This window comes from Ambystoma mexicanum, chromosome 6p, assembly GCF_040938575.1.
Source record: "Ambystoma mexicanum isolate Mex_15411 chromosome 6p, UKY_AmexF1_1, whole genome shotgun sequence".
Lineage (NCBI taxonomy): Eukaryota > Metazoa > Chordata > Amphibia > Caudata > Ambystomatidae > Ambystoma > Ambystoma mexicanum.
In genome coordinates, this window is record NC_090935.1 from 445,571,779 (window position 1) to 445,643,867 (window position 72,089).

Below are 72,089 nucleotides of genomic sequence, written 5' to 3' on the forward strand. Positions count from 1 at the left end.
ACTGCAAGGGAGACAGCTGTCCAGCGCAAATGGTAAAGGATGCAGCTAGGGACTTTTATCTCAAAGTTCATGAACTCCTCCTTTAAATCAAATACAGTACCTACCAACTTGAAAGAATCTTGGGTCCTCCCCCCTACTCAAAAACCAAACCCTTGATCCATCCATCCAAACTAACTACAGACCAATCACCACTGTGCCATTCCTACTCAAAATTATTGACAGAGTAGCCTATTTACAAATTCAAGACTACCTGGAAGGCAACCATCTGCTAGGCTCTCGGCAATCGGGTTTCCGCCCCCTCCACGCCACCGAAACAGCTTTGCTACACCTTAAGACAAAAATCGAGGAGTTAAAGGATAGTGGAAAAACAGCTTTGCTACTTCTACTGGACTTGTCAGCAGCCTTTCACTTGGTGGATGACGCAGTTTTATGCAGCCACCTCAGGCTCGCTGCCAATCACAGGGGAAGCTAAAGCCTGGGTCCAATCCTTTCTAGCCAACTGGACTATGAGAGTTTTCTCTACCTCCACCTGCGCTGATCTTATCCAAATAACATGCAGAGTCCCACAGGGATCCTGTGTCTCACCCACCATGTATAACATTTTCACCAAGCCACTGTTTGACAAGTTGGACAGACTGGGCGTTACCTACACTAATTATGCAGATGACACCCAGATCCTCATACCCCTTTCGGGCAACTATGAAGCAGACCTGGCCTTGGTGAATAAGATATACATCCTCATTCAGGCATGGATGGCGACCCATGGCCTCTGCCTGAATGACGATAAAACTGAGATTCTGCACCTCGGATCTGACTCTAACATAAAAAAACTAACCCCAAACTATGCATCCTTTATCATTGATAACAATATTATTAAGGTTATGCCTGTGGTAAAAACCCTAGGATTCTATCTGGACTCCTCTCTCTCCCGTAACAAGCAAGTCAACGCCCTCTCCTCCACAACAGCTTACACTTGCAAATCAATCTGAGCTGCCAGACCATTCTTCTCCAGTGCAAGCTGCGTCGCCATGGCCAATGCTCTTATTATGTCTAGACTAGACTATTGCAACGCCCTGTACTCAGGAGCCAACAAGTATGTCACTGACAAACTTCAAAGATTGCAAAACAACGCCTTAAGTGCAGTGCTGAACATTCCGTATAGAGAGCACATCTCTAAATTCCGGAAAGAGGCCCACTGGCTAAAAATAAAGGATAAAATCCTCCTCAAAACTATCTCTATCACTTCCAAATGCCTAAACAATCTAGCACCTCCTTACTTATCGGACAAAATCTCCAGGAGATCTACAATCCGACCCACGAGATCTGCCAGTACATTTATGCTTGAAATCCTTAGATTTAAACTGACCACGGCTGGAGGAACTAGCTTCCCAGTCAAAGCTCCGCAATCATGGAATACACTCCCAGTTGACCTCAGACGTCCCCTACCCTATGCCAGATTTAGACACAATGCTCTCAAATGGCTTCGCACTAACGACCCATAACCACCTCTCCCCCCTACTGCCGCTCTACCCTCTTGACACTACCACGACAACCATTGCACTTAACATTACTACTGCAATTATTCACTGGACCTGTCTGTCCATAGCTGTAGGCGTTCCCTAAGTATACACAATGTTAAGCCTGATTCTTGTCCTGTATCTGATCAGTTATACCTTCCGTGCTCCTCAAATGACAAATGTCTGTAGTGTATTATATACTGTATTATACAGTGTTTTCACATGTATGCACCAGCCTGTGACAGGCACTGTAACTAAGCTTCAAGACTTCTTTTACTGCTGCGCCCAGCTGCCCAAGGGCTTGGTGCGTATTATCAAATTAATAAATAAACAAACAAACAAACAAACAAACAATATCATATCATATCACACACTCATCAGAACACAAGAAGTTTACTCCTCTCTTCAATAAAGCTCTCAATGGTGTTGAGATAACGGCAACATTGTCAAAAATTTGTGGCAGAACTCTGCCATTACGATTAATGATTTTAACTGGTCCTTATCCCGCGGTGCTGGGGTCTTACTAATTGCTTGCATTAGATTTTGTGCCCAAGATACTCCACTTCACGTACTTCAATCTTACACTTGCTTCGCTGCTCCGTAAATCCTGCATCACACAACCTTCCTAACACACTCCTCAGTACCTTTTCATGTTGTTCAACACAATTGGCAAACATTAGACTGTCGTTTTGAAACACAATCACTTTACTGACACCCTCCAACACCTTCTCCATTACATTCTGAAAGACAGCTGCAGCTGATTCCAACCCAAAGGGCATACTACGGTATTTGAAAGTTCCTTCAGGTGTAATGAATGCTGTATCATCTTGACATTCTTGCGACAAAGTTACTTGATGATACGTAGCTGATAAATCCATGACTGTTAACCAATGTGCGTCTCTCAAAACAGCCAAAACCTCTGATATCACTGGCAAAGGGTGTCTCTCCAATAAACTGGTCTTATTAAGCTATCTCAAGTCAACACATGAACAAATCCTCCCATTGCTTTTCGCTACTAGTACTACCGGAGATAGCCACTCTGTACCATTCACCTTTTCTATCACTCGTCCCTGTAGGAGTCTGTCAATTTCCCTATTCAATTGTTCTTTCATGTGATGCAGAACTTGTTGCACCTTATGCACCACTGCTGTGCCTTCATCTTGATACAGTGTTCAAAATCTTTTAGCTTTCCCAAATTCTCTGTGAACACCATTGGACATTCTGAGGCCCATTTATCTTCCACTTCTGTTATTGTCACCGGAATAGGCACATTTGCCTGAATGTGGACCCCTACATTCATTTGTTCTTCCCATCCCAGTAAAGATGATCCCTTCCTCACCACAAGGATGTTCGCCGTACATGCCCCCAGGATGCTCGCCGTACACTCCCTTCCTTTATAGCCAACAAGTCCTTGAAACTTTGCTACTAGTTCAATTTCTGTATCGCCATAGCCTAGCCACATGTTTGGACGTGTGGTGGTGCCAATTCTTGCAATTCTCTTGCAAAGATTACTGTGAATTTCTCTTTTGAGATGATAGTCCATGCAGAAGCACTGTCTACCTTCATTGATAGACTTGAACCATCAATATGAAAGGTGTCAACAGGACCTCCCATACATCCAGACACTGCTGAGATTTCGAATATATGTCAAGGTTTGATTTCCCCACTCTGAGAGTTTGGCATCACTTCTTGTTCATATTGGGCTTGCCTGTACTCCACGGCATTAATGGTGCTTTCCTTACACATCTGTGCAAAATGACCCCTGCCTCTACACTTGATGCACTCAGCATTCCTCGCTGGACAGAACACACTGGCCCCTGCATGTGAAACATTTGTATCCCAGCCATTCCTTCTCCCAGTGGTTTTCCTTTCAGCCACTGCACACACCTCCTGGCTGTGCTTCTCTATCTTCATCTCCTTCATGTACTGCATCGTCTGATCAACACCTCTGGGGAGCTCTACAGCTTGTTCTATGGTCATTTCTTTTGTCAACAATAATTTTTGCACCCTGGGATTGTTGGTGCACCTCACCACTTGATCCCGGATCAGGGAATACGTTAAAGTGCCCAACTCACATGTATGGCTCAATGTTCTCAGTACAGCCACATACCCTTGCACTGGTTCCATTGTCTCTTGAAAGTTACATTCTGCTTCGGCTCAAAATACTCCAAATTCTGTTTTACAGCCAAAGAAAATTCATCCAGTTCTCCCCCCTCCTTCTCCTTGTGGTTCCGGAAGACCATCAAAGACACTACGGTCCTCCGGGCCCAATTTATGAAGAAATAATGCTTGCGTCCTGGAGGTGTTGAATTTATCTCCACCCATGGCCCTATGTATGTCTCGAACATCTTCTTCCACCTTTCCCACCTTATTGGAGGTGTCCCTGGTTCAGCCAGGAATGGGGGGCGGAGGTCGTATTGCTGCCGTGGCCATGGTTGACAAAGAGCAAATATCTTAATTAGTTTCCCTTATTTCTTGTGCACTGTACTTAAGTATAAATTCTTATGTGTTGTGCACTGTTCATTTAACCTGTTTTTAAAATGATCCCTTCCTTTCTCTTTTCCTTCCTTGTAGACGCTGCCTCTGTAAGTTATGCACTTCCTGCTCCCTTGCAAAGTGTCCTCTTTGTCTTGGCTACGTTTTGTGGGATTGGATAGTTAAAGAGAACAGGTACCCAAGAGCGTGGTGCTTTGTGTTGTCCTGACAATGCTCAGTGGCGAAGGGAGGTGCTTGCCAGCATACTTCTGACACTGCAAGCATACTTTTGATGCTTGCATGACTATTATTATACTTTGTTCTGTGTTTGGCTAGCTACTGCTGCCCCGTTTCTTGAGCTTCCGCCCTCTATGTCGCTTATTTACTTTTTCATGTGTCACCGTTGCACCCACCTCACCTGGGTCCTGTGACTTCTTCTGCCTTTGGTGCCTCCTGTTGATGCATGGGAGGGGCCTCCACACTCTTTCTGACAGCCCCCGTACAGTCATCTGCCTTCCTGGTCGCCACTGAAAGGCTTTGCTGTGGCACACATAGTTGCTGTGAGAGAGGTGTTTATTTTACTAGAGCACAGAGAGCAACAGGCACCTCTGCCGAGCTCTCGCTCAACAGTCTGGTGTTCCAGAACCACTAGTGATTCTGGACCACCTTCAATGGAACACAACAGTATACTCACAATCATACAATCTTGATATATAATCAATATTCTCCCCTCTGGTAGTTGAATGGACAAGAGGAACATAACTGGTTGAGTCAAATTGAACATATCAAACCTCAAAGGTATTTTAAGCAGCCTTAACGAGTTAAGCCACATTAATGCAACAAGTCGCTATTTAAAGAACAATTAATCTCTGCAGGTTCCAGCAATCACAATTGAAATGTTAGCATTACATATAAAGGAAAACACGTGATGACTGAATTTAAAAATAGTAAGAATACATTGTTAATAGGAATACATCAGTGTCTAGTCGTACTTACTAGGGACAATAGCATACTTGAATGTAGCAAGCGAAAATAAAATACTTCAATATACATTTTAGATACGTCTATCAATATATCTAGTAGGTTCTCTAAATTGACAAGCCTCTTAGTATGAATTGTGCTTCAGGAACTTCTTTGCAAGAATCAGTGCTATCTAGCTGAGGAATGTTCAACTCTATGCACTCTCTGAATGTTCAGAATCTGAACTTTGATTACACCTTTATTTATTTTTTAATTGTACGCTTGTTAGCATGAAGCTAGTTCTAAGGTGAGCATGTGCAGTACAATTCAAATCAAACAAGTGAGAAGTATGATCCGTATGAAATCTCAATATAAAAACCTAATCAAAACAAAAAAAGCAAAGTGTGATTTTGAAAATGTACTTTAACATGAAGAGATAGCATTCAATACAAACCAAAATTATACAAGACGTTGGGATGTAAATGATATTTTACATGCTACGGGATAGGAAAGACAAGATTGGGCATTCCTGGTTGTGGGAATGTTTGTTAAAACAACAGGACAACAAGATATTGGGCCTCATCAGGGGTTGGACGGAGCTGGAAAAATGTGGTGGTAATGCTATTACTGCTGCATTTCCGTACCATCCAATCTCAAGTTTGGGCGGAAAACTGGAGATTTACCTCCAGCTTTCCCTCCATTTTTGGCACTATTACCACCAGCGCTATAACCGTGGACGGTAATAGTGCCGAAAAAACGCATAGAGTCCTACAGACTCTGAATAAATGTGCAATTATAGCACAACCGCAACTCGGGATCCGGTGCAAATTGTGCCAGACCAAGTTGCATTAACGCTAAAAGCGTTGGTGGGATACCGCCAAGGCCCTGATGAGGACCATTAACTCTTAACGAAAGAAGAGATTTCCGTCCATTTCTGTTATTAGCTACATTCTTGCACTGTTCATCTTTCTTTTATTTCTCAATTTACAAAATTCCCGAATTGAGAACTAACTTCTACTTCTCAAAAAATCTAACTTTCCTTCATTTCAACAACAGAGGTAACTGATGTAGAATCTTTTATAATTGCAACATGCTCTAACTTAACTGCATGAGACTCCAGGGACACTTGAGACATGTTTTAAAGTAATTTCGGATGTTTGGGGGTGATCAGGCCATTAAACATGACCTAAAGTCTCCTTGAAATATTCCAACCCCTTGAAGCTCAATAGCCTCAGGGTGATTCATGGTACCAAAAAAGGAATTTAAAAAACAATCAACAGCAAAAAATCTGTATGTCAATTGTCTTTGTTCTCATTTTATCAACACCTATGTTTCTGCAGGGTATCTACATAGATTCCAAAAGTCTGCAAAAATGGTAAGACGTCTATCTATTTATCCTTTCTCTTGTTTTCAGGCTGCATTTAAAAATAATTAACTCAAGCAATTAGTTATAATTGTCGGTTATTGACTTCTTCAATTGCTTTTAATATTTTACATTTGCCAACGTAATGCTGTGCAATATATAAAAAAAAGTTGTGATATCCAATAAAATATGCTCTGAGCTTGGTTGTTTTTATATATGGGGGCTCAAATGGGAATGGAGAAGGGCCAATGGTGAATGGGGAATTACGGCCCTGCCAACCTTGAAATGGGGCGGTAATTCCGCCATTCACCATGGCAGGATCGGTAAATTGCCAGCGGCAACCACGGCGATAATAGCGCCATGGTTACCGCCTTCCGTGTAATGAGGCCCAATCATTCAAATAAGCCCAGACCTTGTATTTGTTACCATTTGAGTATTTTAACTTGTGATGAAAGAACCAAATAACTATTTCCCTGATCACCTATGTTTGCCTATCAAAAAAGCAATAACCTTCTAAATATGTTAGTGGACACCAAAGGTCAAACAGCAAGTAAACAGCCAGACAAACATCCTGGAACATATCCTTGCCTGAACTGTTGCAATTGTAATAATGTGATCAAGTGTCCTACTGTATCATATCCCAGAACAGACAAAAAAATTAAACTGAAGTATCATGCCACTTGTTCTACAGAGAATGCCATCTACAGTATTGAATGCCAGTGTGGGATTTATTATGTTGGGGAAACCGCAAGAAAGGTGAGACTTCAGATGAACGAACATACATCCTGCCTCAGGAGTAACAACCAAACTTCAGCCATAGCCAGCCATTTTGTGGACCAGGACACAATGTATCCCAACTGAGATTCCAAATACTAAACATTTTATACACTAAAGGTCATCACATCAATGCCAAGAAAAAAAGAGACCAACGCAAGGCTTTTTGGATTGAAAGGTTAGATGCCATCACCCCAGACGGAATACATGAGGAATGGGACTATCCTTTGTTTTTTATAATTACACTTATTAATCACGTGAGGAACAACAAGTAAATAAGCAAACATGGATTAATCCCGCACCAATGGGTGGTACTAAATGTGGACTAGATAAGTGATATTCAACACACATTACAGTGGGGTTCTTCCAAGAGAATTGATCCACCATATCGATTGCGCCCTCTCATCCCCTGAGAAATACACTCACCCACCACACACGGATTGACAAAATGTTGTTGATGTAAATGAAACGATGCCAACAGATAGTATATTCATACTCTACTAGTTAGATATTCCTTCATGACATAGTGAGCGATTGGTGTAAAAGTGCTCTGCAGACAGTTATTTGATTTCATAGGATCATGGGATTTCTTCAGAATGAACAACTGTACTGTGCATGTACTTTTTCCTTTCCATAATTTGACACTTTTTTGGTTATTTTGATGATTCAGAGAAACACATTGAGCCATATGTATAGGTAACTGCTGATCTTAACTTTAAAATCAGTTTCATTTGCACTTTATAGGTACCCCGAGGGCATTGCATACTTATAACTCATTTAAGCAATTTTATTGTTAAAAGTCATTTTTGTAAAGAAATAAGTTTGTCTAGAATTGAGATTGATAATATGACCCATATTCTCTGACCTGGAAACATAATCAGTATGGCACCTACATTCAGCTGCCCCACGATTTTATTGTAAGAATACAAGGACTGTATCACATCCCAGAACAGACAAACAAATTAAACTGAAGTATCATGCCACTTGTTCTACAGAGAATGGCATCTAAATGCCAGTGTGCGATTTATTATGTTGGGGAACCCCAAAGCAATGTGAGACTTTAGATGAACAAACATAAATCCTGCCTCAGGAGTAACAACCAAACTTCAGCCATAGCCAAACATTTTGTGGAAAAAGGACACACTGGGCCTCATTACGAGTGAGGCTGAACGGGTTAACGGGCTCCGCTAAAGGAGGACGGAACCGTTAAATTCCTTCCCCCTCATTAAAAGCTCCCCTCGCGGGACCCGGTAAGTAACGCCTGGTCAAACCAGGCGTCCTTACCGGGTCCCGCGAGGGGAAGAGGGAGCAAACAACGGGCCGCTCATAATCGGCCTGTTTGCACCCTCTCCCATTCCCATTGAGCCCTATGGGGGCTCAGATGGGAATGGGGAAGGTCCGGGCCTGGGTCCCTGGAGGGAGGAATTACCGGGCCCTCCGAACGCCGAATGCCCCGGTAATTCTCCATTCTGGGAACCCGGACCCGTACACGATTTCAGCGGCAGCCATGCCGCCAATAGCGGCGTGGCTGCCACCGAAGTTGTAATGAGGCCCACTGTGTCCCACTGAGATTCCAAATACTAAACTTTTTATACACTAAAGGTCATCACATCAATTCCAAGAAAAAAAAGAGATTAACGCAAGGCTGTTTGGATTGAAATGTTAGATGCCATCACCCCAGGCGGAATAAATGAGGAATGGTACTTAAACAGTATTTTATAATTATACTTATTAAACATTTGAGGAGCAACACGTAAATAATGAAACATGGATTTATCTCTCACCAATGGGTGGTACTAAATGTGGATTAGGTATATGATAATCACCACGCATTACAGTGGGGTTCTTCCAAGAGAACTGATCCACCCATATCGATTGTGCGCTCTCATCCCCTGAGAAATACACTCACCCACCACACATGGATTCAAAAACTGATGTTGATGTAAATGAAACGATACCAACAGATAGTATCTTCATACTCTACTAGTTAGATATTCCTGCATGACATAGTGAGCAATCGGTGTAAAAGTGTTCTGCAGACAGTTATTTGATTCCATAGGAACATAGGAGTACTTCAGAATGAACAATTGTACTGTGCATGTACTTTTTACTTTCCATAATTTGACACTTTTTGGTTATGTGGATGATTCAGAGAAACACATCTAGCCATATATATTGGTAACTACTGACCTCAACTTTAAAAGCAGTTTTGTTTGCACTTTATAGGTACCCCGAGGGGATTGCATATTTATAACTCATTCAAGCAATTTTATTGTTAAACGTCATTTTCTTAAAGAAATAAGTTCGTCTAGAATTGACATTGACAATATGACCCTTATTCTCTGACCTGGAAACATAATCAGTATGGCACCCACATTCAGCTGCCCCACTAGTAAACAAAAACAACATTCACACCTATGAATGTTTATATGTACGAATATGAGGTTATCACAATAGTACATTTAATTGTTATCACTTTTCGTAAGTATGCAGGTACTCTCTGATACTCAGCTCATTTAGTGAGTGGTTCATGTACATGTTTGGATAGGTACCAATACGGTTGCACCATTCCAAGATGTCTGACCGCAATCTCGGCAAAACCTTCCTTTCAGGTGTCCTAGACAACCGTTCATTGTCATTAACATTCATGACCAGATGTTGCACGTTCCGCAAGAACCACATACAGAAGCGCTGTTAAATTTCTCTGTTAAGTCTTCAGTTACGATCCCCCTGTGGCTCAATATTATGTAATATTACCTGATATTAAAACCAGCTATACATTCCTTTGTACAGCTGCATTGGAACAGCTTTTTTCCATGTGTGCAACGGTGTACATCTTCAGTGAATTTTACTGTACGAATAAAGTTCTCAAAATTGGTAAGCATCTATGTTGGTATACCGATTCCCTCAATCTAGTAATATTTGATTTTCTAGTTGCACAGCATGTTTAATATAAACTGACATTGAAACGAGCTATACATTTCTTTGCACCTCTGCAGTGGATTTGCATTTTTTCATGTGGGCATGGTCGTAGACCTACAGTGAATTTCATTGTAAGGATACAAGGACTGTATCACATCCCAGAACAGACAAAACAATTAAACTGAAGTATCATGCCACTTGTTCTACAGAGAATGCCATCTACAGTATTGAATGCCAGTGTGGGATTTATTATGTTGGGGAAACCGCAAGAAAGGTGAGACTTCAGATGAACGAACATACATCCTGCCTCAGGAGTAACAACCAAACTTCAGCCATAGCCAGCCATTTTGTGGACCAGGACACAATGTATCCCAACTGAGATTCCAAATACTAAACATTTTATACACTTAAGGTCATCACATCAATGCCAAGAAAAAAAAGAGACCAACGCAATGTTTTTGGATTGAAAGGTTATATGCCATCACCCCAGGCGAAATAAATGAGGAATGGGACTTAAACAGTTTTTTATAATTACACTAATTAACCACGTGAGGAGCAACAAGTAAATAAGCAAAAATGTATTTATCCCTCACCAATGGGTGGTACTAAATGTGGACTGGGTATGTGATATTCACCACACATTACAGTGGGGTTCTTCCAAGAGAATTGATCCACCCATATCGATTGTGCCCTCTTATTCGCTGAGCAATATACTCACCCACCACACATGGATTGACAAACTGATGTTGATGTAAATGAAACTATGCCAACAGATAGTATCTTCATACTCTACTAGTTAGATATTCCTGCATGACATAGTGACCAATCTGTGTACAAGTGTTCTGCAGACTGTTATTTGATTCCATAGGATCATAGGAGTACTTCAGAATGAACAATTGTACTGTGCATGTACTTTTTTCTTTCCATAATTTGACACTTTTTTGTTATTTACATGATTCAGAGAAACACATCTAGCCATATGTATAGGTAACTGCTGACCTTAACTTTAAAAGCAGTTTAATTTGCACTTAATAGGTACCGCAAAGGCATTGCATATTTATAACACATTTAAGCAATTTTATTGTTGAACTTCATTTTCTTAAAGAAATAAGTTTGTCTAGAATTGACATTGACAATATTACCCATATTCTCTGACCTGGAAACATAATCAGTATGGCACCTACATTCAGCTGCCCCACTAGTAAAAATAAACAACATTCACTCCTATGAACGTTTATTTTATATTCACGAATATGAGGTTATCTCAATAGTACATTTAATTGTTAGCACTTTTCTTAAGTATGCAGGTACTCTACGATATGCAGCTCATTTAGTGAATGGTTCATGTACTTGTTTAGATAGGTACCAATAAGGGCGCACCATTCCGAGATGTCTGACCACAATCTCGGCAAAACCTTCCTTTGCAGGTGTCCTAGACAACCGCTCATTGTTATTAACATTCTTGTCTAGCTGTTGCGCGTTCCGCAGGATCCACCTACAGAAGCGCTGTTGAATTTCTCTGGTAAGTATACAGTTACGACCCCCCTGTGGCTCAATATTATGTAAAATTACATAATATCAAAACCAGCTATACATTCCTTTGTACAGCTGCAGTGGAACAGCTTTTTTCCCACGTGGGCAACGGCGTACATCTTCAGTGAATTTTACCGTACGAACACAGTTCTCAAAATTGGTAAGCATCTACGTTGGTATACCGATTCCCTCATTCTAGTAAGATCTGATTTTCTAGCTGCACAGCATATTTAATATATAGTGACATTGAAACTAGCTATACATTTCTTTGCACAGCTGCAGTGGATTTGCATTTTTTCACGTGGGCATGGCCGTAGACAGAAAAGGGAATGTCATTGTAAGAATACAATATTTTAAACTGTTAAGGATCTATGTTTGTATAACGATCCTCTCATTCTAATAGTATTTGATTTTCATTTCCACCACACAGTGGGCCTCATTACACGCATGGCGGAGAACCATGGCGCTATTTGCGCCATGGTTCATGCCAGTAAAATACCGGCACCGCCTTGGCGGAAAGGGGAATTACCGACCCATTCCAAGGTTGGCGGGGCGGTAATTCCCCCTTCCACCATTGCCCTTCCCCATTCCCATTTTTGGCCCATAGGGCTCAATGGGAATGGGGAAGGCGCTACTTACGGTATCGCAAATTGCGGTACCGTAATTAGCTCCCTCGGTCCCTTTGCGGGTTGGTTTTTAACGCCTGCAAAAAGCAGGCGTTAAATCTCCCAACCCGCAAAGGGACCTCGTAGTAAGGCGGTAAGGATTTACCGGTACCAGTATTTTACCGGTACCGGTAAATCCTTAGCGCCATCCGTGTAATGAGGCCCAGTTAATATTACTTTGCTTTGTTCGTGTTCACAAAGGCCCTAATGCACGTAGAAGCGCCAACAGGTCAGTCAGCATTCCACCTCAGTGGAATAAAGGAGAACATTTCATGTAAACAGAATCACCACCAGCATTAAAGGTCAAAGTGTCTAATTTGAACTTTTCAATGAATCTGAAACATACACGAAATCTCGTTTTTTTTTTTTTCTCCAATGGATATCTCAACACACTGTTGTAGAGATGTATTTCCCACAGCAGGGTTTGTAATGCAATAAAAGCTCTTCTGTTGAAGTTGCATGAAGGTATCTTGAAATTCTAGATCAGGCTTCTCGTGTTAAACAGAAAAACATGTACTATTGCTTATTTAAACAATGTCGGGAACATGAATTTTAAAACCTCATTCAAAGTGCTTCATCAGTAATTTTTGAGTTTTAATGACTTAAAGTGCAAGATAAAATGGCTTAAGTATATAAGCAGAATTAACAGGTGATTACTCTTTCCTTCATGTTTCACCAAGCATCCCCTGCCACCTGAAAGGTTACTGTCTCTATACTCAGGTTGGGATGAAAGTATGACTGCTATGATTAAAGTGAATTCAATATGTTCATATGGAACTGCATACCAACATGAACTGCTGTTTAGAAAGTCTTCCCTGTTAGCCTGCAGTCAGTGATATATCCAAAGCTCGAATTTTTGAAATAACCACAAATGAGTTCCTTCGGATTATCTGAGGTTTGAGCAGCTGTCCATACATTTGGAAAGATACCTTTTTCAAGCAAATCAAGGTATTAGGCTGATGGATAGTATTTGTTTGGACTTGTGTTAAAACCATTGTAAAATAATGAGCTGGCAGTGATCAAGATTATAATGCAAGGCTTCTAGAGAATGAGTGCTCCACCTCCTTCCTGTCAGTTTCCTTGTATCAGCAGATGGTGAAGAATGCAACAGGTCATCTGCTCTGTTTGTTATGAGTATGATAACTCCTGCCCTTCACCCGCGACTAAGGAACCCTTTTGGAATGTATCCTTACCTATTGTATTTGCACTGTATGGGATGGGGACACTGATGGATCCCCAGCCCAGTGACAGGCGGTGCTACCACCTAATATAGCCTGTTGGTGGCAGTAATATTGCTACTAACATCTGCTAGCAATTCCCAGTACTATTAATTCTGCAGCCATCTGTCATTTCTCTCAACCCAGTTCTGCTTTTTGCCTTTCTTAGGAAGAGGTAACTTGTTCCTTATTTTGTTCCTTATTTTATTCATTTTTGACTTTCAAGAAGAACAGAAAAAATTCAATTGAACCCTGTTGGGAAAGCAGACCTTTCCAAAGCCCTCTGCAAAAGGTGAAGACAGGGGTTACAACGCAGTTGAAAGCTATTTTCCACGAACCTTCCCCAGGCTACATTAAGGGTACCCTGCTGTTGGACCAAGACCTGCCCTGTCTGCTCACTGTAGCAGGATTCAGGCTCCTGACTGAAGGTGAAGGACTCCTGCAGGTGCCAGATAACCTCCTCCTGGTGGGAGTGAATAGACAAATGAGCAGTCCTGTCCCTGAGACCCTGGATGCAGTGTCACAGCACCAGAAATAGCCAAACAGCTGGTTTCTCTATTTGCAGCTTTGAACTTTCCTTGAGAATGAGTTGATCACATTTGAATGCCTTCAATCCATCTGAAACTGTAATGCTGCGTTTGGAATTCTCTTCAAAATTCTTCAAACCGCTGTATTGCCTTCATCAAATCTGCTTTTTTCAGCATTGTACCATGCAAAGCACATCACCTGTTTGGCTCACCACTATGGAGGACTTCTAATCACCGCCTCTTCAAACAATGCATGGTCTACCATCAGGGTCACAACTTCAAATTGCCACGTACCTCAATTTGAACCACTGGAATCATTGCATCTATCGTTGACCTAACCCAGGGGATACCAACATCTCAAACCAGCTCAACCTTAGAACCGTCCCTGGCGAGCCCTCCAAACGGCATTGTTAAAACACTCGATTTGAACAGCACAGAGCTCTGCATCAAACCCACTCAACGTTGACTCGCAATCTGGACCACCACAACTTACTGTCCCATTATGGTTCAACCCACAAAGACAGCATCCTGAATATGTGTTAGATGCAGTGAAATTACCCAAGAAATTATATATATATATATATATATATATATATATATATATATATATATATATATATATATATATATATATATATATATATATATATATTCAGTGAAAAAACTTTGTTAAAGGGACGTTATGGTTCCAAGTAAAACCAAAAAACCCTTGAAATTCGCCAGTTATGGTTAGCTAAGCAAACATAACTCGCGCCACCAAAGTGCACTTCTAAGACTAACACCCAGGACATCAAAGATGACATCACAAATGTCATTGATGACACCACTGATGATATCACTTGTGTATGTACTTTTCATGAAATATGTGTACAAGGGATTCTAATTATAATGTTGCGAAACAAGTGTCAAGGATCATTGCAATAAATATCAAACCCTAATTAGTGCATTGAACGATGCATTGATATAAATAGCATTATATTATGGGGTTATATCTAGTATACTAAGCTACTCATACAGAAACATAACATTGTGTGCAGCGTACAAGATGAAGGTATAATATTCATAATGTTAATATGTTGAATAATGAAATGATAATTGTTTTCTTAATAGATTTTTGTGTACTGTGAAATATGTAATACGTAGCTAATAAAACACATGTATTACATAATTGCATTACTATAGACAAAACACAAAGACACAAGAACACATACCAATATGGGTATATACAGGGAAAGTGAAGTTAGCAAAAAAGCACAAGTAGTAGCAGAAACAATTCATAACTTAACTGATTATTTTCATGCAAATAAATGATTGCTCTGTTTCAAAGCTGCTATTTACCCTATGTATATGTATCACTTGATGTGATTGGACCCACAGGGAAAGTACAGCCATAAAAAAAAAAACAACAGAACTATCAGAAAGTGCTCATAAGTCTATTGATTATCTTTATGCACAAAAAGGATTGCTGTCTTTCAAGCTTGTGTCTTCCCGTATGTATATGTTTCATATGATGTGACTGGACTCTAAGGCAATTACTGTAAGAACCTACTTGAAGGATAGGTCTACAAATAAAATAAAATGTTTAGTTTCTGACTGTTACTGAAGAAAACCATGTGGCCTAGATATGTCAGCAAAAGAAAAAAGAGTGAGCCAGACATGTGATGTCATCAGTGATGTCATCAATGACATTTGTGATGTCATCTTTGATGTCCTGGGTGTTAGTCTTAGCAATGCACGGTGGTGGCGCGAGTTATGGTTGCTTAGCTTACCATAACTGGCGAATTTCAAGGGTTTTTCAGTTTTACTTGGAACCATAACGTCCCTTTGACAAAGTTTTTTCACTGAATTTCATAGGTTTTTAGTAGCGCAACTTAACCATAATGTCCCTTTAACAAAGTTTTTTCATTGAATTTTATAGGTTTTTATTATTGCAACTTGACCATAACGTCCCTGTAACAAAGGTTTTTTACTGAATTTCATAGTTTTTTAGTAGCACAACTTAACAATAATAACTTTGACTTTATGTACATATAATATGGAACATACTGAACCCTTTCTACTGAATTTGACGGTCCGCAGACATGTTCGGACAACAGTGCCACCACCTAAAAACTCTGGGGGGGTATGTGTAATAGTTATATCATAACATAGGAACATTTAACAAATTCACAAAACAGCACACATACAAAGTATATGTAGTAATACTTAAAAAATGTAACCCATATATGTAACACATTAACAATTCATTTAAATACAATGGCCCTCATTACGACCCTGGCGGAGTGGGTTACCGCCAGCGGTAATCGTGGCGGACCCGTCCGCCCTACTACGAGTTCCCGTAGCGCCATGGAGCCTTTCTCCGCCTGGTTTTACCGGGCGGAGAAATCCATGGCGCTAAGGGACCTCGTTGTTAATTACGCCACCGTACTTTACGGTGGCGTAATTAACGCCTTCCCCACTCCCATTATACCCTATGGGGCAAGAATGGGAATGGGGAAGGGCAAAATGGGGATTGGGGATTTACCGCTCCGCCAAGGTCGGCATGGGGTGGAAAATCCGCCAACCCCCATGGCGCTATCGGCAGCTTTCCGCCGTGCTCCGCGGTGCATTTAGCACCGCGAATTCCGCCAGGGTCGTAATGAGGGCCAATATGTTTTAAAATGGAATATACCCAAATAAGATAAAGTGGCTTCCACCATAATTACCTCACAGACGCTCCACAACCAACAGCAAGACCAGACGTATAGACTACTGATTACATATCTCACCAGACATAGTAAGTGCACTTCTTTTTACTCATATATTTATAAACTTTCTATATTAGAAAAAAAAAACAGATTACTTTTTTGTTTTCTCACAGAAATGTGTAGTACTCTCGACTGGCTAGAGGAGCATTTCCCACGAGAGGAAATGTTAGAAGATAGTCCACCTAATGGTACACACTTTACTATATAAACCAATTAATAAATATTATTTTGTATGCATTTAACATATACATTTTTTTTATTACAGACCATACAAAAATTCCAAGCATCTCACAACAACAATCAGAGGATATCACTCTACAACAGATTAATCAAAAAATGGACGACCTTATGAAAAGTTTTATGGATTTGAAAAACTTTGTGGAAAATCATGTGAAACCACCAACAGCACACCATTGTCCAAACTGCACTTGTCCCCCCTCACCCTATCCCACTCAGTTAACCCCAAACCCTGTCTATGGACCAAAGCGTTTCGATGAGCTTTCCTTCCCTTCTTCACCTGATCCCAGTTATCTAGAAATCCCTAATTCTCCTGTTTTTGTTTCCGTTTCTGCCCCACCTTCCCAGTCATAATTGTATATATATATATGAAATAAAGTTACTTTTCTTATATTCTGTTGTAATTACTTTCAGTTCTTTATGATGAAACCAATTTAGGTGTCCACGGACAGCGCGGTTGTTCGGAAATGTTCGTAAAGAAATGAAAATGTAACTGTCCTGAGGACACTACATCTGTCAGTAATGTTCTCATGCAAGTTGAAAATGTTCTAAGAACACTCGGAGTGTCCTGAAATGTTCGTAAATAAACGAAAATGGAGGTGTCCTTAAGAACACTATGCCTGTTCGTAGTGTTCGCTAGCAAGCAGAAACTGTTCTAAGAACACTCGTGGTGTCCTGAATTGTTCGTAAATAAATGAAAATGGAGTTGTGCTTGAAACGCTATGTCTGTCCGTATTGTTAGCAAATAAATTAAACTGTGCTAAGAACAAACGGCTGTCCGTAACTGTTCGTTTTACATGTGACACACTTTTAATTAGTTCAGGACCCGAACACTATCCGTAGAACATCAACAGGCATGCACAAAACAATGTCCGTACATTGGGTGTCCTGCGGACCGCCGCTACCTTAGCGAACGTGCTCACAAAACAATCATGTGACCGCGCCCACGCTCATCTCATGCTCTAAAGCGGACACTGTTTGTGTCTCCGAACAGTTTAAAAATACATTTCCAAGTAATCCACAATATTTCTCATTAAAAAATCACCATACCACAAATCCCACATACTAATCCTAACTTTCCACATAGTTTTTGTGACTTTTCGAACCTTTTTTGATGTTCGATCTGTCTTGCGGACGGCGCGCATGTCCGCGACCAGCGCACAAGCACCCCTATATAAGACCACGCCCTAGAGCACATTCTCATTGTGTTTCTGACCATTCCACAGAGCACACTGCATTTTGCTGCATACTTTGCAGATTTGAGATTTCCATCTCCAAGCCAATGACATCCATGGCTCGACTATTACCACATGGTGCTACATCTGCCTCAGCAACACCCCCACCCCCTCCACCACCACCATTTCCCCAAGGGCCTGAAGAGGGGAACAGGATTGAGGATACAGAGGAGGAAGAAGAGGATGACGAGAATGAGGTAGAGGAAATCCCTACTAGCCGCCTGTGGCGTGATTCTTGGGTGTGGCGGTTGTTTACCGTTCATGGGAATGGTCCTAAGGCTCGTGCGAACCGTGTCACCTGCAACGAGTGCAAAATGGTACTCAGTTGCGGGAGGCATGGTTCGTATAGCTTTGGGACTACGACCATGAAGCAACACCTGAACTCATTTCACACTGGGGCCATTTGCAAGGTTGTACCTTGCGAAGAGTGTAGTAGGTTGATTGCCTCTACTTCATCCTCCGTTTCTGATCCTGTCACCACAAGGAACACCTCTGTGGGACAGCGTCTTCCTCAAGCTGCCTCACAGGCCATACAGAATTCTGATGACCCTTACCTTTCGAGGGTCACAGTTATATGTATGTACTGTGACACAGTACTCTGTAGGGGGGAGCGACTTCGGAGTGCTTTTGAGACTATCGTCTCAGAGCACGAGAAGACCTGCTCACTACCCAAATAAAACCCACTCTACATCTTCCTCTCTCAGCTCACCCTTTCTTATCCCTGTTGTTGGTGTCCCCCCTTTACCCTCCTTTCCCCTCCTCTCCTAGTGTGTCGTGTGTAAAAAAAAACAAAAAATACAAAATAACAAAAATAACAAAAAAAATAAGGCTCTTTTCAGAGCCGCCTTTCACAGTTAAAATATAGAAGTAACGATAAAGAATGCAGGGCCCTTTCTATTTCTTGAAAGTCTGCGGTCAGTTCGCGAAAATAAAAAAAAAGGGGTGCTGCCCTATTGTAACCATTGCTTTTTTCTCTGGGAGGAAGTGGTGGCTCTGAAAAGAGCCTTTGGGAGGTGTTTGTATGTCAAAAAGTATAAATACTTAACGCCTACTTGAAAATAGATGCTGCATTTCTAAAAAAGGTTGCAATGCATTTTGTACATTTCTCAGAAAAATCTGATTGCCAGCATAAGTAAGATGGACTCCATCTCTGCGAAAAATGTATGTACTACGAAACATAATATTTTCATTGTGAAAGGAGAACATGCCAAAATCTCTTAGGAAAGCACAAACAACCTTATTGACATTACGACTTGCTTTCTCCATTTGTGGACCACATGAGAAAGAATGAAGCCACATTTGTCTCTGCGCAATCCGTGAAAAAATTACTTTGGAGTTTGGAAACATATCCACGATCTTCTGAAGTCCTTCTTTCATTGCAAATTGCAAAGAAATTCCAGACACATGTCCTAAACTGTTCCCTCCACAATGAATTACAATTATGTCTGGATGTTCCTCTATCTTCAAAGTTGCACAGAGAGGTAGCAAGTCCAACCACTTCATTCCACACACTCCATGCCAGTGTACTTCCACATGTAGCAATCCAAGATCTATAGATACTCCACAGCTTTCTGCATGAACCTTCAACCAATGTATCCACGAGTCCCCCAAAATCCACACAATCTGTTTTTTGAAACACTCAGCAAAGCTATCTGTTCTTCTCTCACCAAAAAGAATATCAGAGAAAACCTCTCCTAGCACAACACATTCACTAAACTTTACTGACTAATCCCTTGCTACATTCAATCTCATTTGCATGCCTCCCCACCCCAAATTTCCCGGATGTAATACGCGGTGTCCTGGAACTACCGCCATGTCCGCGAACATATCGTAACATGGACAGCCCTTCTACCATTTCCACTTCACTCTCTATGTCATTCCCTCATTGGATGTAGCTAAGAAATCACATGACCATCCACCAATGAAATCCACGACCTCTACATGTAACTGCATCATCATGGATCAGCACTGCAAATGTACGGTGAATCTCTTGGACTACAAGTCTCATACCATTGGCAACCATGATCTATGAGAAATACTAGACAAATCTCCAAGATTCCTACTTGCAGCTTCGTCCATATCCATATGCATGAACACAAACTACAGGTATGCATATTTTCTATACAGTACATGAACACATTTTCTAACCGACTTTTACCTTGTATAATCTGTAAAATGAATCTACGATCATTTTTTCATTCTCCTAAAATGAACTGTGACTTACAAACCACTTATACCGTTTAATTTCTTTGTACACACACACACACGCAAATAATGTTAAACTAATCTTTTTCAAATAAATTATATAGACTGCATATAATCAAACAAAATTACATGCACACTCTATGATCAAATCTGAAATAATAATATTTGTACAAACACATATTTGGTTTTACTTTTTTTAGTTTATATAATTACTTACATTTATATAGGACAAGCAGGCTATGACATTCACTCACTATTACGTGGAAAAGCAGGCTATGACATGGACTCACTATTACGTGGAAAAGCTTAGTTGCAGGAATAGTGGTATACAGTGGTAAATTATGAATTTAACAAGCCATAGTGAAGATATTTTTTTTCCTACAGTTAGTCATAAAATAGTTTTAATGGTTTTAAGGAAGGCGCTGAGCATTTCAATTTAAAAAATATATGTCTAAATTAAAAAGAGTGCTATATACAAACCAAATTACTAATTTCTTTCTTTTACAATTGCAGTGAAGACCATTCTCCTGAAAAGAAGCAGCCGAATTGGAACTACAAAGAACAACTAAGAAGCAAACTGCTCATTTTAGAAAAAAAGTAAGTAGAATGTTACCATAATATTTGAATTATTACTCACACTGTAAGCTTATTTCGTGCTATTTCTGTGCCTAAAAATAGAGATTCTGCACCATTCTGACCAAAAATCCTCCCGTCTTAAACAGTGATTTACTGGCAGAATGGCCCACAAATTCCTATTTTTCAATACACAAATTACCCAACTCAGCCGCTAGAATTTAGATGTTGTAGAAAAAACAACTGTTTTAATTGTATAGCTTTAGATATACTATTTATACTTCTCCACACCACTAGCTTACTTTTTTCCGTCATCTGAACCCCAGTTTAGTAACACATTAATTCAAGAATAGCCATCCCAACTAGTTGTACTTCCCAATGCACAATCACACACCATTACATACATCTTTATCACCTTACTCAAACACGCATGCACACACAACACATGCATTGCAGAACACCCCAACCCATACCTTCTGTATTTTTTTCAACAGACCCTAAAGAATGCCTACCAAAAAGCAACTCCATAGAAAGGGACGCAGAAGTAGAGCAAATGAAAAGAAAAGTCTCCAACATAAACATCCATCTATAGCAGAATTTGTAAAAAAAAGTTGAAGCACAACAGCTAATACAGTCATGTAGTGAAACAGAAGAAGTTTCTAGTACAAAAACTTTCTCTCCTCTATCAAAAAGTAAAACAACCCAAAAAACAATTAACAGAAAATCAACTATCACTACAAATAAAACTTCTTCTATAAATCTTGATATATTACAAAGTAAGCATACCAAGAAACGTATTTTAGCCAAAATGTTCCGTCACAAAGTCCTTCAAAATCTTATGAAAACAGGAGAGAAACCAGGTTCAAGACTTAAACCTATCGTAGGAAAGTAATCTTAGAAGTGTTGATAGACAGTGCACTTCTTCTCAAAACAAAGTTATTTATTTTAGTGTTAAACAGAATGAAACCACTAACAAAACTAATAACTAAATTACAAAAAAAGACTTCTCAATAAACAAATTGTCAACAGAAATAACATCTTAAATATCTGTGAAGGTGAATGGAGCCACACTACAACCACAGAACCATACTTTAATGAAGAAGCCTACAAACAAACGCAAACAAATACAATTGCCATACATAGCAGTGGTCGAGGTTATGAAAAAGTTAATAATACCATAATGGAACAAGAAGAACTCCTTACAAAAATATGCCCTGAAAACGTAGATTTACCCCTCCATTCAACTGAATCAGAACATCTAGTGTACAAATGGCCATGCACGTCAATTTGTAACATTCCCAAAATGTTCAAGTCTTTACGCCAATTCCTCAATCAATATGTGAAAAGCAAAGACAAAATCAAAATTAAACTACTGCAAAATATGGATGCTTGTCCAATACGCAAGTACACAGGACTACCAGGACATTCCTTGGCCTGCATTACAGGACCTACTTGCAAAACACCCTTCCATGATATCAAAAGGATATCAACACATCATGCAAGCATAAGAAATCTAGTTCATAAACTGTACTATGCTAAAAGTCCTGCTTTAGTACTAGCCAATTTAAATAACATTCTTCTACATGGTACAGCAAAAGACCTCCTAGAAGAAATCGACTATATCTAGACAAAATATTTTGGAAGTGAAACCCACTTACAAGATGAATTAGCTGTCAACCAACTTCGTAACAATTCTGCACATGGCAACCTTTCACTACAGACATGCAAAAAAGAAATAGTAAAATGTGAAAGTACTTCAGCTGAAGTACCAAACCACGTGTGTGTATGTTGCCACAGAACTTTATATAAAAGTAGCACAAAAACTATAGACCTATCATACAAAATAGAAGACAATGAAGATTCTAAATGGTTTCAATTAGCTCTCTACCTTATAGCACAAAACAAATACGAAATAACTGACCCCATAATACTTTGCACTTACTGCACTACAAAACTTGACAACAACCAAACTCCTTCATGTGCTATCACAAATAACTTGGATTTGTATCCACTACCAAAACCCCTTCAACAACTTAATTTTTATGAGAGCATCATAATTCAAACAGTGCACCCATTTCAAGCAATAATAACCCTTCAACCAAAAACTGCAAAATTACCTACCTCTGAATTAGTGAAAGGTATTCCTGGAAAAGTAGTGTATTTACCATTAGATCTAAAAGAAAATGTGCACACTCTCGGAGTGCAACGTCCAATGCATCAATCTTTAATTATCTTGGTAAATGGAGTACCTACAAAAGACAAAAAAAATTGGCAACAACTGGTAGATTTACATAAAGTTAGAGAAGCCCTACAATATCTTAAAGAGAACAATGAATATTACAAAGAAGTTATTATTGAAGAAAACTTGCAATATACAAGTGAAATAATTTAACAGACACAAGAAGCTGGTCAATTTGAGCTCCTAGATCCTGCTACAATATCAAACACTTTAAACCATTATACAATTCATCCATTGCACTCTAATGACACCTTAGAAGATGCACTGGAAACGTACTAAATGTGTCAAACAAAAGGATCACCAATCAGCATATGGGAAAAAAGTATAGAAGCACGTGCTTTTCCTCTACTCTTTTCTACTGGCAAAGGAGGAAGATACGTTGATAGACCTATTCAAATATCAGCATCAGAATATCGCTCATTACGAATGTATTCTGAAGATCCCAGATTTCGACAAAATGTGGAATACATATTCCACCTACTCTTTGAAAGTGAACTAGCAACTTTATGTTACGGAGTTTCACACATATTAAAATCAGGATCACACTTTCAAAATATGACAGCTACACAATTACTACAAAAAGTTCAACAAAAAGATGAGGTTTTACAAGCAAATCTTACAAATCTATTAGCAAATATGCGTGGTACTAAAGAGTACTGGTTTCAACGTCATGGAGATGTATGTTGTATGATCACAAACCTTGGCCCACCCACTTGGTTTCTTACATTAAGTTGCGCAGAATATGCATGGGAAGATTTACAGGCTTTCCTGCGCATATCAACCGAAAACAAAACAAACATAGATATACTAACACCTGGAGAACTTTGTTCACAGGATCCTGTTAATGTTTCACGATATTTTCACCATCGCTTCATTGCTATGCTACATTTTATTTGTAACAAAACTGTTCCTCCCCTTGGAGAAGTGCAACACTTCTTTTGGAGTAAAGAATACCAAGCCAGAGGAGCACCACATATCCACATGCTCTTATGGATTAAAGATGCTCCTAAATTTGGTCAAGACAGTGATGCCACTGTTTTACAGTTTATTGAAAAATATGTCACTTGTGAAATTACATCAGAATCCACAAATAGTGATCTTCATGCAAAAATTTTACAATTCCAAAGACACAAATGTGGCAAATATTGTCGTTGCAAATACAAAAACAAAGGGAAATACTACACCAAATGCCTATTTGGTTTCCCTAGACCAGTCACAAATACAGGTCAAGTGAACAACCTCATGTCTTCAGTTAGACATAGTGTTAAAGGTAAGTCACCTAAAAATACATATTGCATAAAAAGAAAAGAAGAAGAAAAATATATCAATGAACACAATGCAATCATTGCCTACTTATGGAATGCAAACATAGACGTGCAGTACATTGCAGACAATTCTACTGCAGTTGCACGATATGTTACAGCATACTTAACCAAATCAGAAAAGAGAGAGCTCCAAGACCTCTGGAATGACCTGTCATCAGATAAAACAGTGTCTCAGAAATTATACAGCTTGGGTATAAAAATGCTGTCCCATAGAGAATGTGGATCCTATGAAGCAGCTGATCGATTAACTGGTACTGCATTGTATGGTAAATCTGCAAATATAGTATGGCTAAGTCTTGGTCCAGCTAAATCTAGAAAAAGAGTTCTAAAATCATACAAAGATATAGAAACAATAGCCAAACATGAACCCAACAGCAAAGACATTTTAAAAAATAATTTATTAGACACATACTACCCAAACAGGAGTACCACTTTGGAAACCATGAGTCTATACCACATAGCCCAAAACTACACATACAAAAATAATATAAAACCTGATGAACAAAACCGTAAATACAAAGTGACAAACTGTGAAGGCAGCTTAGTAAAACTCACCAAACCAAATTTAATTAATCATATCAAATTGTCATTAAAGAATCCTCAACATAAAGAAGTATATTACATGTCCCTGCTACAACTCTTTAAACCATGGAGAAAAGAAGAAGAAATACTAGATAACTATGACTCATATGAAGACGCTTTCAAAGCAAATGAAAGCCGTATAACTGATGTAAACATTGCACAGTACAAGACAATGCTGCACAATGAACAGCAACACGAAGAAGAACTCCAGGCCCAACTAGATAAGGACACTCCTGACAGTAGTCAACCATCTGTCACAGGAAGCCAAGAACCACTGGGAGACCCACTAATAACAAATGCGGCAGAATTGGCTATGACAGAAGTACAAAACACCATGTGTCAGTGCGAAGATAAAGAAGACTTAACTATACTAGAATCAAAGCTAAACAATGAGCAACGTAGCATTTTTCAAGAATTAACAAAAGAAATTGCACATGGTGTACAACATGAAAACAAAGAATGCACCTGTCAAAATTACAAACCTATACTATTGTATGTCAGTGGTGAAGCTGGTTCTGGCAAAACATTCCTAATCAAAATCATCAGTAAGTTCCTTCAACAATTCACAAACAACAAACTGTCAGCTATTGTCACTGCCTCCATAGGTTTAGCTGCCTACAACATAGGTGGTGTCACTTTACACCGATTACTACTCCTGCCAGTAGAACACCAAAACAAATTAGATTATTACAAACTTTCTGCAGAATCTGCAATGGAAATACGCAGAGTATTAAAACAAATGAAAATGCTACTAATAGATGAAGTGAGCATGGTGTCCAACCTAATGTTGGCTTTGATTCACCTCAGATTACAGGAAGTACTCAAAACAAACTATGAAGAGCTCTTTGCAGGAAAACACATTATTGTTTTCGGAGATCTTCTTCAATTGACACCTGTAAAAGGTGATCCTATTTTTAAAACATTAGGACACAAACTCTGTCGTAAAACTGTTGGCAGCATTGGAAATGTCAACCTTTGGCAACATTTCCAATACAGAGAATTAACACAAAACATGCGCCAATCTGCAGATCTCACTTATGCAACATCTTAAAAAGTATCAGAGTTGGTATACTTTCTAGAGAAGCAGAAGCAATATTGAAAACCCGGCACATTCATGCACTTTATTGTGATAATACATGTGCTACAGATGTTATGGAACAATTTGCCCACAACAATGTCAATTGTATGGCCTTAATGCCAACTCTTGCAAGCTGTTTCAAATTCAATGAAATCATGTTAAGTAAAGAAATGCAACCAATAATGGAAATTAGCGCCACAGACAAACTAAATGTACATGGAATGACACTACCCATGTGTGACCAAGCCACAGCAAGACTAAACAGTTGAGAAAAATCAATCTCAAACACAGCAGGCTTGGAAAAGATATTAAAATTATCCTTTAACTGCAGAGTAATGCTGAAACGTAACCTTGATGTAGACCAAGGACTAGTTAATGGAGCACTTGGTACAGTTGTTGGCTTTTAAACATACCCACATGACAACAAAATTCAGTTTGTCAATATTCTCTTTGACAAACTTTCAGAAGTTAAAACAATAGGACGCTCAACAGCTCGATTCCTTCTCTTCAAAGATATGTATGCACGCAGAGAACAATTTTCTCTAACTCTTGCATATGCAGTCACCATTCATAAATCACAAGGTCTTACCTTAGACAAAGCAATGATAGACATTGGTAACACAGTCTTTAAAGAAGGCATGAGCTACGTAGCATTATCACGCTTACGTACACTTGACGGTCTATTTCTAATCAACTTTGATGCAAGTAAAATAAACGCTGATATTCCTTGCAGTTTAGAATACAATAGACTTCATTCACTCTACACCCCCCATCTACAAACATATCCTGTTCCACAAAAAGGAAAATGTTTTAAAAGAAAACTAAATCAAACAGAAATGCAACAGGATGTCACTGCAAATCCTCCAAAAAGAGTAAAAGAAACTAAAACTTCATCAAGTACCACAATCAAAAAAGGATCAATTAGGGAAAGTAAACCAGGTATTCTTCAAAGAAGGAAGACAAACTCCAAAAAAGCAGTCAGATACAGAACAACATGGTCCATTTAAACTCTCAAATATAGTTGGTGCAAGTTGCTACGCGAAAGTAGCAATGAATATTCTATTTCAATTACCACCAATTGTTGAGAACATTTACTTACACAGTGCAGACCCATTGTGTTTGCAAATGTTAGTACTTCACAGAAATGCAGCAAACAATCCTGACAACACGTATAGTGTTTATGGAATAAGACAACAATTGGACTACTGTGCTGGAATGGTGAAATTCACTATAAACTCACAGGAAGATCCACAAGAATTTCTAATGTACTTACTACAAGTACTGGAAAACAAAAACATACCTATAAATGAAATCTTCCAGATTTCATACATGTGGAAACATACATGCACTCTCTGCAACAATGTGACACAAGAACAAATCCCCAATGAGCGCTTTGTGTATATATCAATACCTAATTGTGAATCTGTTCCATTTCAGCAACTTGTACAAAATGCAAACCACGGTAGATTATGTTCCACCTGCAATTCAGATAATCGCTCCACGTTAGTAATACAAACACATAGTAAATACGTAATACTAATACTTCTACGTTACAATGCAGATGGTACCAAAAACAACTGCAAGCTGACTGGATTCACACATGGTCAAATATCACTTGGTAGGAAAACCTTCACAACAATAGGTATCATCTACCACGCAGGAGCCACAACCAACTCAGGACACTACACTGCATATATAAAAAAGAAATGTGGATGGTTTGAATGTAATGATAGTACCATTACTCTAAAGCAGAGATTACCAGCAAATCTTACAAATGCTTATTTAATGTTCTTAAAACCAAAATTTGATAACTAAACTGTACTTAAACTTTAAGTACACTTGTAGTAAAAAAAATATAAAATGTCACAATATTCCAAAAGCTATCTAACTGCCCAAAGATGCTACAACAACTAAACAGATAAATTAGGACTACTCAAATAAATCATAAAATAGACAGTTAGAATATGCCAATTGGTATCTAACTGTCCCAAAATTTAGAAATATTCAAACAGATAAATCAATACCCCGAAATTGTATCAAAAAATAAACAGTTAGAATACGCCCACTGGTATCTAACTGCTCCAAAACTGTACAATATCCAAACAAATACCTAATATCTTACTGCTCCCAAAAACTGGAACAATCCAATGTATAACGCATTAGCCAGAAACAACAAGTAAACACTGAAAACAAACAAACAAATACACTGTAGCATAACAGAAAAAGGTTTTTTTTTAATCCAACATGGATTTTTTTTCTCCCACAGACCCAATGATTTTAGCAACAAACACAGAAACTGAGCAAATTGCACAGTACTCTTGTTTGTCATCGAATAAATATGAGGGTAAAAAAACAAGAATAAATGTTGATTGTACAATGTAATAACTCTTTATAAAATACTAATACTAACATGCTATTTTCTTTTATCACAGAAATGAACAAGAAAAACATGGACTCCCGTTACTAAACCAAATAGTAAGTATAACATCATAAATACAACCATCGCAGCATATCACACCCATACTGGCTTATAACATTGTTCCTTATAAATTTGTTTTTGACCCAAGGTTATAAGCCACTCTGAGTGTGATATGCTGCGGTGCTTCTGGCCAGGGCATACACTCTTGGGTGCATGGCATATGACTGTGATATGCTGCAGAGCTTCTGGCCAGGGCATAGACTCTTGGGTGCATGGCATACGACTCTGTCACACCCATAGATTCAAGCATTGCAACCATTTTAATGTCCGTGGACACAAGGAAGGTCCTAGCACACATTCAACTTGCCAGAGGACAATACGTTCAGCATCCTCAGGACACCCCCATTTTCTTTGTGTACAAACATTTCAGGACACCGCGACTGTTCTTAGAACACTTTCAGCTTGCCAACGAACAATACAGACAACGTCTCCAGGACACCCCTTGCGAACATTCCAACACCCCACAAGTGTTCTTAGCCACTATGAGTGTGATATGCTGCTATACTTGTGGCCAGGGCATAGACTCTTGGGTGCATGACATATGACTGTGATATGCTACGATACTTCTAGTCAAGGCATAGACTCTTGGGTGCATGGCATATGACTGTGATATGCAGCGGTGGTGTGGCCAGGCCATAGAGTGTTGGGTACATGGTCAAATGGCCATGCACCCATCATTCTATACCCTGGCCACAACCAGCGCAGCATATCACACCCATAGATTCAAGCATTGCAACCATTTTAATGTCCTCGGACACAAGGAAGGTCCTAGAACACATTCAACTTGCCAGAGGACAATACGGACAGCGTCCTCAAGACACCCCCATTTTCTTTGTGTACGTAAACACCGCAAGTGTTCTTAGAACACTTTCAGCTTGCCAACGAACAATACACACAACGTCTCCAGGACACCCCCTGCTAACATTCCAAGACCCCACAAGTGTTCTTAGAACACTTTCAACTTGACACCGAATCCATTCTGTTTATTTACGAACATTCCAGAACAGCCGTGTTGTCCACAGACAAATTGAACACAACAAAACCGTCTAGCACATAAAACAAAATACAACATTGAACCTATCTCATACTCCCCCACCCTCCCCAAACACTCTTACACACCAACACACGCCACTAAATACAATTTTTAATTCAAGTTTCACTGCGCTGTCCGAGGTCCGCGGCGAATGCAAGATGGCGGGCGTGACAGAAAATCTGACGCGCATCACGCACCACACCGCCCAATCAGCGAACACGTTGCATGTCCGCGGACATGACGCAAGCCCATGGGCCAATCGGGAGGTGCCATCCGCGAAGCGAACACAGATATCACTCATTTTTTTGCCTTACATTTTGATCATTTTTTAAAAAACTACTGGACGGATTTACACCAAATTTGCAAAAGCACGCTTTCTGGACCAAGCCGCCGCTCCTGCCGCAAATTTGGTGTAAATCCGTCCAGCGGTTCGGGCTGTAGCCATGCGCAAAGTTTTTTCCCGTTATGTCTATAGGAAAAAACAAAAGTTTTGGGACCCCCCTATAACTTTGCACCCCCTGGACCAAACCTCTCCAAACTTTGCAAAGAAATTCAGAATGGGCCATATACTTTTTTTGCAAAGTTTGGTGAGGGAGCGAAGTTATAAGCCACCCAAAAAGTGCTCTTCCTATGGAAATACCAACTTAACCATAAATACATGGACGCTACCGCGTCCATGTAATATATATATATATATATATATATATATATATATATATATATATATATATATATATATATCCCTTCAAAGCAGAGTAGCACTCTTCACATCACAAGATTTGCGGAGTCCGGACACCAACGTTCAAGAATAATAGTAATCTTTATTGATGCTGTGGCTGCTGGAGACGCTGTTCCATTTCACTCTGCATTTCGTGTGTTTTTCCCCAGCTGGAACCACGGAAGAAATCCCAGGAAAATTTCTAAGTCCCCAACTCCTCCTCCTTTACCCATAAACCAATATACTGCATGGACACGCGCTTTTGCGCGCGCGCTTTGGAGAAAAGGGCTTTGGTGCTAAGGGCTGCTGTCTGTGGGTGTCCGTGGATGACCGGGGTTGGAGGGTGTGTCAAAAGAAATTTGTGGTTGTTGGCGCGCTTTGTGAAGCACGAAAAATTCTGTTTGCTGTGCGCGCTCGGGTGCGGTGCGGTGCTTCCTGTGATCCAATTTACCTTGAATATCGTTAAATCTCTGGGTAATATGCATATGCACATGATGCAGTAAAACTTAAAACGTTGCTTCTTAAGCTGTACCTTTTTTTTCTTTTTTTTTTTTATTTAATTTTTTTTTTTTTTTTTTTATTTTTTATTTTTTTTTTTTGCTAAATTGTGGCTTAATTTTATAGGTGCAACACTATTGTGCTATTTTCCACTGTATTCAGTTTTATTCTTCCTTTCTTTCCTATTGTGATTTTCTGATTTAGTTAAAGTTATTACATACTAATGGCCTCAGGCATTTACACCCTGAAGTCAGGTATGCCGGATAATCATCCAGCTAATGTGGAAAAAACAAGATTGATATCACAGTCCCCGAAAACTAAAGTAGGAGGATTACAGAGAAAGAAAGCACGATCTATCTCTTTAACCTCTGACATACGGCAATTTTGCACGATTGATCCATCAATTTGTGACTTGAGGGATCAATTTTCAATAGTGCCGCCAAACTCTGTGCCATAGGGTATTGCTCAGAACCCACTCAGTGAACCAGACAATTGTCCCCCACAAACCGATTCTATACAAGCTCAATCGACAATAGGTCAAATCACAGTGGCAGCCCAAATGTGCTCGGGAACAATTTCCTTAACAAATCAGGAATTGCAACACTCAATGTTTATTGTTACTAGTACCCAAGAAGTGCTGCTGACAGAAACTCCCGATGTGTCATCAGTAGTGCTGGGTAAAGAGACCTCAGACCTGACTCTTCTCGCTGCATGCAGTAACAATGAGCCGTCTAGCCACCAACAAACAACTCTAACTGAATCCACTGTACCTTTGACACAACCTATACCACTTTGCACAGTCCTCGCCCAACAAAAATTGCGAGCTGCCCATGAGGCAATGATCGCAACAGGTGAAATAGAGGAGGACATGATTAGTTTCATAGGTTCCTCAAACACCACCTGTACTGATCCGAGTGAGGTTTTGTATATATGTTCCAACACAGGTGACTTAAGCCAGTTGGAACAGGACAAAACAGTTATTTCTCAAAAGAGAATGTCTTCGCCTAACGTGACGGCAAGACATGCGGAATCCGTAGTGGGTGAATTGAGAACCCCGATTAATGAACTATTTAAGTCTCCAGCTATGTTTGACAAATCTCAAGGTGATTCATCTAACAACTCAGTATCCTTCATTGCTCCCACTCCAAGAGGTTCAAGACTTGACGTACAGCCCTCAGATAATAATTTCTTCATCAACGGGTTGAGATCTGGTCGCCCATCCTTTCCAGAAGCCCCAGCTCTCAATAACACACTGAGTGCCATGAACACCGCCCTGCTAACAATAGCAAGGCTTTATGAAGTCTTGGAGAGTAAGATGAACGTGCAGACCCAAATATTACAACAATTGCTTGATAAAGAATCAAATAGTTTGGGTCTAGCACAGACGAGAGAAAGAGATTTAAATTTGAATTCATTGAGACCAAAATCATCAGCAGCATGTAGCACTGCCTCGCAAACAGAACAACCCCATGTTTGTCAAAGATCGACACAATGTGAACAAGAGCTGCTGGAAATTCCAAGAACAGAAGGGTCATCTGTTATCCTAAATAATGTTGTGGCTAGCCCAAAACCAACTCCAAATCTGGAACCTGTTACTATAAACGAGACACCTTCAGTAGTGATCTGTTTGGATATATCTCAGGAAGTGGGCGCCCAGGGAAGTTCAAAAAATCCAGCTTCAATTCGAACTTCAAGAAATGCCAATGAGAGGGGGGGGCCACCTCAGGAGCCCCTAGTAGATGAGTCTCAGTTTGATAAAGATCCATCTATTGTCCAGCTCCTCTTCAGCAAGGTGACTAACCCATTTTCCCTGATGGGCAAGACAGGTCCCAAATTGCAGGAAAAAAGGAAAAAAACAGGTATGTTAAATAAACGTAAAATCTCGAAGCCTCCTCCATCAAAGAAAGTATGTGTCAAGCTAACTGCTCCCACAATGGCTCAGTCATCGACTCTTACAGTAACTCAATCGAATCAGCCTATGGTCACATCAATTGCATCTGCAGCAAAACAACCACTGGCTCTAGCTGCTCCACAACTGAGCCAGTCTTTTGTTAAATCGATTCCATCTACTACAGTAGAACCATCGACCATGGTTGTAACTCAACCAACCTCGGCTGTAGTTGTACAGAATCCTACCATGACATGCCCCCAAGAACACGAACCCCTGACTAGTTGTCAGATACAACTCTTCAAAACATCATAACAGAGACTCAAAAAGTCCAGAGTGATGATGTCACTCAGTCTAATCTTCCTCCTGAAGAAATACGACAAGAGATTGCTAGAATAGTAGCTCTTCACTTTGCGCAAATTACAACATCTTCAGCTATAAATGCTCAGGCCCCCACTCACTCCAAACTGACTGATGATATAAATCTGCCTTGGACTGCTCAAACTCGAAACAATTTTACATCTTGCCCTACCTTGGAAGAGATGCAACGTGATGGTAAAAAAGTTCCTTCACAGCACATGGCGGCGTTGGTGGTACCCTCTAACCTGGCCCAACAAGACACTTCCATTCAAACCATGAATCTGAAAGGACAAGATACCGTGGTGGGGCAAACTCCCGACCGTCAGGAATTGCGGGAGGAAATTAGAGCTGCATTAGTACAGTATTTGCACCATTCTCCAGATCCTTTGGGTCATACCTTACTGACCCAGCAGTCATTGAACAAGATGCCAGACGTATCACAGCTGTTAAAAGGACCGATGACTGAACGAAATGGGTCAACATTCGTAAGGCCTTCCTCTCAAACCTTTAAAACATCCGATGCCTCGGAATTCTTAGGATTCAATAAACAAGTGCCTGAATTTGAGACTTCAGGAAAAATGGACTGTAGTAAGCAAAACCCTGTTCATAGCGCATACTCCCATTGCCATCGGCTGATAGTATCATGTCGCCCCAACCATTTCCTAAGTATGATCTAAATCGCAGGAGTATTCTAAACATCTGTGCCGAGGTGTCCTCCCTTCAAGATTTATCGAGCACGGACATTGACCTGGTGGAATTCATTTCTCATAATGATCTATCCAGGGTTAGAATATTCATGCGATCGGGAATCACCCTAAATGCCATTTGGCAAGCTAGATCGGAATTTTATGCCTTGGGCTTTCTCATTTCACAAGATGTGGCTCAAAAAATGCCAGCCGAAGTAACCTCATTATCAGAGAATTACTCTAACACTCTGGAGTTTCCACAGGCAAATGCCAATGCTAATGCGATAATAAGCAGGGGCGTGGATTCTCAAAGGCGAAATTCATAACAATCCAGGTCAGATAAAGACATTTCGTTGATATCATGGAATACACGTGGACATAGGCATTTTCTAAACACATCTAACAGAGAATTGAATGCCTACGATATTGTTGTCTTGCAGGAGACCTGGCTTGTTGAGGAACCTATTTGGGATACACACTACATCTCCATGGTTCCTGCAATAAAAAACATGTTTGGTCGACCTATGGCGGGTCTTTTGATCGCCGTAAAGAAATCCTTACACTTGTGCATTATTCCCTGTAAAACCTCCTCCCCTTACATTCAAGTTGTAAAATTATCAAGGTCAATTGACACAACTGTGATAATTAATATATACTGGGGAAAACAACATCTATCAGCAGAATTATTCTTTGCACATATCACTGATGTACTGGACTCATTGACCATGGATGTAACCATTAAATATATACTTCTCCTAGGTGATCTAAACTTGCACCTCCTTCCATCTAAGCCCGGGAATCATTTATCCCATGAGTCCCATTGGTTACAACTAATGAAAGAGAGGAACCTCATGATGCTAAATGGTATCATAGATGGAGACATACCACCCAAGGCAACATGGCATAGAGAGCTATTGCGAGCACACTTAGACTATATATATGCCAACCACGCTCTCATGGATGCCTCAACATCTCTGGAGATATGCGAAAATGACATCAGTGATCACAATCAACTGCGTCTAATCTGGAAGTGGGCTCAATGGTCTGATCTTCCAGAATTAAATATTAAAAAAAACTTGCAACTTGTTGAGATCAGTCAAGCTGGGAACCGTGTTCGATGGTCGGATCATAAACTCATGCTATTTGGCAAAGCCCTGGAAAATGAGTTTGGGCCATATCATAATAATGAAGGAGGATGTTACATCCATTCTATGCAAATGTTTGGTACTAGGGGGAACGGTGGACGCTGTCATGTTGTCAAGCATCTCCATGCGTTTGACTTGGAGCTTAAAATAAGGAAGGCCCAATTACGCAAAGATATCCGACATCTATCACTCGACCTGACACCCAATAACATCAATTTGATAAAAAATCTAAAACAAACGTACAAGAACTGGTGCAGGTCACGGAGGTCATTGCGATACCAGAGAGACGGAGAAAAAATGTTGTCTCAATGCCTTACTAAGACAACCGCTGGCATATGGTCTCTCCTTAATGAGGCGGTCGGTATGCTGCAAAGCGCCTTCCAAATTAACCCAATCCCTGAAAGAATCTGGAATGACTATTATGCTTGCCTCTACCGTTCTCCCCTTTCGCAAATTGAAATTGATTTGACTCTCATAAGAGCGAATTCTAAACTGCATTTTGATACAGATGACATCATACATTGTATTTCCAAACTTAGCAGATCTCGCGCAGCCGGACCAGATGGCATCAGTAATTTAATGATGAAACAAAATCCAACAAGATGGGCGGCAATATTGAACCACATCTTCCAACATGTATTTCAGACTGGTAAAATCCCTGATTCGTGGAGAAAATCTATAATAGTTCCTGTCTATAAGAAAGGCTCAAGGGGCGATCCTAGATCATACCGACCGATCGCCCTGTTAGACTGCCCTGGTAAAATCTTTGCGCGCATCGTGTTAGTAGCATTCAACTCTTGGTTAACAGTAAACTCCTTTAAGGATGAGTTCCAAACAGGCTTTGTAGCCGGCCTTGGTACTTCTATAAACCTAATTACGTTGAATTCTTTGATAGACGCGCATAAGCAAAGGAAGCAGCCCATCTTTGTTGCTTTTATAGATTTCCGCACGGCATTTGATGGTGTTCCTCGTGAACTATTGTTCAAAAAACTTCTGGCAAAGGGCTGTCCTTGGCCCATCCTGCGATGGATAATTCAGCTTCATTCCAACACAACCATTCAGGTTCGACTTCGCAGGGATGGACTTCTATCCGGTCATATTCAAACAGACCGGGGTCTAAAACAGGGCTGTATCTTGGCCTCGGCAGTTTTTAACTTTTTCATCTCGGATATAGGTATTGTATTTAAGGGTATAAGAACTGATGCCCCTCGACTTAAGGGAACGCCTATAAACTATCTGCTTTATGCAGATGATATGGTTCTTATGTCTAAGACCCCCCAGGGACTCAAAAGTATGTTGAAAGCTCTTGAGGGCTATGCTCATTCCAACTTCATAGCCATCAACACTTCCAAAACACAAATTATTTATTTGGGAACCCTAGACAAAGATGTAGAACCTACACATGGATACTACAGAACACCTCCTTAAGCATTGTCTCAACGTTTACCTATCTAGGTGTTTTAATAACTAACCATCCGACTGACTTACCTTATGAGGAAGCTAAGAGAGTAAAACTTCATAATGCAATTTCTCAAGCAAGAATTATCAGGGCAAAATTTTGTAAATTTTCGATATTTCCAATCATAACTTATTATAAACAGAAAACATCACCTATACTATTATACGGGACAGAAACCAAATATTGGCGACCATATACCAATTGGGCCAAGATGGAAGGAGCATTTTGGAGGAAAATGTTGCATCTACCCAACTCGGAACCTCTACCTCTAATTCGGTATGAATTGGGATTAATATCACTTCATGCCAGATATAAGTGGCTCTGGTGCTCCTTGAATCGCAAACTTATAATGGGTAATTTAGAAAATGGCCTAACTCGAATTATGGCCGACTACGCTGCACAGGAAACCCATGATGTATTTATAAGAGTCTGGAGGCAAAGAGTGTTGAAATTGCTTGATGATGCTAACATATCCATCCAATTGCTAATTGATAATCCCTGTAAGGCTAAAGAAAACATGTGGCGATATGATTGGATTCTCACTACTGCCCAGTGTGCACAATATAAAAAATTTCAGGAGAACCCATTCGAGCCAAAAAGATTTGGCCAAACTGCTCGGTATTTACTGATCTCCCCAAGCCCTCAGTACCGCCAGGCTTTCATGCGCTTTAGACTAGGACTGTGCTCTACAGCTGACCTTCTTTATAAGCGCAAAATTCTATCAAAGGAAGAAAACAAATGTAGGTTCTGTCATCATACGTTGGAGACTGTGCGCCATTTACTGGTTGATTGTGACCACTGGACAGAATTAAGAGCGAAACTGTTCAAACCCTTCTTTGAAGGGCATGTCAACGTAACCTATGACCAATTATGGTCTACACTGTTTCACACGAATAAGAAAGCGATACAGTATGCGATTATTAATTTTTTGAAAATCATGAAGATTTGAGTGTTGGGAAAAATTTGTGTTAGAAATGGGGAAAGGAAAAAAAAAATGAATTATATGTATTGTGTTTTTTTCTGAAAAATCTGACTGCTTACAGTGGTTTTAACTTAATTTTTAATTTAAACTTGTTTTGTTTGTAACAAAGATTCAAATGAAATGTTGAAAGGTTGGAAAAATTTATTTTTCCTTGCCAAAACAACAATAAAAAAAAAAAAAATAAATAAAAATAAAATTATTGATGCCTTACAAAGTGGCGCAAAAATTAAAAGGCCATCAAAATTTGGCTCTCCCAAAGTGTCCATGCGTGTTGGGAACGTTAATGCGTCCCCATCAAACCACAGAGTTTTAAACAACATGGTGTAGAGCAACCGGCCACTATTTTAGCCGAAATAGAAGAGGGACTCCATTGGAAACCACAACCTCCTTAACGCAGAACCATGGCGGAAATCTTTGACTGTTGCAGACCGCAATTGTAGCATGAACGTATATATATATATATATATATATACAGTTGAGGGGCGCCAGCACCTTTGCTCCACTTTTTCAACCGTAGTTTCGATATGCCACCATTCACAATTTTGTCATCAAGACATTTCGTTTCGGTGGCATCCTTTGCACTTTCGTAACTTTCACCGCTGCTACATTACCCAGAGTACTTGTATCATCAACATTCTGCATATTTTATGTTTTTTCCACAGGTGTGGGTTTTTTGCCATGTTTTTATAGACAGTTATTTCATATTGGTGTGTTTGATTCGATTTTTCTTTTTTTTGGACTGTTGAGCTATTGCTGTTTGGGTTACTACTTTTATCACATTCACAGCCCTCTTGAGGATATAACCTGCCATCGACCCACGTTATTACAAAGGGAGGAGGAGATATATCTCTTGACGGTGGTTGGGACCTCTCTTGGTTTGTTGTAGTGAGTGAGGGCTGAGAAGGCAATTTAGCCACTACTAATCCTTGTCCTCCTGCAGGGCAGTGGTCATTTCTTCACACATTGATAATGTCAATACTCTGTTTTAGTAATACTATAAAGGCCCGATTCATGGAAAAGTGCACATTACTCCCGAAATTGCCATGTGCCAAGAACGACACTGCGCAAGCCTGCGCACAGAATAAAAAATGCATGCCCCGCATATTCATGGAATTAACTGTGCAAAATAACTGTATTCGCAAGTTACACCTGGAATGCCCCGACACGTTCCCACGCAAAGCATAAACAGCCAGAACAGCTACCTTTGCATACTCCTCTGGGTGCGATTTTACACCCCCTTCAAACAGTGTGTGGGGTCTCTGCAAGTTGGCCTGCATCTCAGAGAACCTGCGCAGTGTCCCCTGTAACTGTCGCTGGCATTCCGACAACATACGTATGATACTTCATAACTCAGGTAAATCTGTATGTGAGCCCCCATAACCGATCCTGGACCCCGCTACACTGCATATGTGCATCCCTAAGTTAGATCAGAACCCGTAAATCTTGCATGCAAACCCATCTCCGCACAGTGATTCCTACACTCAAGTGTCTTTACTCCTGCCTTCATGTGGCGTAGAGGAGGGATTTGCACTGCCATTTCTATACAGAGAGGCTGCGTGGGTGCCTCCATGAATACGTGATATTTGGCACAATTGAGGGTGTGCAAGGGACTGCCTGCGGGTGGTCCCTCATAAGGCCCACTTTTTTAATGTTCTTCCCCATTCCCAGCATTCTACCCAGGTCACGCCCACGCTCTGCGTGGTGTTTCATGCAAGGCACTCAACGGCTCACAGAGATGTGCCGGGCCTGCGCAAACTCGACGCAAGTCCTGGAAAAGTCCTGCGAATTCAATTCCATGAATTGACAAACAGGATTTAGCACACAATTTGTCACGCAAGTTCCCTTTTTCACATGCAAACTTTTCCATGAATCAGGCCCTAAGTCTTTTTTTTTACCATAATACAGAAGCATGTTGCAGGTTAACTGATCCCCCAATGAAACACCATACAGATCACCCAAAATCACCCGTATAGCACTCAAATCAACCAAACCATACTTGCCACCAAATTAGTTACAGGTATGCACATTGGTGGTCAGTTTTCTAATGGTGTGGCCAATGCATCCATACATGTTTTGAGCTGATATCTTTCATCAGCAATATTGTTTACATTTCAAATAAATCCTGCATGGACATAAGACTATGCTTTGTTAAGTGAAAAAGAGAATAATTATGGACCTAGGGAGTTACCAATTACTGAATTACATTACATGCCACTTGTATCAAGGGCAGGTGTGAGAAGCTGTGCAGTGGACCAGCCTTTACACGCTTCTTTTAACCTCCTGCCGTTTAATGGAGACATGTTTCTTCTTCCCTGAACAACCTGAGGTCTCTTGGCCTTAGTTTAGGTGAGGTGGTTGATTCACAAATGATAGTGGTGTTAAGGCGTACAGGTTGTCTGTAGTTTTTCTTGAGAATACCCTACATAAATCAGCCTAAATCACCATATGAAGGTATGATGGACCAAGAGAGATGGCACATTAAGCATTACAGAAGACCTCTTTTGTTAAACAATTGTGGGCCCACTGAAGATGAACTGGCACAATTGGGAAGTTGCACTTCTTTGTGAGCCGAACACACCTAGGCTACAGTGTGCATCCTGTGTTCTACAGATATCATCTGTGAAGGAATGGGATATTTGTATTCTAATATTCAGAACCGATGTCAGTTAGTGTGAATTCCAATTTTCTACATTTCTTTAGGGACTTATTCATTGATAACAATGCTTTTTGCATGAGAAGTTTTCATTGCTCGGAATAAGGCAAGCGTTTGAAACACAACCCATGGTGGGCCCCCCGATATTTAGCCAGATTGATACAGAATGCTTTCATTCTGTTTGACCATATTCCAAGTTGTAAAATGTAAAATCTGTTAGGTTTAAGCCAACTTGTTCATTTGATACAATATATATATTTTTAAAGGTAATTTTTCAGGGGAAGTAGTCAAAATAAGCATTTCAGCCGTAACAAATTAATTTGAGGTGGAATGGAAAATGTTGATCCCTGTACATTGGCTTAGTTGTATTAGAGGTTTTTCAATATACAAAGTAAAAAGTAGGGGCAACTTTGCTTTGTGTTCACCGTTTGCTGATTCTAGCATGAGGGGAATGATTAACAATTTTAATGGATTGTAGAAATTGTAGTGGAAGGATCATATGATGTAGCAACCGGCACATGAAACCCCAACAGCCTTGGTCAATGGCCTTTTCGACATCCAGCAAACAAGTGGTCAAAGGGCTCGATAATCCACAACAGTAACATTAATATATATTGTTAAATTTGCACTAGGTTTGGTATTATGGCCTGGGATAAAATCATGTTGTGCTGACAATTACTGACCCACTTCAGAATTACTATCACCTATCTGCATGCTATGAGCTGAGAAAATATTTGTCCACCCTTTCAGACTGATCAGGCAAAGCGATGCTACTAGCGTCATATCTTACGCCTTCATTAGTATACACACATTATTTGAATCGTCTTAATTCTTCTTCATCCTGAACATTTCATGTAATTACAAAAGAAGTTGATCATTGACTCTGAATTGAGATGCCAACATTTTGTGTATAATTTATTAGGTATTCCATGTGTACATAAATGGGTGTACATAAATGGGTGCAATTTGTTTCTAGCTGTATTTATTTGGATTGCATATGGTAGCATGGTTATACTAGGTTTTCCCACCTCTGATGAATTCATTAAACCAAGGGAGACACGTTGTCACTCAAAGACAAAACATAACCTCTATATACATCTCTATGTAAATTCTCTTAAGGATCCAGTGTGAATAACCCATCTCTATTTTGTATCTCCTTTAGCATGTGGCTTGCCTCATACTTCAATGTCTGTAATGCAGCTATGTTCCATGTTTTGTCACAAATCTTCCAGTTACTGGAAGAATTATTTGTATGCATTCTCAATCTGGACCAGCAGGACTTGCAATTCAGGGCTCAATTTATATTAAGGCAATAAGCCCTTCGACTGCGGGTCATTACCCCATAAGGTAATGCCCCTGAGGCCTATAGTTACAGGCCCGAGAATAGAAAGTACCTTAATGAAGGCCCCAGGGTCATTACTTTATGCGGCAATGGCCCACAGTCAAGGGGCTTATTGCCATTAGTACCCTGGCCCGATAGACCGGGGAAATAATGGTGGATTTTTTTCTGGCTGTGAGACGCATTGCGTTTCACGGCCGAAAAAAAAGTAGCAAAAATGGCTGTCATGGACAGGAAAACGTAGTCGGTTTTCTTTTTCCGTGGCTGCCAAAGTAAACAAAGAAAATGGCCACCATGGAAGGGGAGAAGGGACTATGTGTAGTCCCCTCTCCCCTTCCATGGCAGCCATTGAAGTACATTGAAAAAAGTAAACAAAAAAATAGCGCCCATGGAAGATGGAGAAGGGACTACGTGTAGTCCCTTCTTCCTTTCTATAGTGGCCTGAAAAGAAAAAAAGTGAGTTCAATATTTGATCTCTATCAAATATTCGTACCTATGATAGCATATGATGTTGACATGTATTTTTATCCCTGATGACATTCTGACTTCTTGCCCTGAAGGGAAGAACTTGCTTCAGGTCGAAGACCATATAAAAAAAAAATTTACTAACCAGGTGCTTCTCATTCTGACTTCACCCTATGTGACTCTTCTGAAAGTTTTCATTTTGAGAAAAAAAAGTCTTCTCAATGGTTAAATTGAGCATTTTGCTAATCCAATTTGCAAAATAAAATAGAGTTCTATTTGCTCTCTTCTCTACGCATGCTTTACCATGTGCTTTACCATGTGCTTTGCCAGCACACAACTCCCTGTTGAATAAATAGGGCAAGTGGGCTTCTTATTCAGTCTTATGTTATAAGCACATTTTTATTCATAAATTATTGCTAATAAATAAAATAGATTTCAAGAATCACTGTTTAATTCAATGTATTAGTCTTAAACATTACCATTCACTAAATAAAATGAGGTAAATCAACATTTGTTTGTTGTTTATCCCCTTAATTTCAGTACCATCCTTGTAGCATATAACCCACTAAATCAGCATTGATTGTAAAACAATGATGTTGCAATTCTTAATCATTGCAGAAACATATTATTGCTAGTTGCTCCTAGATGCAAAACATAACCTTAGTTGTTTGATCTGAAACTCCAAAGCAATGGTTTATCCTGCTCACAATTTGTTTTGTAAAATCTACCAGCTTCTGCACTGAAGCCATTTCTCAAAATCTATTGCATCCACAAATGTATGCTACACTCAATTCAGATTACCCCTTCTTGGGTCATCTTATTAAAATGACTATAAAAGTTAAGAAATGTGTTTAGCACTACAATATTAGCCTCACAGCTCACTATACTGTTAACACTTTTAAAACATATATTGTCTCTCTGATTTCAACATACGACACCAGAAACCATATGCTTTGCCTTTTTTAATGCTCGCTGTACTTTTAAAAGAATTAACATCGAAAATGGTTCTGATTTGGCTTAATGTTACATAACGAACATGCAGCTAATCCAGTAATTTCCTGCTGGGGCTGTGTATTGCATTAATCTGCAATCATGTCATCTGCTGCACTCCCACCAGTTCTTCACATAGAGCCTTGTGTCTGCCTGTCAAATGCTTGAAATTCCAGCATCCTTTTCCTCCCGTGATCTTGGCATCTACTGTGTGATATCCATACCTTTCCCTTGCGTTCTTCATCTTATCCTGGTGTGTGTTTCAAACTGGACTCTTGAAAACATCCTTTCCAATGTCTTATCTCTTTGTCCAAAACATAGACTATTTTGCTTTGCAATTGTCAGGACCATGGCACTTTCCTTAGTTTCACCCGTCCTTGGGCCCCTACCATGCAAGGATAGGTAACCCAAGCAACCAGGTGTTTAACCTATATGAAGAACACGTCACCAGTGCTTCTCCACAAGGTGCCTGGTCAGCCCCAGAAAACCCACCCAATATCTTTTGAGAAGATGAACTCTCACGGGATCTATGCAAAGGCGGGTGGGTCCAGCCTATTTAAGGCTACACCCAGAGTGTGCCCATTCCAGCCGTTCTAGGACTATGGACCTACCTGTAAGCGAATGAGTGCACCATCCCAAACCTCCTGGCCCACATTTCAATTCCACCAATTAGGACCCATAACCAGCAAGTAAAAGAAAGTCAGAACTAGGCTGTGGATCTGAGACTGGATTTGGTGCAAGCTGGTGTCTTTGCAAAAACCGCTCACCTTCCTGGATTCAATTTTCATTCACCAGACTGAATTATTGTTTCCAGTCACAAATTCAGTGCATGAACTGATAACATAAACTATTCATATTAAACTTTCATCCTTCCAACAAAGACCTAGAAGATAAATAAAGATTGAAGGTACCATACTGTTGTGTGTGCTAGAAAATAATCTGAACTTGCTTTTTCATGTTTCTTCTCTCTTCATATTTCAGTTAGGTAGACAATAGAACATAGAATGCCAACAGATACTTCGTCCTTGGTCTACTATTTAATAATTTCCCAGACAATTAGTGAAATATAAGATCAGCAGCTAATTAATATCTCTAAATATACTACATAGAGATGGAACATGACTAGCATGTAGTGAAAGCTTGTTAAAGGCCACAAAGCCATCTGCATTAAATACATGTGTTAGGTCAAGTGTGTAGTGTGATGAATTGAATCATATTCCATTAGACTTTGTTATCTGCATTATTACTAGTTTCTTTTATAGTCATGATGTATTAACCCCTTGATATCCTGATGTGTCAGCCAATTCAGATCCTGAAAATGTCTTTCTGTGTCATGGCTTGTGGGATGTTTTACCCATGCAAACGAGCCCTACCACACAAACTGTGCATTACTGGCATTGAAAACATCATGATGGCCAGAGCTCCCCAGAAAATGCACAGGGAAAACATGAAGAATAGGCTGCCACCCATATGTTGTGAGCACAGGAGGGCACTGCCTAAAACCACCATTGGGCTACACACACAGTAGCCTGAAACCATTGGGAATGGCAAAGGCAACCCAGAGCTGTTGGGAATTAATTTTCTTGATGTCAAAAAGTTGCTAAAATCATGGGGGTGCAGTACCAGCTTTGTCCACAAACCGGCGCTAGCGGTCTAAACTCTGACAGGAGATCTGCTACTTCAGAAGCTAATCAGCCTCCTGAGACAGCTGGAAACCTCAAAGCCTTTTTGGTTAATTAAAACATTTTTAAACACCTGCTGTTCCCTGAAGACAGGCTGATTCAATTAACATTGCAAGAGGCTGAGAAACCTTCTCACCTGAGAACTACACACAAGAAGTCAGGAGATCACATGAACATGCTAACCAAATGCAGAGTGGTCCCTGGCCTGCTAACCTCAGCCGATACAATAGACTCTTGCAATTGAATGGGGTATGTTAATTTGGGCGTGGACTGTAAACAGAGCTCTGCCTGCCAGAAGAGACATGTGATTCCTGACTCCCAAGTTTCTGGGGGCGGGCTCAGACACTTTTGTGGAATCATATTGCAGCAACTATATGTTTAAGTTAAATGCTTCTAAAATATTGTATTAAGCATACAAAAATGTGCAATCTGGGGATCCTTAATCTAAGAAATGTACCCACAATTCAAGACTTAATTCAACTTTGTACCATGTTCTGAGGCAAAACTCTGCTATTTATTGATACTACAGACACTGTGTTTATGCTAGAGACCTAGTAAATTAATGGAATATCGGTAGAAAGGCGGTGTACATGTGTGCCATTTTTGGTAAACGTCCGATATTGGTAAATCAACTAAAAACGAAAATAAGTTGTCATTTTTTAATGCAAGCCCCCAGGAAGATCAGAGTTGGGCCAGATTGTACCTTAAGTAATCTGTAATATGTACATGTAATGTCAAACAACTGTGTATCTGGGAAGTATGTGTAGTTATGAAAAATGATTTCTAAGGTAAATGCAAAGGAGCTTTTCTTCAATAAATTGTAAATGGCTGACATCACTCTGACACACTATCCTTTCTCAAATCAGGGACCAAAGAATCCTTTGACCTATCAAATCTTGAGAGGGTTGGGCATGCAGAATTAGCTGACCCACCCACTTTCTAAACACATAAAAAGAGCCACTAGAAGCCAGAAAGGACTTTCTTTTTCACTTTCTGCTGAGCATTTTGACAGACAACTCCACATCCAGACTTCAGACTTCACATCCAGAGACTCCTGACTCCAGAACAAAACTCCAAGAACTCTAAAACCCAACAGCTGAACTCCTATCAGCAGGCCTTCAAAACCTAGCAACCAAACCAAACTATTCAGACAGCCGGGCTGAGCTGTCTGATTCTGGCTAGTACCATGTGCCAGTACCCAGAAAGCAGTGCTGAATCCAGAACCACAGACTAGACCAGAAAGCAGAGCTGTACCCAGAGCAGACCGCTGTGAGCAGAACCGTTCGTGGCGAGGGAACCGCAGTCCAATCCTGACCCGATCTGTGGCGAAGTCGCATTCCTGTTCAAAATATAGTGTGCGTACTGCCAGAACTGTGCAAAATCCAATCTCTTAGTTTAAAATAATCTAATTCAAACTATTTTAACCTATTAGAACTGCCTCCTAGAATCGTGTCATTTTGTCATCTTTAAAGCTGAAAATTGTCATCTGTCATTCTGAAACTGTGATTTCATTTCTGAAAAACTACCTTCACAAAATCGTCAGTATCTCCGGAACCGTTTGTGCTAGGAGTGACTTTTAACTGTCATCCTAAAGCTAAAATTCTTAGCTTTCCAATAAGCCTAAAACCGACTTGCTACTCCTTATAGTGCCTCCGTAATCGTGCCCAACGCACTCAGAAAATGTGCCGCAATTTGACATTTTGCTTCATTTTAGACACGTGTAAAAATATTTGTCTTTTCTTGCATCCCTGAAATCCGTTTCCAACCAAATAATTCCTCATTAACCATTGTAGCACGGACCTGAACTCATTCCCAGTATCTATCACCTACCCTGAACCTCCTATAGGGAATTAAAAGCAATTTTAGCACATTTCTCACTTCATTGTCATCACATTCAAAGCATTTTGGGCCTGTGTTTAAAACTTCTACCTGTTTTCCTCTAAGCTTTCTGGGGGGGGGACTGAATTATATTTGATTGCATTCCTGAGAACTGTGTGCTTTCCTTCCATCTCTTTACATTGCATAAAGGGTGGGGGGGAATTGCTACCAGGGGGAAAAGTGATTATATTGTTTTGGTTGAAATCATATCAAGTTTATTTTCTGTACTGCATTTCATTCATCATTGCATTGTCTTTGAAGCCATATGAGCATTCTCAGCTACTTTATCCTCTCTATATCAACTTCTAAGCCATTAAAAAGAGTGTACCACTATAAAATTATCCATTGTTGATCAACATCATATTCTCAAGTGTGATATCAAAAAAATAATTTATTATAAAAGTGTGATATATATATATATATATTGTTTAATTTTCAAATAAACCTTTTAATTTGCAAAACAAACCGACTTCTTGGCTCAGTGGGGTCAGGGGGATTCTAAGAGAGGGGTGTTATATAAGGGTTGTCATCCAGAGTAAACGAACTGGACATAAAAATATATCAATGAGGGTTTCCCTCAGCATTCCAGACTAGGCATTGACTTAGCTGTAGTGTTGAATTGAATCCGCTTACCAAGTGGGGGCTCGTAGCCGGGGATTCTGGATTAGATTTACCACTTGTGCAGTTTAATACAGTGTGCCAACTGACCGGATACACATATCCGGTTAGATCACCACGCTGTTTTACACTGTGAAAGCACCCCTCAAAGGAACACTCTAAGGAAACGGTCCGTTTTCCAAATAAAATACAAACTTCTGTAAGTCAGGAAGGAACTCAAATTCCAGAATGACGACACTGGTAGACATCAAAATAGCCAGAGAGCACTTCTTACATAAGCTATTTGTGAGAGGTGAATGGACTGAGCAGGGTCAGGATGCGTGGTTGCAGGCAATCACACAACAGGTCACTGCAACTGGGTCAGATAACTGGAGAGATCAGGGTCCCTTACATGTGGCCCTGAGTGAACTATACATGGCTCCTAAAGCTAAAGATGAACACAACAAGATGGTTAGGATAGCGGCATATTTGTATCTATATATGGGAGCCATGCAGGACAAATGTGCTGAAGGCCAAGATCTGGCAAATAGGCAACAGATCGCGTTAGAGAAGGCCCAATCTGACCTGGTCTCTTCTGAGCAGAGGATGCACAGAATCCAGGAGTCAGAAAATGAGAGCAGACAGTATCTCATTAAAATCAAAGAGGACATGTGTATCCTGCAACAGGAAAAGTCTGACCAGGATACCAGATGTCTGGCCTTGCAGAAGGAGTACCAAGAAGCTGGAGCAACAATTAGATTTCAATAGGGCATGTGCTGAGCAGGTAGTTACCCTGCAAAGCCACCTAGATAGGGAAAAGGCAGAGAGCAATAAACTGATCCTGAAAGACCTGGATACCCAGGCAGAGTTTGATCAGGAGCGCCAGAAAGCTGGTGCCTTTCAAAGGCAAAGGGATGACCCGGTGGCACAGATGCAGACTCCTAGTCAGGAAAGGGACACCTTAGGCCAGGAAGTCTGCCATTTAAAAAGAAAAACTGAAGAAAATCACTTGGCCCTCCAGGGGCTGGGTGACCTCCAAAAAGAGCATCAGAACTTGTTAGAGCACACCAGGAGGGTGGAAGAGGCTCTGGCAAGAAAGGAGCAGGCCAGTAGGGATGGGACTCAGGAGGTAACCCCCCTCCTGCAGCAAAGACTGGCCCAGTACTCCAGGACCAATCAGGAGGCACAGAGAGAGAATGAGGCTCTCTGCCAGCACAATGATAGGCTCCAGCAACAGGTAGCCATGCAGGAGAGACTGATAGAGTCTAGTAAGGCCTTAACTGAGGAACTGAAAGCGCAGGCTCTTGCATTGCAACAGGGAGCAGGGGCTGATAGAGATGAGGTTTGCTGGGAAAGGGAAATGCCTGAGCATAACCTCAGGAGCCCTAGTACCAGAGGCCTTCATCTCTCCAGTCCCTGGACTCTGCCACCCCCATGTCCCCTGGCGCACATGAGCACAGGGCCACAGGGATGGCAGATTACTATCCAGCCAAAAGGATGGGGCTCATAGGCCAGTACCACCCAGGAATGGATGGGCGGGCATCCGGGTATGGGCACCTAAGTACAGTGCAATTTAGTGGGGAACCCCAGGAGAGTAGGCCCACTACGGGCATCCTGAAAACCTCTGCCCAGTTAGGTCAGTGGGGGGGGTACCCATCAAATCCTGGTAGCAAGGAGGGATCTGAATACTCCTCTGAGCGTCACAGGACACAGGAGACCAGCTCCCCACATTCTGCCAGCTATTCCCAGGCTCACAGAATCCGGGAAAACCTGGAAGATCAGACTGGCACCTCTGGGAGCAGTGCTTCTGAATCAGAGGATGAATGGACCAGGGTTACCCGAACCAAAAAGGCCAATAAGGTGAAAAGGGCCTTGCTTAAGGACCCCTTAAAACAGATTAAGGCAATCAGGAGTGTCATCACGCCTTATCATAAAAACGTCAAGTATTCTGTTTGGGAACACTTGGAGCTCTAAGAGCAAATGATGGAGACTTTCCATTTGAAGGACAGCAGAAGCGGCATCCAGTACGTCAAATGGACATTCTCCCCTGAATACTCCATTTTCTTTGCGGGGCTGGAGGACCAAAACCATTCAAGATGGTCCACACATAGGGCGGCCATCTTGAAACATTTTTCTGTACATAGAAATCCCCAAGAGGCTCACAAGGCAGCCTACAATTTGCAATGTGGGGAGGATCAGGCCCCACAAGAATTCGTGCAAGAATTGAAGCGTGCCTTTGCGCAGACCACCAGAAAGGTGCGCACGGACAGCAGAGAATTCATCAACACATTTTTCCATGCTCTTCCCAAGTACATAATGACCCAGCTTGTGAGAGATTTTCACTAGAAAAGATCTTTAGACTGGGTCATTGAGCAAGCCACCCGCATCTATGAGGTGCAGAAACCGGTGGGAAACAAGAATCAGCCAAAGAAAACTGAAACCAACAGCACCCCTGCTGCTGCCAAGGTGGCAGAGGTAAAGGTTGCCCCCGTTTTAGATTTGGAGATGGGGGGGGCCTAAAAACCTGCCTGCACCAAATAATTCACAACCCAGAAGGCCCTCGGGCCAGTCACAGACAGGGAGTCGAGGAGGTAGTCCCACAAATGGGGTCCCCCGCTCCCCTGACTATGTAAGTCCCCGCTACAAGGGAAACAGACCAATCCTGGGTTATGTGTGGACTCCTCCAGCCCAAGGGGGGGGATCAGCCAAGCACCTGACCCAGGGAACTTCCCTCCTAACTTCTCACAGGAGGGCAGAAATTCCCCAAACACTGGGCAGAACTTTTTTCCCAGGTATCCACCCGATTTCCAACCCCAAAACCATCCATCCTTCTTTTCCCAATTCCCTGAGCCCAGACAACCTAATCCGGGAGAGGGGAGGCCAAGGGTGGAGGGGTACCCAAATCTTCCCAACCCAGGGTATTACCAGAGAAGGGATAGCTACCCTTCCCGGGATCAGCCCAGGGGAGAAAACCGGACCCCGTATCAGCTTGAGCGGGTTTCCCAGTTAGAGCGCCAGGTTCAGAACATGGCACAGGATTTGGGCCGCATGCTGAGGGCCCAACAGAACCCTCAGATGGGCATGCCGGCACAGAATGCCCCAAACTCTGGACCTAGTGCTGCAGAACAATGACGGGGCAGCACCCCGACAACCCACCGGTTCCCCGGTAGGAGGCACAAGGGGAATGGGGGTGTAAAGCCTTGGAGGAAGCTTCCTTCCCCACTTGTAAACAGCCCCTGGAAACCCAGGAACCAGAAACAAAATCTCCTACCCCTGAAAGTCTGCCACCCAAGGAGCAGAAAGGAGGTAGGAGAAACAAAGGACCCAAACAGACCCACTTTGTGGAGGAGGTACATGTCTTCCAATTTGAGGGGGAGGGATCCTCAGAGGATCCTGGGGAAAGGATCTTCTCCTTCAGAGATGGGGGAACTCCTCCCTAGGAAAAATGGGTCCCAAGGGATTCCAACCCAGACTGGGGAGATGTGGGGATTGAGCTGTTGCCACCCATCATTCTATCCCAGAACCAACAAGACCGAAAACCCCTGGTTCAAACCCATCCAGGTGACTGCCTCCGAAAAGGGGGGGGTGGCCCAGAACTGGAACCAGGGGAACCAAAAACCGCATCAATATCCAGTTGCAAAATTTTTCTTTCAGATTCCCATGACTCTCCAAAGAATTCTGCCCAAATCTCTTCTCTCTCAATGTCCAAAACTAGAAAGCTAGCCCACCAGTTGTCCAAAAATGTGCATTATCTGTGCCCACTTGAGGAGAAGGAGGGAAGATACTATGCCCCGGTACAAGTACAGGGGCAGGGTGCAATTTTTTGGCGCTGGTGGACACTGGATCTCAAGCTACTCTTCTGTCCAGAAGGGCCTTTGATTAACTGAATTCAGGTAGGGGGGAGAAGTACCAAATTCCCCTCACCTCTCTTCCTGGACAACTCCAGAACTTTGACAGGAAGGAAATTCCCGTCGAGGGGACTTCAGATTTGGACATCAAAATTGGGCGACACAAGGTGAAACACCCGGTCATAGTAGTGACTCCAGAGGGCACCCCTTGTTTAGTAGGGAATGACCTCTTGAGAAGGTTGTCACCCCTAATAGATTGTGTAAACAAGGTCCTCTGACCCAGAATAGCCGACCAATAAAATTAAAGCAGAGTGTCAACCATGTTAGTTTAAACGGCAGGTGCCACATGGTTGAACAAAAATCTGAAAGTAGAATTTCACTTCCAGAACAACCAAATTCCAGACGTGACAGTAATAACAGTAAGACAACAGACTGGTGATTGGGGGTCCTCTCTATTTCTGAAAATCAACCTTCCTTCCAGTTTAAGGTGGCATTCCACACTGGAGGGAAACACCCTGAAATTCTTTACTAATTCACAATCAGACATTCCCACTCCAATAGTCCAGAAAGATGTGAAATCAGCTCAGAGCCTGGCTGATATTCAGCAAATTGGAGAGCAGTTGTTCATCCCTGTTCAGTTAAATGATGGGAAGGACTCTGTTCTCGCTCGAGTGTGTGTGAACAATGGTAAGAGCTTCATCAGCGAAGCCATGTTCCGCCAACTCCCAAAAGATCCAGCCATTCCCACATTCAAACTGATAGACAAATGGGAAATGGACCTGGAAGCACCTAATTCCAAACATCTCCTGCCAAGCAGGTGAATGCTCAAAATCTCCATTGGCAACAAGAGCATAGTCCATAAGTGTTGGGTCGTGCGAGATGTCACTGCCGCCTTTTACTTAGGCAGTGACATTCTCAATCGCTTTGCCATTAGTTTGAACCTAATAAACTTCAAAGCTTGGTCCCGATTAGCGGATAATCCCATGGGCTTTGATGATCCAGAAAAGCATTTAGGTCAGCTCAATTGCTACCTTATGCAGTTGAAATTCCGATTAAAGAGGAAGTCACCATCCCAGGAAGGACCCGACAATTCTCCCTGGAAGTGAAAGTTAAAAGAGGACAAAAATTGAAAAACCCTGATGCTTATATTCATCTAAATGCTTTCCTTCAACAGCAAGGGTTAGGGGTAAACCCAACACCATTAGTCAACATAGAACATGATACCATTCCAATAGAGGTGGATAACAGTGACTTACAGAATATTACTCTAGCCGCAGGCACCATTATTGGAATGGCGGTTGATGACCGACATTTCTCCATCGATTTAGGAAATGAACTGTTAGGACCAATCCCCAAGGACTGTTTTGACAGTGACAGTGATGACAATACAACACCAGACAGGATCTTTTTCTCGGCATGGGGGGAACTTCCTGGTGTACACTTCCTGCCCTTATGGTAAGGAAGATGTGACTTGTGACTTCAGGAGGGATGAGGTGATTTTCCAGGTCCATGAGGGCTGCCTTTCCCACCTGAAGCCTCCAGTCCAAATCAGCACTCTGACCAGGGATTTCTCCACCCAGCTGGAGGAGGCCACTGAGATAGCCAAACCAGAAGTCTTTCCAGGCTTCAGGCAGATGGTGGAAGAGAGAGTCAACCTAGTTGATGCCTGTGTGACTCTGGAACAGAAGCAAAAGTTGAAACAAGTTTTCTTGGATTTCCAAGATCTCTTTGCGGTAGACTCATATGACTGTGGTCGCACCGACATCTACACAACAACAATTCCCACAGACCCTGGCATGACTCCAGTGTTTGTGAAGCAATATCGCTTGCCTCTCCATGGAGTCCCTTACTGAAATAATTAAGAACCTTGAGTCCCGGGGAATAATCTGTCCAGTACACAGCACCTTCAATAATCCGGTGCTGGGAATATTGAAGCCAAACGGCCAGTGGAGACTTTGCGCCGACCTTGGGGAGCTCAACAAACGGGTCCATACTTCCCGATGGCCTCTGCCCTACATTGACCAAGGGCTGGCCCAGATTCAGGGGTCACAGGTATTCACTGCAATAGACCTGACCAATGGATACTAGACCGTGCCTGTCAGTAGGGAGGACCAATACAAACTGGCTTTTACCTTTGGGGGCCAGCAGTACACATGGACCCGGACTCCCTTCGGATACCTCAACTCCAGCAATGAATTCAACATTTTCCTACACAAGGCAATGCCCGACCTGGGTGCGAGGGGTAACCTGGCTTATGTAGATGATGTCCTCATCAAAAGTTCATCTGTGGAGGAACACATAGCGGAGATCCGTTATGTTCTGACACAGTTGAGGGCCGCCGGAGCAAAACTTTCCTTTCAGAAAGCACAGTGGTGTAGAACACGTGTTAATTTCTTGGGGCATGAGATTACTCCTCAAGGTCTCTGTCCCCAGGAAAAGAAAGTGGAAGCACTTCAGAAACTGAAAGACCCCACCACTCTGCGGGAACTAAGGAGCCTCCTTGGACTTACTAATTACAGCAGAAGGTTCATTGAGGGCTACGCAGAGATCACCAGACCCCTGATTCATCTTTTGAAGGGGGGAGTCAAGTGGGAATGGGGTCCAGAACAATCTGAGGCAGTAAGACAACTCAAAAGAAGCCTCTCACAAGCGCCTTGCCTAGCTTACCCTGTCAGAAACAAGGAGTTCTTCCTGGAGACAGGGTTCTCTAATACGTGCTTGACGGCAGTATTATACCAAAAGCATGACAAGGTTAATAAAGTAATCTCCTATGCGAGCAAAACTTTATCCTATGTGGAGGAAAAATTCAACGATTGTGAAAAGGCACTCCTGGCAACGGTGTGGGCATTGAAGAATTACCGCCCGTTCATCCAGGGGGAACACATCATAGTGGAGACTCCACACCAGCCTCTGCAATACCTCCAAAGTGACAGAATCCGGGCCGGAAATGTGAGTAATTCCCAAATTACTTCCTGGATTCTGTCAATGCAAGGCTTTCCTGTGGAGGTCAGATATGGCCAAAACAAGAAGAGTCCCCTCGCGCAAGGTCTGGCTGACTTGCATGATTGTGCCAGAGAAAACTGTCTCGAGGACGAAAGTCTAAAAATCAAGGACAACATGGAGGCATACCTTAATTCCCCCCACAAAGTCTTTGAAGAAGACAAGTGTGAGGGAATGCCCACTGTCTATGTGGATGGATGCTTTTACCATGTTGACACCAATGGGGAAAAAGAACTGGTGGCCGGCGCAGGGAATGCATGGGTGAATGAGTCCCCAGAACCCTCTGCTGGGTACAAAATTGGTCCCCGAAGTAGTCAGGTAGCAGAGTTGATGGCTGTGCATCAAGCCATCCTCACTGCTGTCCAACATCAACTCCACAAATTGGTCATAATCACAGATTCGGATTATGTATGGAACGGGTTTGTGGAGCACCTGGTTAATTGGAAAACCAGAGGCATGCTATGTGCTAATAATAAACCCCTGAAACATGGGAAGTTAATCCAAAACATTGATGATCTGGTCACCTCGAATGGGATGACCATCTACTGGAAGAAGATCAAGGGTCATTCCAAAGTAGAGGGACCAGACAAAACTGGAAATGACTTAGCTGATCAGCTGGCCAAAACCGGGGCCATCCAAGGGGATCTAATAGAAATAGAGTCCCTGTTGGGGGAAATCCAGGTCACTGCTATCACTAGGTCCCAGACAAATGCTCACAATGATCTTTTAAACTGCACAATGGAGTAAGGAGACCCCTTATGCTGATTTAATTACATCTCAAAAGGGGGATCCAATAATTGGTAAGTTTTACCAACACATTGAGGACCCTGAGAACTTTCCCCTGACGGATACCGATTACATTGGGAAAGAGGACCTTAGAGTGTTGATGAAATGTCCAAAGATGTCTCGAATCCAAGACGGTTTGTTGGTAAGGAAATCCCAAGTTGTCCACGATCAGTGGGTAGTTCCTACCTCATTCTGAAGCCTGATGTTAAGTCACGCCCATGATGCGGCCACCGCCGGTCATAGGGGGTTTCACACAACACTGGAAATCTTAAGAGAGGTTGCATACTGGCCACACATGGGGCAGGACCTCGACCAGTACTTGAAGGGGTGTCTGGTGTGTGCACAATTTCAGCCATCATCCCTCACACACCGTGCGCCTCTCCAAAAGAGGGGGATGACACTGCCATGGTCAGATTTGCAAATCGACTTCGTAGGCCCTGTAATTCGCTCGTCTAGAGGAAACAAGTACATGTTGACCGTCACATGCTTGTTTACCAAGTGGGTGGAATGTCTCCCAGCCCCAAACTGCACGGCAGAAACAGCAGCTGCCCTGATGATTAACCACATCTTTTCCCGTTTTGTTCTACCTCAAAGGATTGAGTCAGACAGAGATAGCCATTTCACCAGCGAGGTAATGACAAAGATGTGGGAGATACTGGGGGTTAAAAGGAAGTTACATATTGCTTATCGGCCAGCTTCTTCTGGGGCAGTAGAACGCTACAACCGGACCATTGTGAGCATCTTAAAAAAGTTTGTGGCATGAAAACCCAATACAACCTGAAGACCACCAGGAAGGAATATACTGAGGGAGACCGGGTCTATCTATACAATTTACAAAGGAACCAGGCCAAACAGCGAAAATGTTTGCCTACATGGAAGGGACTGTTTGAAATTATAGGCAAAATCTCCCCTGTAGCCTACAAGATCCGCATCCCCAAAGGTAGTTCGGCGGAAGGGGAAGACAAGTGGGTCCATATTAATCAGCTAAAGTGTTGCCATCCCAGGCACACTCTGCAACAACTAGAGGAATCCTCTGGAATCCCAGAGGGGGCCGCTCCAGAGTAATTCAGTTCCAACCCTAAAATATCCCACATATAGTCGCTAAAATATGATGATTCTGGAAAGAAAATATTTCCTGTTATATCTTGTTTTTTTAAAATAATACTGCAAAATGTATCCAGATGTATAAAATGTATATGTTCGCCACACCATTAATAGTGGTGGAACAATGTCTACGAATAGGTATTGCCGCTTTTGCTTTATCATCCTAGGAGAAATGAAACCAATGGAGACTGACTAAGGAGGACGACCGGGGACCGGGAGCAAAGATCTGAGGGGCCCGGGGTACCGCCCAATATTCCCATCAGGACCGGCTAGGAGAACCGATCGATCCAACCGGATGGAGGAAAAGATGCTGAACTGTGCCATCTACCAGAAGAAGATGAGGCGAACATCCCAGATCTTGCGAGTTCCATCAGTGAAAGATCAGAATGGGCATCGCAAGAGGGGGGGCTTGTGGTATGTTTTACCCATGCAACCGAGCGCTACCACAAAAACTGTGCATTACTGTCATTGAAAACATCATGATGGCCAGAGCTCCCCAGAAAATGCACAGGGAAAACATGAAGAATAGGCTGCCACCCATTTTTGCCTATGTTGTGAGCACAGGAGGGCACTGCCTAAAATCACCATTGGGCTACACACACAGTAGCCTGAAACCATTGGGAATGGCAAGGCTGATTGCCAAAAGCAACCCAGAGCTGTTGGGAATTCATTTTCTTGATGTCAAAAAGTTGCTAAAATCATGGGGGTGCAGTACCAGCTTTGTCCACAAACCGGCGCTGGCGGTCTAATCTCTGACAGGAGAACTGCTACTTCAGAAGCTAATCAGCCTCCTGAGACAGCTGGAAACTTCAAAGCCTTTTTGGTTAATTAAAACATTTTTAAACATCTGCTGTTCCCTGAAGACAGGCTGATTCAATTAACATTGCAAGAGGCTGGGAAACCTTCTCACCTTAGAACTACACACAAGAAGCCAGGAGATCACGTGGACATGCTAACCAAATGCAGAGTGGCCCCTGGCCTGCTAACCTCAGCCGACACAATAGACTCTTGCTATTGAATGGGGTATGTTAATTTGGGTGTGGACTGTAAACAGAGCTCTGCCTGGCAGAAGAGGCATGTGATTCCTGACTCCCAAGTTTCTGAGGGCGGGCTCAGATACTTTTGTGGAATCATATTGCAGCAAATATATGTTTAAGTTAAATGCTTCTAAAATATTGTATTAAGCTTACAAAAATGTGCAATTTGGGGATCCTTAATCTAAGAAATGTACCCACAATTCAAGACTTGATTCAACTTTGTACCATGTTCTGAGGCAAAACCCCGCTATTTATTGATACCACAGACACTGTGTTTATGCTAGAGACCTAGTAAATTAATGGAATATGGGTAGAAAGGCGGTGTACATGTGTGCCATTTTTGGTAAACGTCCGATATTGGTAAATCAACTAAAAACGAAAATAAGTTGTCATTTTTTAATGCAAGCCCCCAGGAAGATCAGAGTTGGGCCAGATTGTACCTTAAGAAATTTGTAATATGTACATGTAATGTCAAACAACTGTGTATCTGGGAAGTATGTGTAGTTATGAAAAATGATTTCTAAGGTAAAAGCAAAGGGGCGTTTCTTCAATAGATCGTAAATGGCTGACATCACTCTGACACACTAACCTTTCTCAAATCAGGGACCAAAGAATCCTTTGACCTATCAAATCTTGAGAGGGTGGGGCATGCAGAATTAGCGGACCCACCCACTTTCTAAACACATAAAAAGAGCCACTGGAAGCCAGATAGGACTTTCTTTTTCACTTTCTGCAGAGCATTTTGACAGACAACTCCACATCCAGACTTCAGACTTCACATCCAGAGACTCCTGAATCCAGAACAAAACCCCAAGAACTCTAGAACCCAACAGCTGAACTCCTATCAGCAGGCCATCAAAACCTAGCAACCAAACCAAACTATTCAGACAGCCGGGCTGAGCTGTCTGATTCTGGCTAGTACCTTGTGCCAGTACCCAGAAAGCAGTGCTGAATCCAGCACCACAGACTAGACCAGAAAGCAGAGCTGTATCCAGAGCAGACCGCTGTGAGCAGAACCGGTGCCTGACAGACCCAGAAGGCAGAATTATCCAGTGAGCAGAACCAGGCAGAGACCGTCCGTGGCGAGGGAACCGCAGTCCAATCCTGACCCGATCCATGGCGAAGTCGCATTCCTGTCCAAAATATAGTGTGAGTACCGCCAGAACTGTGCAAAATCCAATCTCTAGTTTAAAATAATCTAATTCAAACTATTTCATCCTATTAGAACTGCCTCATGTCATTCTGTCATCTTTAAAGCTGAAAACTGTCATCTGTCATTCTGAAACTGTGATTTCATTTCTGAAAAACTACCTTTACAAAATCGTCCGTATCTCCGGAACCTTATAGTGCCTCTGTAATTGCGCCTGACGCACTCGGAAAATTTGCCATGATTTGACATTTTGCTTCATTTAGCCACGTGTAAAAATATTTGTCTTTTCTTGCATCCCTGAAATCCGTTTCCAACCTAATAATCCCTCATTAATCATTGTAGCGTGGACCTGAACTCATTCCAAGTATCTATCACCTACCCTGAACCTCCTATAGGGAATTAAAAGCAATTTTAGCACATTTCTCACTTCATTGTCATCACATTCAAAGCATTTTGGGCCTGTGTTTAAAACTTCTACCTGTTTTCCTCTAAGCTTGCTAGGGGGGGGACTGAATTATATTTGATTGCATTCCTGAGAATTGTGTGCTTTCCTTCCATCTCTTTACATTGCATAAAGGGTGGGGGGGGGTGAATTGCTACTAGGGGGAAAAGTGATTACATTGTTTTGGTTGAAATCATATCAAGTTTATTTTCTGTACTGCATTTCATTCATCCTTGCATTGTCTTTGAAGCCATATGATCATTCTCAGCTACTTTATCCTCTCTATATCAACTTCTAAGCCATTAAAAAGAGTGTACCACTATAACATTATCCATTGTTGATCAACATCATATTCTCAAGTGTGATATCAAATATTAATTTATTATTAAAGTGTGATATATATATACATATATATATATATATTGTTTAATTTTCAAATAAACCTTTTAATTTGCAAAACAAACCGACTTCTTGGCTCAGTGGGGTCAGGGAGATTCTAAGAGAGGGGTGTTATATAAGGGTTGTCATCCAGAGTAAACAAACTGGACATAAAAATATATAAATAAGGGCTTCCCTTGAGCAATCCCAGACAAGGAACTGACTTAGTGGGACTGCTTGATTGGAGTCTTTAACAACATACTGTCTAGGTCATATTTACCATTTGAAAGGTTGAGAATGTCTGTGACATTTCTTTCTAACATTTAAGATATTAAGATTCCATCGATAACTCATGATGTAGACATCACATATTTTATTTCAGCACGGTTTGGGCCCTGAACTTCTTAAGTGAACTATCCCCATAGCAGTTCATTTCCTTTTCCTTTATTGGGTATTGGGCATAACACTGAATAACACCAAGTTGTTTACGTGTTGTGCTCTCCATTTCTTCATTGTCCCTGATTTGAAGCACCCACCTCCTGAGCTCTCCCATTATAGTATGCTGGAGTGATCAGAGCATTTTAAGTGCCACCCGGCGTGCAGCATCCATTTTCTGAGCTCTTCCAGTTCACTATGTCCGTAGGACCATAGCATTGGAAGTGCTCCACTAGTTCCTTTTCCCCATGTAGTGTTCTTCTTCCCTTGTTAGACGTAGGCAGTCATTGGTCATTGAAGATTATCCGCGTCCAGGCCAGTTGCTAGCTCACCTCTAACGACCTGTTTGAAAAGTCTTGTGAAAACTCCATATCACAACAAAGCATTTCAATGTAATTAAACAGTTTAATTGTTGTTGTTTGAATCAAAAAGACCTCTGCCTCCTATCTTGTGAAACCCTAAACTAAGAAAAATCACAGAACACCTACTGCACTTACAGCAGAGAATCACTACTGATGCCTAGTCATATGAAGATTGATACAGTCTCATATTGTGGTGGCGTAGTGGTTTAGTTCAGTACAATGACCGGGTTCTTTAGACAGATCAAACAGTAAGTGGCTGTGGTTCCTTGACATATGTCCCAAGTCACAGAGGAATGTGGCAGACCACCAGCTTGTATCTTTTCCAGGTTCCAATCTGAAATAGCACAACATGCTTCTTTTGAGATATGAGATAGAAACTTGCTTACTTCTTACCACTTGAATTCAGAAATGCTTCTATTTATTCTGCATCTAATATTATCAAACTTGCATTTTTTCAGTTTTATAAATTGGGATATCTTGCTCTATTAGTATATCCTCAGAGGTTTCATCAGTATTCCATAATAGTTACATGAGCTGTAATTTTACACAATTTGGTAGCTATGGCTGTAACGTTACAAGAGAGGTCACCAACATTTTTTCTTGAGACACATACTTATTTTAATTTTGAGTGAGCTACAGTTAATAACCACAACAGTAGCTCAAACATGAACGCCATGCCAGCTGTATATTAAATGGGTAATACGATGTGATGGCACATCTGAAGCTTGTCTATTAACTCATGTAGTTGATATCTCATAAGGAAAGTCCACTGGTGTACCAGAAAACAGGGGAGGAAATGCAAAGTCTATTGCTTTGTAGAGAGGTGATGTACACGTCATTTATAGAATATTAAGAAAACCGTATACAGTTAGAAGATAAGTGACAAGAGATGTAGTAGATGTATATACGCAGAAAGGCAAGGTAGATAAGACAATGTAGAAGCTTGCTGAAGTAAGAAATAGAATGCGGGTTTAGCAGCCATGTTGAGAAAATGATACGTTCTGCATTGTGTAATAGTAAGCAAGAAGCTAGAGAGGACAAAGACCAAGGCTGCAGAGCTGACAAGTACTGGAATACAGATTTGCGCACAAAGGGTATTTGCTTGCCTCAGAATCAAGGATTCCACAGCAAGAAGCAACCACAAGCAACCACAAGGCTTGAAAGGAGTCGAAGAGGATAAGCTATGTATGCAGGACAAATTTATCTCAGATTAAGTAAAGGAGTGAACAGTTGTGAATGCCAAGTATTGCACAATTAAAGACACAGAAAGCATGCACAGAATGGAGCAACCAAATCTACAGATGGCGAGAAGAGTAATAGCATGCAATATAATTGAATCAAATAGACACCAAAATTGACAAAATCATGTTCTCCTCATACGTGATTCCGGAATGGAAAACAATACCTATTTATAAGATTCCACACGAGGATACCAATGTACCTTCACTCCCTTTAAAGTTCTGAGGAAAAGAACAGTCAGCAAGATCAACTACATAGAAGAAGCCTTGGTTTAAGGCCTAATTTATGAGGGATGGTAGGCTAATTATCTAAGAAAGTCAGTTGTCTGACGTTGTTCTTTTGCGCCTGGTTGTGTTGCTTACATGTTGCTAACGAGCCGAATATCTAAGGTTGGAATAGAGTGGCAACCAATCATGAGGGCCTATGTAATGGTGGACCATACATTGTTGCACAGGCCTTCCTGCTGCTGTTGTTATGCTATTATCAGTATATTACATAGTTAGAGGTAGTTCAAGTCGTGCCTACCAGATAAGGGACATCCATTGATGATACTAACACTCATATCAACTATAGGTATATATGTTTCCCTTAACTAATCCCTACATCCAGTTGGTTTTTACTGTTAGCCAAGTAGAATGATGCCATAGCTGATGTATTTTGAGATATAAAAACGTTTGTGTAACTGAAATTTATTGAGAGTGTATGAGCTGCAATATGTTTGTTCAGCAGGTTTCTCTACTTTATTGAAATGATAATAAAGTAGTATTTTGCCATATTCTTTGAGTCTGTCCGGTTATTTGGGTCTGAGATCATTTATTGTGGTAAATCCTATTCGACACGTTGAACTCTCCAAGTGCTATTGCATAGCTATAATAGTTGTATCATCATTTCACTGTAAGGACATCTCTTCTGCAGAACCAAAAGGACATAGTCATACTTAAAATTTGTATGTGTGTAGACTCATTTCTGGGTTGTTTCCCATTCTTAATGGTTTACCCTCAAGGACATAATGTAAAAGTAATGTTTCAGCCTTAGTCGAACGAGAAACATGGGTTCCTCACTAGAGACTAATGATTCTATCCTTCTGTTCAACCTTTTCCAACATGTCCTGACCTGTAGCATGACTGTATTATTATATTTATCAGCTAATTGAGGCAGAGCACTAATTGAGCAATCACATATGCCTTTTGTTCTGCTGTCTCAATGGATAATAACGATGTAAATGGGGAAGAGAAATCCTTATCCAAGAACTCTATCATCCACAGAGTTGCAAATACAATATCTGGCCCCTAAATGATGCCAAAGATCAGTAGGGATGGTTTGGCACTGTTACAAAATTGTACGGAATCATTCAGTCCACTAAATATGGGGGAGGGGAAGGTCAACCATCCATAATATTGATAAACCTTCAAACAAAATTGTGAAGGTGGCCCATTGAAGGCATCTGATTCTGTGATAGCGTTATATCTTCACAGTATGATTGAACCGTGCACTCACCCTTGCCATACCCAAGTCCTAGATTATGTAAAGGGTGCCTGGCGGAGTCTTGATATGCCCAGGAGGGTACCTATATGCAAAATGCTAGAAATCAGGGTGAGAGATCCGTAGACAGCTGTCTAGTTTTGAAGCTATTTTATTTGACCTTCAAAGCGATTTTGCACAGATGAATAGAATTAAACATTTACAAGACTTTCGATAAGCACAAAAGTTTTTTAGGACAGACGTTTGTTTTTCAAGGGAAATACAGGTGAGTATCGTCCTCGTCAATTATCGAGAGACAATTTCCAGTTGCTAAGGAGCAACCTTGTCTTTGTTTGGTTGCACCAAGCAGATGCGTTGACCAAAAATCAAACCTTCTTGTAGATGGCAAAGAAACTAAGGTGGAATCGTTGGATTATATTTTCATCCAATTCACATTCCAAGATACAATAATTAAGAGTCACCATCATAACCACTGAAGAAAAAGGCAAAAAAGGAACTATAAGCAACAACACAGGATCTTGAAATCCAAGCAGATCTGGTGGGATGGCAAAAGAAGTAGGAGGTTCTTCCAAATTCAGGATGCTCTAGTGGCAGGTGCTTCAGTTGGGTTACAGTGGGTCACTAGATCTGCCCCAGGTAAAGAAAATTGAGAAATGCATTGACGTCCTTTATGTCAGCTGAGATTTTGTGCTGTGCATTGTAAACGGCTCCTTGATAATACTAATGGCTTCAGAAGCACGTGAACTGTCACAAACAGAGATTTATATTACTAATGTGCTAATGAGCCCACGTGCTGTGCTCTAGCAATCTTATACAAAACAGCGCAGGGTGGATTTTCATACTCTGGAAAACATATCAACTTTCGCCGTGATAGAAATAGCAGTAAAGATGAGTAGAGGCAAACAGAATACAACCACATCGGAGTTGCCTCTTAAGCGCAGACTATTCCAAAGTGAAGAACGTGATCTCAGATTGTTCTTAAACTGAAAACTCTTCACTCTTCAAGCCTGAAGCTAGAATGTTGTATGTATGTGACACCATCTATCCACACATCTAAACATTGTGGAATGACAGGAATTGCACCTTTCGGACATGTCACCTAACCTGATAATTGTTTCTGAACACCACTGCAATGCAGCTGAATGCTTGCAGGCAGTGTGCAAACTAAGTAAAAATGAATGGATACATAAAGCGATAGATGTTGACATATTTTACAACATATATAGACTTGCAAATGCTTATACTAAGTGTTACTTTTATATTAGGGTGACACTATATTGAAGGTGAAACCTAACATCTATTGGAAAAACAAAGTCCATGAGGGTCATTACACCTTTGCCATTATCCCGCCGATAATTCTGGCAAGATACCGGAAAACGGTATTACCGTTCCCACCGCCTGATACCTCAGAATTACCGGGTTTATTTATGTGAAAATGATTGGGCGTTTTTTTGTTTTCTTAATAACTTTTCTACCTTTCAAAGAATTTTGCCCAAATGTTCAAATTTGGAGAAACTGGTGGCAAACATGTTTTGGGGAAATTTCATCCTTATTTGTACAGTGAGTCAACAATTATTAGGATTAACATTTTTGGGAAAAGTCTATGTAAACAGGTTGCACCTTAACTTATAAAATATATATATATATATATATATATATATATATATATATATATATATATATATATATATATATATATATATATATATATGTATAAATAATAATAATTAAGAGACAAATAAGGGGTAATCAATTCAATGCAACAACCTTGTAGTGGATCGCCTCTCCCCCGTGGATATCATCCACGGTGTAACTTTTTATTTTATTTCTGATTCCAGCTGTGATATCATTCGCAATGGTGGATGCCAAACTCAGCTTTCATGGGTTTTGTTGCATTTGTTTTACCTTAACCTTCTCGCAACTAGATAGCTATAAAAATATAGATATTCATATATTTTGAAAATAATGCTTTGCTGTACGTTTTGTTTAAACCTTTTAAAAGTAAACAGTGGTCCACGCTTACTCAGATTGCCATCATTGACTGATAATCCCATTCACAAATATCACTAAACGTTGTCTCTGTGCTTCAGGGAAGCTGTTGTCAGCATTTGATTGAAGGACTCAGCCTTAAGGCATTGGAGTCGGGTTAATCCTTTCCTTTACATCGCCACCCATGAGTCGAAGTACATCTATTCTCTCCACTGACAGGCCTTCCAGCTCAAACAATGCACATGAAAAAGTACATGCCTCTCTCACTGAGGGCCCCATTGTGGTGCCTGTTTACCTTCTTATCCTCTTCCTGTTGGAAGGACGTGTTTCTCATTAGTGTAAACACGGCCATACCTGCGGCTGCACTGGCTTCAGCTCTGTTGTCAAATAAGGAAACGCAATACGGCCGAGTCAAAGATGTGCAAACCAGTGTCTTATCACTGCACAGAAAGTGTCTGAAACCGTACACATGGTTTCTCTTTCACACGGATAGGTCAGGCGAGACTAGAGAATGCAATGTAAAATAGGAAACAACACACAACTGTTTCTTAACTATGTTTTTTTTTAAATGAAAGGAGGTGGTAAAAACTGTTTACTTCTTTTTTTGAAAAAAATCGCAAAATATGATGAGATAATCTGACAGCATTTAACTGAACGTTAAAATATGTGAGAATGGTGTGTGTGTGTGTTTTAGTGTGTATTTCGGGTGGCTGCAAACATATTGTTAGATGGAAATTGCCACACGCCCGGGATGTGGGATGAGGGGAACACAACACAGGATGGTCTGCCCAAGAAATAGCCATTGATGATCCAATGGAAAATTATAACATGTTTGCAGTTTGAGAAGCGTGTTCAAAATGCACGTTTGCATGCCTGTGACGCGAGCGTGGTGGGTAGTAGTATTTTAGCTGTACAATGCAGTGGGAAATTAGATGGGTTTCTAGTATCTTACAACACACTCGATTGCAGTAGGTAGTCGCATAGAATTGGGTTTTTAGTGGTGTAGTGTTAGCGGCACTACTGCAGTTAAATGGACTGCACCAAGTTTACATTTCTCCCAGCTCTTGCACATGACATCCGCGGAAGAGCTTTTCTGCTTTTTTTTTCTTTCTCTTGCAGGTGCCCAGGGAGAGGTGAGATAGATAAAGGTAAGACCTTTCTCAGAAGAGGAGTTTGCTTAACATTAAAACATGAAATGCAAAATCATTATAAGCCCTTCAATCTGGTAATTAAGCACCATAGTGGTCTCAGACCTTGGTCACACACTTCTGCTTTTCTCCAAATGACCTGGGATATCATGGCCCAAGAGACGCTTGTAAAAAAAAAGGTGTGTTCCTCATTCCGAAAAAGCTGTGAAGACAGTGTCCTCCATTAATCACAGATGCTAACTGTAGTCAACCTCAGTGCTCCAGGAAATATTGGCCTTGTTGATGCAGGGACACAATCGCATTTACAGGGTGTGCATGGAAGAACATGTCAAGAGGGAAACTGAACTACAAGTAAAGCTCGTGGGAGCTGGTGCTTGAGAGATGGGAATGAAGGAAAGTGCGTTTTCAATCTGAGAGTTATAACTGTAAATAAAGCGAAGACTGAACAATCCTAACTTAACCAGCTATCGATTTGGAAGTTGTCAGAGATAAATGAAATCCTGTTTGTTTTCAAAATAAAATGTTAAGTTATGTTATTTTGATGTATACCGCGCACCGCTGTCATTTGCGGTTCTATGCTGTTTCCCCACAGGCCGATTTCATCGAAGTCCGGTTGCCCGGCTCGATTTTGGCGCTGCAGGGAAACATCTTTCCATTTCCGTGCCACATTCCCTCTCATTTCCAATGTGGAGGACACCCGTGCAACCCCTGTTCCCCACCGGCCCCTCTCACCCCAAGCTCAGTCGTCTGCTCTGCCACCCCAGGCACTCCACCCGCCCTCCCGTTCCCCGACATACTTCCACACACACAGGTACAACATACACACACACATACGCATACACACATATCTCTACCACTCCCCGAACCCCCTCCTTACCTCACAGGCCCCCACCTCTTCCTCTTTGCGCAGTGCACAGTAAATGCTGGGTTTGCTTTGGTCGCACATCTAAGTTAATGAGGGTTTGACTAAAGAACCGGTCTTCCTTAAACATCCTCTTCACACATCGAGAAACCGTGAGTCTACTTTATTAGTTCTGCACCTCTCCCGAAAATAAAGAAAGCTGAAGCAGTGTTCATCTGTGAACAGTAAGCTCTGGATGCGGAGTGCATCAAATTGGGGCCTGCAAGTAAAACCCACTAAACCAACCACCCAGTAATTGCATAACAGTGATTTTGCAACAAGCAATCCGACAGATCGCCATTTGCATGGTCTCCAGGCACTCCCATGGCTCTGTAAGAAAGTGGGCAGGGAGGTTAGTGAGGGACGAGGGATAGGATAGAGGTTGGGTCCTTCTGTTAATGGTTGCAGAACCTGGAGAAACTGGTGTCTTTGTGTGTCCGTTTTCTGAGTGTGCTTTGATTGTATGCAATGGGCTTTTAACGTCTAGTGTGTGGGTTGTTTGTTGTTTGCGTCTGTTTGTTCTTGTGACAAATGTGTGGCTTGTGTGTTTTTGTGTGTAGTATGCCTTGCCCTTTTGGGCGTGTGTGGTACATGGAGGTATGCTGGAGAGGAGCAAGGAGCAGGGGGTGGTTAGTAGGTTGAGCTCAGCAGGATTGCACAGGGCGGCTAGATTCAGCTCAGTGACAGACTTCTGAGTGAAGCAGGATTTAAAGCAGTGGCAAACTTTGAAGGGCATCATGATTTAAATAGTGGATACATTCAAAACGGCAGCAGGATTTAAACAGTCACAAACTTCACAGGGCAGCTAGATTCAGCACAGTGACAGACTTCTGAGTGAAGCAGGATTTAAAGCAGTGGCAAACTTTGAAGGGCAGATACATTTAACACAGTGGCAAAAATCAGAGTGCAGCGGGATTTAAATGGTGGCAAACTTCACAGGGCAGCTAGATGCAACACAACGGCAAACTATGAAGGGCAGCAGGATGTAAAATAGTGGCAAAATTCAAATAATCTGCAGGTTTTAAAGAAATGGCAAACTTGACAGGGCAGCTAGATTCATATCAGTGGCCAAGCTTCAGAGGGCAGAAGGAATTAAAGCAGTAGCAACATTCAGAGTGCAGCAGGATTTAAAAACAAAAATATCTAATGGTATTATTACAGTAGTGGCAACATTTCAGAAGTAGTGCACAGACTATGCTCACAGTTTCTATGAAAAAACAAAAATAAATTAGCATTTGCCTTGCTCTTGAATATATCTGTGAGGGGCTTTTCTGGTTCTAGGGAAATGTTTTAAACAGCAAATCTTAATTCAGATAGCTTGTAATTGCTAATTGGAGAAGTCATTTTGCATGAGTGTCAATTGTTTGGTATCTGAAAACATTGTGCACCTCTGTTTGTTAAAACATTGTTTGGGGTGCGTGGCTAGCATCAAATCTCTGATGTTCCATTACCTTGTCGCCAAGTGAGCTCTCAAATCCCTCAATGAGATGAGAAAAGACTTTGCAATGAAGCACAATAGAATAAAGAGTGACAAACAAGGTCCTCTTTTACAAAAAAGAATTGGCCGAATGACCCACTTGATTTTAAGACATGTAACTCTTCAAACAAAACCCCACAATTAAGATAAAATGACTAGTGCAAAACAAAATGAAAAATGAGAATGGCAAGAAATAAAATGCTATAAAATATGCTTTCTGTGGGATGGAAAAATGAGGTGCTTTGCAGATGTTTTGGATTATCGCTCCCATGATACCTCACCACCGACTATGATGACTAAGGATGATGGGAGTTGTAGTGAAAATCATCTGGGTAAACCAATGTCACAGAACCCAGGCCTAGGCAATGTGGCTCTTAGCTGAGTAGTGAATGGGTGTTACGAATGACCAGCTGTCAAATGTTTTCCCTTAAAGTTAAAACTCTGCAAGCCACTTGCTAGATAGGTACTGAGAGCAGATAATTCCCACTTAGAAAAGGGAATACTGCTAGCTAGAAAGGCCATTTCTACCTGATGAGTTAGCCCCTTATGCTTGTTGCTGGGTTTTCTGGGTTTTCGACTTCATTGCTACTCCCAGTCAGGCTTAATCCAAAGCCTGTATGATAATACTTCTCTGTTTAGTGTGCCCTACCTAAGGTTCCTTATGACTTCTAAAGCATGAGTATCAAAAAGGTACCCAACATTATTCCAAAGAGGGTTCCCCCTCTCTGTTAGTCATTTGGCTAGGCTTGTGGTGATGTTCATCAACTGTGTATATTGTAACACATGGTGGAAACCATTTTATCTGGCTAGGTCCCTTTAGACCAGGGGTGCACAACTGATTTTGACAGAGGGCCGACAGTACCTTACGTGAAGCCTATAGTGGGCCGAAAGGTAAATGTGGGTGGGGCGGTAGGCATTGCGGGTCGTGGCGTGGCAGGCAGCTTTTTCAACCCCCCCCCTTTTCATTAAGCACATGGAAAAAGAATACGTTTTTGAGGTGTAACTATTTGTATTTCAAACTTACATTTTATACTACACATATTCCATTGTTGTTTATTTCTATTTAGTTATAGCATATCGTCTTTAATTAAAGTATACATATTTTATTGACACTTGATTGGACATTCCGTTATTTTGGACTGCTGTATTTTGCTGTTTGGGTTGGCAAAGAGGAGTTTGACCTTCGTTGAGTAAAGGTTTCCACAAAAGAAAAGGATGTTCATCTCCTAATTGTGCCTGTTTTAGCTTTATTATTGGGTTCACTCTTGGAGTGTGACACTATGCTCCATTGCCCCCAACCAAACATTATGCCCCATGACCACCACCCCTCAACCAAACACTATGCCCCATGGCCCCAACCAAACACTATGCCCCATGTCCCCACCCCCCAACCAAACACTGTGCCCCATGTCCCCCAACCAAACACTATGCCCCATGGCTCCCACCCCCCAACCAAACACTGTGCCCCATTGCCCCCACTCCCCAACCAAACACTATGCCCCATGGAACCCACTCCCCAACCAAACACTGCCCCATGGCCCCTACCCCCCACCTAAACACTATGCCCCATGGCCCCCACCTCTCAACCAAACACTATGCCCCATGGCCCCCGACCAAACACTATACCCCATGGCCCCCAGTCCCCAACCAAACACTATGCTGCATGGCCCCCAGTCCCCAACAAAACACAGTGCCCCCCGCTCCCCAAACAAACACTATGTCCCATGCCCCCTGCTCCCCAACCAAACACTATGCCCCGTGGCCCCCACTCCCCAACCAAAACTATACAGACTACCAAGCATACACCATGCATACATACCCATACAGACCCGAACCCCCCACCATACAGACTACCAAGCATGCACCATGCCAGAGCACTGGTTGTGACAGGGGTTGGATGCATCGAAAAGGCTGGCACCCGCAGAAGCTGGATTCAAATCACAAATCTTGCAATGATTGTTTTTTTAATGGTCTTGTTTTTATCAAATGTATTGCTTTTGTTTACCCGTTAAGAAGGGTAAAAATGCACACACTGCATATAACATGGGGGCAAAGCTCAAATAGGCTTGGGGCAGAGATGTACACACTGCACAATGGGCAATAAGTACTGATCATTTGAGACAAGCCCTCCATGGACAAAGTGCCAAGCACGCGGCCGCATGGCACCCAATGACATGTTTTAGTTCATGCGGCACAAACAGTTCCACTTTTGAATTACTACGTAATGAACAAATACGCTTCTTACTCACTTCTGTTTTAAAACAGGTGCTATTGCTTTGCGCCGTGTCCTATTTATTTTTTGGGTTGCTGTGGGCTCACCGCAACCCCTTTACAGCGCGCCTAGCAGTGCCCCTTGGCATGTGATTGTGAAGGGATGCACCAAGGCGTGTTCTCGACCCCCCCTCCCAGCCCTCTGTCTTTTAGTTCCCGTTCGCTTCTGAAGATTCTAATGTTGCCTCTCTATTGAGACATCAGCAAACTTTACTGCATAGGTTAAATGGCCTACATTGGTGCACAATAAATAATACACAAGGGAGACTGCTGGCTCCCCGTCTTTTGATAATTAGAGACTATTAACCGTATCTTTATCTCCATTATCATGTATGCACCCCTCGTCCCTCCCGCCCCCTCACTCAGACTGCTTTTAATTCTAAACAAAGGAGGAGGTGGCATAAATTGTAAAGGAGATAAAGATCATGTTAATAGCCGCTTTGGGTAGAGGTGCAGATAGTCCCTGTCATCAGTTTACTTATGTAATGAAATGCGGCCAACTGCTTGAAGTGGGCCGTATCTCATTACAAAAGTAAACACTGTTGCCGGGCTGCATTTTGCGGGATGGAGGGCCGCATTTGGGCCGCGGGCCGTATGTTGTGCACCCCAGGTTTAGACCAACACACCCATTTCACAAAATGGATGTTGTCTTGTTCTGCCTCAAAGACTTGAGGGGTCACATGCCAATCTATGTCTCTCTTTGTGTAGGTGAGGGGAGGCAGCCATCTTTAGCCACTGGATGTCTGAATCACAAGAACAGGGCCTGTAGTCAGTCTGAAACCTGTACTGACTTAGATAAGCATATGTCTGTATGGAATAGTGTAAAATCACTCCATTCTGTGAGAGCTCTTCCACAGTGCACGGATGTGCTTGAAGCGAAAGTCTCCCATTGGCTGACCACCACTCCCTGTTTGAATTAGGCTTGATGTGCGATTGTGCAGAGTATTCACTTACTGCCCCCTAAAGAGGATACAATCAGACCCTCTTACCCACCCACCTTGACTACTGCTGGATCTCTATACCTTTACGCTGGAATCCTGCGGCTCAAGGAAGGATTGAAGCTCTGCACCACATCTCGTAAAGGTACACAGAATCTGACAGGTAAGCTTTGGCTTTCCAGAAGAGCAGAATTAGGGAATTGTGGCTCGGCTTCCCTCTGATCATGTAGGGCCCACTGGATCACTGATCCGGCTCAAAGGCGGTATCCTGGAGAAGTAACGCCGAAAAAATAATTACTAATATCGGTTTTTCTTTAGCATTATTGCTAGGAAATCCCGATAAGACGAAGAAACGGATATGGGAGGATGACTGGATAAAAACAAGGTCGGCATGTCTCCTATACAAAAAGTTTACGATTAACCCATTTGCCTTAAAACGCTATGGGGAAACAGAAAGCTATTTGGTAATGTTCCCACATTCCCGACAGCGGGATGATTACCTAAGGTTTCGACTCAATATCTGGCCCACAAAGGAAATCGGTGTTCTCTCAGAATTATCTCAAAAAATGATGTTCAGTGTCGGTTTTGTCAACTTGCCATTGAAACAATGCAGCATTTATGTGTTGAATGCCAAAGCTTACAAACGAAAAGAATTGTTTGTTTTGAACATCTGTTTTCTGGGTATATGACTATGTCTCAAATACACTGTTGGAATCTGTTATTTCATAGTCACCTGAAAATTGTCAGATATGCCATACTGAATTTTCTGTATGGCTTGGGACTAAAAGGCAAAGTTAGCACATTAAGTCGCATCTAAGGAGTTCACTAGATAAGTTTTGCATCTTGTTGGTTCCTTTATTTTTCCTTTTATATTTTTATAAAGCACGAATAATTACAAGTATATATCCTAATTTGCAAGTGATTATGCAATTTTTGTATATGTATATGATTCGTGATCATATTTTCATTCTTTTATTCTTAAAAATGTTATGTAGATTGTATGTTGAAAAATCAAGTTTTACTTGATTAAAACAACTTTTAATAAAAATATAAATTAAAAAAAAGCATTATCCCCT